The sequence below is a fragment of the Anser anser genome (genome assembly GCF_964211835.1).
Source record: "Anser anser genome assembly, chromosome: 9".
Lineage (NCBI taxonomy): Eukaryota > Metazoa > Chordata > Aves > Anseriformes > Anatidae > Anser > Anser anser.
Window position 1 is genome coordinate 1,867,295 of NC_139729.1, and position 72,089 is coordinate 1,939,383.

The following is a 72,089-nucleotide window of genomic DNA, read 5'->3' on the forward strand; positions in this document are numbered from 1 at the left end:
CCCCAGTGGTGCCAGTGCACTCTCTGGACTCACTGCACTGCATCCCCAGTGGTGCCAGGGCACTCTCTGCACTCACTGCACTGCATCCCCAGTAGTGCCAGTGCACTCTCTGGACTCACTGCACTGCAACCCCAGTGGTGCCAGTGCACTCTCTGGACTCACTGCAGTTTACCCCCACTGGTGCCAGTGCACTCTCTGGACTCACTGCACTGCATCCCCAGTGGTGCCAGTGCACTCTCTGGACTCACTGCACTTCATCCCCAGTGGTGCCAGTGCACTCTCTGGAGTCGCAGCACTGCATCAACAGTGGTGCCTCTGCACTCTCTGGAGTCACTGCACTGCATCCCCAGTGATGCCAGTGCACTCTCTGGACTCACTGCAGTGCATCCCCAGTGGTGCCAGTGCACTCTCTGGACTCACTGCAGTGCATCCCCAGTGGTGCCAGTGCACTCTCTGGAGTCACTGCAGTGTATCCCCAGTGGTGCCAGTGCACTCTCTGGACTCACTGAACTGCATCCCCAGTGGTGCCAGAGCACTCTCTGGACTCACTGCATTGCATCCCCAGTGGTGCCAGTGCACTCTCTGGACTCACTGCACTGCATCCCCAGTGGTGCCACTGCACTCTCTGGACTCACTGCACTGCATCACCGTTGGTGCCAGGGCACTCTCCGGACTCACTGCAGTGTATCCGCAGTGGTGCCAGTGCACTCTTTCGAGTCACTGCAGTGCATCCCCAGTGGTGCCAGTGCACTCTCTGCACTCACTGCACTGCATCCCCAGTGGTGCCAGTGCACTCTCTGCACTCACTGCACTGCATCCCCAGTGTTCCCAGAGCACTCTCTGGACTCACTGCAGTGCATCCCCAGTGGTGCCAGTGCACTCTCTGGACTCACTGCACTGCATCCCCAGTGGTGCCAGTGCACTCTCTGGACTCACTGCACTGCATCACCATTGGTGCCAGGGCACTCTCCGGACTCACTGCAGTGCATCCGCAGTGGTGCCAGTGCACTCTTTCGAGTCACTGCACTGCATCCCCATTAGTGCCAGTGCATTCTCTGGACTCATTGCAGTGCATCCCCAGTGGTGCCAGTGCACTCTCTGGACTCACTGCACTGCATCCCCAGTGGTGCCAGTGCACTCTCTGGACTCACTGCACTGCATCCCCAGTGGTGCCAGTGCACTCTCTGGACTCACTGCACTGCATCCCCAGTGCTGACAGTGCACTCTCTGGACTCACTGCAGTGCATCCCCAGTGGTGCCAGTGCACTCTCTGGACTCACTGCACTGCATCCCCAGTGGTGCCAGGGCACTCTCTGCACTCACTGCACTGCATCCCCAGTGGTGCCAGTGCACTCTCTGGACTCACTGCACTGCAACCCCAGTGGTGCCAGTGCACTCTCTGGACTCACTGCAGTGCACCCCCAGTGGTGCCAGTGCACTCTCTGGACTCACTGCACTGCATCCCCAGTGGTGCCAGTGCACTCTCTGGACTCACTGCACTGCATCCCCAAGGTGCCAGTGCACTCTCTGGACTCAACTGCACTGCATCCCCAGTGGTGCCAGTGCACTCTCTGGACTCACTGCAGTGCATCCCCAGTGGTGCCAGTGCACTCTCTGGACTCACTGCACTGCATCCCCAGTGGTGCCAGTGCACTCTCTGGACTCACTGCACTTCATCCCCAGTGGTGCCAGTGCACTCTCTGGACTCACTGCATTGCATCCCCAGTGGTGCCAGTGCACTCTCTGGACTCACTGCAGTGCATCCCCAGTGGTGCCAGTGCACTCTCTGGACTCACTGCACTGCATCACCATTGGTGCCAGGGCACTCTCCGGACTCACTGCAGTGCATCCGCAGTGGTGCCAGTGCACTCTTTCGAGTCACTGCAGTGCATCCCCAGTGGTGCCAGTGCACTCTCTGGACTCACTGCAGTGCATACCCAGTGGTGCCAGTGCACTCTCTGGAATCACTGCAGTGCATCCCCAGTGGTGCCAGTGCACTCTCTGGACTCACTGCACTGCATCCCCAGTGGTGCCAGTGCACTCTCTGGACTCACTGCATTGCATCCCCAGTGGTGCCAGTGCACTCTCTGGACTCACTGCACTGCATCCCCAGTGGTGCCACTGCACTCTCTGGACTCACTGCACTGCATCACCATTGGTGCCAGTGCACTCTCCGGACTCACTGCAGTGCATCCGCAGTGGTGCCAGTGCACTCTTTTGAGTCACTGCAGTGCATCCCCAGTGGTGCCAGTGCACTCTCTGGACTCACTGCAGTGCATCCCCAGTGGTGCCAGTGCACTCTCTGCACTCACTGCACTGCATCACCAGTGGTGCCAGTGCACTCTCTGGACTCACTGCACTGCATCCCCAGTGGTGCCAGTGCACTCTCTGGACTCACTGCACTGCATCCCCAGTGCTGCCAGTGCACTCTCTGGAGTCGCAGCACTGCATCAACAGTGGTGCCTCTGCACTCTCTGGAGTCACTGCACTGCATCCCCAGTGCTGCCAGTGCACTCTCTGGACTCACTGCAGTGCATCCCCAGTGGTGCCAGTGCACTCTCTGGACTCACTGCAGTGCATCCCCAGTGGTGCCAGTGCACTCTCTGGACTCACTGCACTTCATCCCCAGTGGTGCCAGTGCACTCTCTGGACTCACTGCAGTGCATCCCCAGTGGTGCCAGTGCACTCTCTGGACTCACTGCACTGCATCCCCAGTGGTGCCACTGAACTCTCTGGACTCACTGCACTGCATCACCATTGGGGCCAGGGCACTCTCCGGACTCACTGCAGTGCATCCGCAGTGGTGCCAGTGCACTCTTTTGAGTCACTGCAGTGCATCCCCAGTGGTGCCAGTGCACTCTCTGGACTCACTGCAGTGCATCCCCAGTGGTGCCAGTGCACTCTCTGCACTCACTGCACTGCATCCCCAGTGGTGCCAGTGCACTCTCTGGAATCACTGCACTGCATCCCCAGTGGTGCCAGTGCACTCTCTGGACTCACTGCACTGCATCCCCAGTGGTGCCAGTGCACTCTCTGCACTCACTGCACTGCATCCCCAGTGTTCCCAGAGCACTCTTTCGAATCACTGCAGTGCATCCCCAGTGGTGCCAGTGCACTCTCTGGACTCACTGCAGTGCATCCCCAGTGGTGCCAGTGCACTCTCTGGACTCACTGCACTGCATCCCCAGTGGTGCCACTGCACTCTCTGGACTCACTGCACTGCATCACCATTGGTGCCAGGGCACTCTCCGGACTCACTGCAGTGCATCCGCAGTGGTGCCAGTGCACTCTTTCGAGTCACTGCACTGCATCCCCATTAGTGCCAGTGCATTCTCTGGACTCATTGCAGTGCATCCCCAGTGGTGCCAGTGCACTCTCTGGACTCACTGCACTGCATCCCCAGTGGTGCCAGTGCACTCTCTGGACTCACTGCACTGCATCCCCAGTGCTGACAGTGCACTCTCTGGACTCACTGCACTGCATCCCCAGTGCTGACAGTGCACTCTCTGGACTCACTGCAGTGCATCCCCAGTGGTGCCAGTGCACTCTCTGGACTCACTGCACTGCATCCCCAGTGGTGCCAGTGCACTCTCTGGACTCACTGCACTGCATCCCCAGTGGTGCCAGTGCACTCTCTGGACTCACTGCACTGCATCCCCAGTGGTGCCAGTGCACTCTCTGGACTCACTGCATTGCATCCCCAGTGGTGCCAGTGCACTCTCTGGACTCACTGCACTGCATCCCCAGTGGTGCCAGTGCAATCTCTGGACTCACTGCACTGCATCCCCAGTGGTTCCAGTGCACTCTCTGGATCACCGCACTGCATCACCATTGGTGCCAGTGCACTCTCTGGACTCACTGCAGTGCATCCCCAGTGGTGCCAGTGCACTCCCTGCCCTCACTGCAGTGCATCCCCAGTGGTGCCAGTGCACTCTCTGGACTCACTGCAGTGCATCCCCAGTGGTGCCAGTGCACTCTCTGGACTCACTGCAGTGCATCCCAAGTGGTGCCAGTGCACTCTCTGGACTCACTGCAGTGCATCCCCAGTGGTGCCAGTGCAATCTCTGGGCTCACCGGGGTGCATCCCCAGTGGTGCCAGTGCACTCTCTGGACTCACTGCACTGCATCCCCAGTGGTGCCAGTGCACTCTCTGGACTCACTGCACTGCATCCCCAGTGGTGCCAGTGCACTCTCTGCACTCACTGCACTGCATCCCCAGTGGTGCCAGTGCACTCTCTGGACTCACTGCACTGCAACCCCAGTGGTGCCAGTGCACTCTCTGGACTCACTGCAGTGCACCACCACTGGTGCCAGTGCACTCTCTGGACTCACTGCACTGCATCCCCAGTGGTGCCAGTGCACTCTCTGGACTCACTGCACTGCATCCCCAAGGTGCCAGTGCACTCTCTGGACTCAACTGCACTGCATCCCCAGTGCTGCCAGTGCACTCTCTGGACTCACTGCAGTGCATCCCCAGTGGTGCCAGTGCACTCTCTGGACTCACTGCACTGCATCCCCAGTGGTGCCAGTGCACTCTCTGGACTCACTGCAGTGCATCCCCAGTGGTGCCCGTGCACTCTCTGGACTCACTGCAGTGCATCCCCAGTGGTGCCAGTGCACTCTCTGGACTCACTGTAGTGCATCCCCAGTGGTGCCAGTGCACTCTCTGCACTCACTGCACTGCATCCCCAGTGGTGCCAGTGCACTCTCTGGAGTCACTGCACTGCATCCCCAGTGGTGCCTGTGCAGTCTCTGGACTCACTACAGTTCATCCCCAGTGGAGCCAGTGCACTCTCTGGACTCACTGCACCGCATCCCCAGTGGTGCCAGTGCACTCTCTGGACTAACTGCACTCCATCCCCACTGGTGCCAGTCCACTCTCTGGACTCACTGCAGTGCATCCCCAGTGGTGCCAGTGGACTCTCTGCACTCATGCACTGCATACCCAGTGGTGCCAGTGCCCTCTCTGGACTCAGTGCACTGCATCCCCAGTGGTGCCAGTGCAATCTCAGGACTCACTGCAGTGCAGCTCCAGTTGGTGCCAGTGCAGCCTCTGGACTCACTGCACTGCATCCCCAGTGGTGCCAGTGCACTCTCTGGACTCACTGCAGTGCATCCCCAGTGGTGCCAGTGCACTCTCTGGAGTCACTGCAGTGTATCCCCAGTGGTGCCAGTGCACTCTCTGGACTCACTGAACTGCATCCCCAGTGGTGCCAGAGCAATCTCTGGAATCACTGCAGTGCGTCTCCAGTGCTGCCAGTGCACTCTCTGGACTCACTGCACTGCATCACCAGTGGTGCCAGTGCACTCTCTGGACTCACTGCACTGCATCACCATTGGTGCCAGGGCACTCTCCGGACTCACTGCAGTGCATCCCCAGTGGTGCCAGTGCACTCTTTCGAGTCACTGCAGTGCATCCCCAGTGGTGCCAGTGCACTCTCTGGTCTCACTGCAGTGCATCCAAAGTGGTGCCAGTGCACTCTCTGGACTCACTGCAGTGCATCCCCAGTGGTGCCAGTGCACTCTCTGGACTCACAACACTGCATCCCCAGTGGTGCCAGTGCACTCTCTGGAGTCACAGCACTGCATCAACAGTGGTGCCTCTGCACTCTCTGTAGTCACTGCACTGCATCCCCAGTGGTGCCAGTGCACTCTCTGGACTCACTGCAGTGCATCCCAGTGGTGCCAGTGCACTCTCTAGACTCACTGCAGTGCATCCCCAGTGGTGCCAGTGCACTCTCTGGACTCACTGCAGTGCATCCCCAGTGGTGCCAGTGCACTCTCTGGAGTCACTGCACTGCATCCCCAGTGGTGCCAGTGCACTCTCCAGAATCACTGCAGTGCATCCCCAGTGGTGCCAGTGCACTCTCTGGACTCACTGCACTGCATCCACAGTGGTGCCAGTGCACTCTCTGGACTCACTGCATTGCATCCCCAGTGGTGCCAGTGCACTCTCTGGACTCACTGCACTGCATCCCCAGTGGTGCCAGTGCACTCTCTGCCCTCACTGCAGTGCATCCCCAGTGGTGCCAGTGCACTCTCTGCACTCACTGCAGTGCATCCCCAGTGGTGCCAGTGCAATCTCTGGGCTCACGGGGTGCATCCCCAGTGGTGCCAGTGCACTCTCTGGACTCACTGCAGTGCATCCCCAGTGGTGCCAGTGCACTCTCTGGACTCACTGCACTGCATCCCCAGTGGTGCCAGGGCACTCTCTGCACTCACTGCACTGCATCCCCAGTGGTGCCAGTGCACTCTCTGGACTCACTGCACTGCAACCCCAGTGGTGCCAGTGCACTCTCTGGACTCACTGCAGTTTACCCCCACTGGTGCCAGTGCACTCTCTGGACTCACTGCACTGCATCCCCAGTGGTGCCAGTGCACTCTCTGGACTCACTGCACTTCATCCCCAGTGGTGCCAGTGCACTCTCTGGAGTCGCAGCACTGCATCAACAGTGGTGCCTCTGCACTCTCTGGAGTCACTGCACTGCATCCCCAGTGCTGCCAGTGCACTCTCTGGACTCACTGCAGTGCATCCCCAGTGGTGCCAGTGCACTCTCTGGACTCACTTCAGTGCATCCCCAGTGGTGCCAGTGCACTCTCTGGACTCACTGCAGTGTATCCCCAGTGGTGCCAGTGCACTCTCTGGACTCACTGAACTGCATCCCCAGTGGTGCCAGAGCACTCTCTGGACTCACTGCATTGCATCCCCAGTGGTGCCAGTGCACTCTCTGCACTCACTGCACTGCATCCCCAATGGTGCCACTGCACTCTCTGGACTCACTGCACTGCATCACCGTTGGTGCCAGGGCACTCTCCGGACTCACTGCAGTGTATCCGCAGGGGTGCCAGTGCACTCTTTCGAGTCACTGCAGTGCATCCCCAGTGGTGCCAGTGCACTCTCTGGACTCACTGCACTGCATCCCCAGTGGTGCCAGTGCACTCTCTGCACTCACTGCACTGCATCCCCAGTGTTCCCAGAGCACTCTCTGGACTCACTGCAGTGCATCCCCAGTGGTGCCAGTGCACTCTCTGGACTCACTGAAGTGCATCCCCAGTGGTGCCAGTGCACTCTCTGGACTCACTGCACTGCATCCCCAGTGGTGCCAGTGCACTCTCTGGACTCACTGCACTGCATCACCATTGGTGCCAGGGCACTCTCCGGACTCACTGCAGTGCATCCGCAGTGGTGCCAGTGCACTCTTTCGAGTCACTGCACTGCATCCCCATTAGTGCCAGTGCATTCTCTGGACTCATTGCAGTGCATCCCCAGTGGTGCCAGTGCACTCTCTGGACTCACTGCACTGCATCCCCAGTGGTGCCAGTGCACTCTCTGCACTCACTGCACTGCATCCCCAGTGGTGCCAGTGCACTCTCTGCACTCACTGCACTGCATCCCCAGTGCTGACAGTGCACTCTCTGGACTCACTGCAGTGCATCCCCAGTGGTGCCAGTGCACTCTCTGGACTCACTGCACTGCATCCCCAGTGGTGCCAGGGCACTCTCTGCACTCACTGCACTGCATCCCCAGTGGTGCCAGTGCACTCTCTGGACTCACTGCACTGCAACCCCAGTGGTGCCAGTGCACTCTCTGGACTCACTGCAGTGCACCCCCACTGGTGCCAGTGCACTCTCTGGACTCACTGAACTGCATCCCCAGTGGTGCCAGAGCACTCTCTGGACTCACTGCATTGCATCCCCAGTGGTGCCACTGCACTCTCTGGACTCACTGCACTGCATCCCCAATGGTGCCACTGCACTCTCTGGACTCACTGCACTGCATCACCGTTGGTGCCAGGGCACTTTCCGGACTCACTGCAGTGTATCCGCAGTGGTGCCAGTGCACTCTTTCGAGTCACTGCAGTGCATCCCCAGTGGTGCCAGTGCACTCTCTGGACTCACTGCACTGCATCCCCAGTGGTGCCAGTGCACTCTCTGCACTCACTGCACTGCATCCCCAGTGTTCCCAGAGCACTCTCTGGACTCACTGCAGTGCATCCCCAGTGGTGCCAGTGCACTCTCTGGACTCACTGAAGTGCATCCCCAGTGGTGCCAGTGCACTCTCTGGACTCACTGCACTGCATCCCCAGTGGTGCCAGTGCACTCTCTGGACTCACTGCACTGCATCACCATTGGTGCCAGGGCACTCTCCGGACTCACTGCAGTGCATCCGCAGTGGTGCCAGTGCACTCTTTCGAGTCACTGCACTGCATCCCCATTAGTGCCAGTGCATTCTCTGGACTCATTGCAGTGCATCCCCAGTGGTGCCAGTGCACTCTCTGGACTCACTGCACTGCATCCCCAGTGGTGCCAGTGCACTCTCTGGACTCACTGCACTGCATCCCCAGTGGTGCCAGTGCACTCTCTGGACTCACTGCACTGCATCCCCAGTGCTGACAGTGCACTCTCTGGACTCACTGCAGTGCATCCCCAGTGGTGCCAGTGCACTCTCTGGACTCACTGCACTGCATCCCCAGTGGTGCCAGTGCACTCTCTGGACTCACTGCACTGCATCCCCAGTGGTGCCAGTGCACTCTCTGGACTCACTGCACTGCAACCCCAGTGGTGCCAGTGCACTCTCTGGACTCACTGCAGTGCACCCCCACTGGTGCCAGTGCACTCTCTGGACTCACTGCACTGCATCCCCAGTGGTGCCAGTGCACTCTCTGGACTCACTGCACTGCATCCCCAAGGTGCCAGTGCACTCTCTGGACTCAACTGCACTGCATCCCCAGTGCTGCCAGTGCACTCTCTGGACTCACTGCAGTGCATCCCCAGTGGTGTCGGTGCACTCTCTGGACTCACTGCACTGCATCCCCAGTGGTGCCAGTGCACTCTCTGGACTCACTGCACTTCATCCCCAGTGGTGCCAGTGCACTCTCTGGACTCACTGCACTGCATCCCCAGTGGTGCCAGTGCACTCTCTGGAATCACTGCAGTGCATCCCCAGTGGTGCCAGTGCACTCTCTGGACTCACTGCACTGCATCCCCAGTGGTGCCAGTGCACTCTCTGGACTCACTGCATTGCATCCCCAGTGGTGCCAGTGCACTCTCTGGACTCACTGCACTGCATCCCCAGTGGTGCCACTGCACTCTCTGGACTCACTGCACTGCATCACCATTGGTGCCAGTGCACTCTCCGGACTCACTGCAGTGCATCCGCAGTGGTGCCAGTGCAATCTTTTGAGTCACTGCAGTGCATCCCCAGTGGTGCCAGTGCACTCTCTGGACTCACTGCAGTGCATCCCCAGTGGTGCCAGTGCACTCTCTGCACTCACTGCACTGCATCACCAGTGGTGCCAGTGCACTCTCTGCACTCACTGCACTGCATCCCCAGTGGTGCCAGTGCACTCTCTGGACTCACTGCACTGCATCACCATTGGTGCCAGGGCACTCTCCGGACTCACTGCAGTGCATCCGCAGTGGTGCCAGTGCACTCTTTCGAGTCACTGCAGTGCATCCCCAGTGGTGCCAGTGCACTCTCTGGACTCACTGCACTGCATCCGCAGTGGTGCCAGTGCACTCTCTGGAATCACTGCAGTGCATCCCCAGTGGTGCCAGTGCACTCTCTGGACTCACTGCACTGCATCCCCAGTGGTGCCAGTGCACTCTAAGGACTCACTGCATTGCATCCCCAGTGGTGCCAGTGCACTCTCTGGACTCACTGCACTGCATCCCCAGTGGTGCCACTGCACTCTCTGGACTCACTGCACTGCATCACCATTGGTGCCAGTGCACTCTCCGGACTCACTGCAGTGCATCCGCAGTGGTGCCAGTGCACTCTTTTGAGTCACTGCAGTGCATCCCCAGTGGTGCCAGTGCACTCTCTGGACTCACTGCAGTGCATCCCCAGTGGTGCCAGTGCACTCTCTGCACTCACTGCACTGCATCACCAGTGGTGCCAGTGACCTCTCTGGACTCACTGCACTGCATCCCCAGTGGTGCCAGTGCACTCTCTGGACTCACTGCACTGCATCCCCAGTGGTGCCAGTGCACTCTCTGCACTCACTGCACTGCATCCCCAGTGTTCCCAGAGCACTCTTTCGAATCACTGCAGTGCATCCCCAGTGGTGCCAGTGCACTCTCTGGACTCACTGCAGTGCATCCCCAGTGGTGCCAGTGCACTCTCTGGACTCACTGCACTGCATCCCCAGTGGTGCCACTGCACTCTCTGGACTCACTGCACTGCATCACCATTGGTGCCAGGGCACTCTCCGGACTCACTGCAGTGCATCCGCAGTGGTGCCAGTGCACTCTTTCGAGTCACTGCACTGCATCCCCATTAGTGCCAGTGCATTCTCTGGACTCATTGCAGTGCATCCCCAGTGGTGCCAGTGCACTCTCTGGACTCACTGCACTGCATCCCCAGTGTTGCCAGTGCACTCTCTGGACTCACTGCACTGCATCCCCAGTGCTGACAGTGCACTCTCTGGACTCACTGCACTGCATCCCCAGTGCTGACAGTGCACTCTCTGGACTCACTGCACTGCATCCCCAGTGGTGCCAGTGCACTCTCTGGACTCACTGCACTGCATCCCCAGTGGTGCCAGTGCACTCTCTGGACTCACTGCACTGTATCCCTAATGGTGCCAGTGCACTCTCTGGACTCACTGCACTGCATCCCCAGTGGTGCCAGTGCACTCTCTGCACTCACTGCACTGCATCCCCGGTGTTCCCAGAGCACTCTCTGGACTCACCGAGGTGCATCCCCAGTGGTGCCAGGGCACTCTCTGGACTCACCGCACTGCATTCCCAGTGGTGCCAGTGCACTCTCTGGACTCACTGCAGTGCAGCCCCTGAGGTGCCAGTGTACTCTCTGGACTCACTGCACTGCATCCCCAGTGGTGACAGTGCACTCTCTGGAATCACTGCAGTTCATCCCCTGTGGTGCCATTGCACTCTCTGGACTCACTGCAGTGCATCCCCAGTGGTGCCAGTGCACTCTCTGCACTTACTGCACTGCATCCCCAGTGGTGCCAGTGCACTCTCTGGACTCACTGCATTGCATCCCCAGTGGTGCCAGTGCACTCTCTGGACTCACTGCACTGCATCCCAGTGGTGCTAGTGCACTCTCTGGACTCACTGCACTGCATCCCCAGTGGTTCCAGTGCACTCTCTGGATCACCGCACTGCATCACCATTGGTGCCAGGGCACTCTCCGGACTCACTGCAGTGCATCCCCAGTGGTGCCAGTGCACTCCCTGCCCTCACTGCAGTGCATCCCCAGTGGTGTCAGTGCACTCTCTGCACTCACTGCAGTGCATCCCCAGTGGTGCCAGTGCACTCTCTGGACTCATTGCACTGCAACCCCAGTGGTGCCAGTGCACTCTCTGCACTCACTGCACTGCATCCCCAGTGGTGCCAGTGCACTCTCTGGACTCACTGCACTGCATCCCCAGTGGTGCCAGGGCACTCTCTGCACTCACTGCACTGCAACCCCAGTGGTGCCAGTGCACTCTCTGGACTCACTGCAGTGCACCCCCACTGGTGCCAGTGCACTCTCTGGACTCACTGCACTGCATCCCCAGTGGTGCCAGTGCACTCTCTGGACTCACTGCACTGCATCCCCAAGGTGCCAGTGCACTCTCTGGACTCAACTGCACTGCATCCCCAGTGCTGCCAGTGCACTCTCTGGAGTCACTGCAGTGCATCCCCTGTTGTGCCAGTGCACTCTCTGCACTCACTACACTGCATCCCCAGAAGTGCCAGTGCACTCTCTGGACTCACTGCACTGCATCCCCAGTGGTTCCATTGCACTCTCTGGACTCACTGCATTGGATCCCCAGTGGTGTCAGTGCACTCTCTGGACTCAGTGCAGTGCATCCCCAGTGGTGCCAGTGCACTCTCTGGACTCACTGCAGTGCTTCCCCAGTGGTGCCAGTGCACTCTCTGGACTCACTGCACTGCATCCCCAGTGGTGCCAGTGCACTCTCTGGACTCACTGCAGTGCATCACCAGTGGTGCCAGTGCACTCTCTGGAGTCACTGCACTGCATCCCCAGTGGTGCCAGTGCACTCTCTGGACTCACTGCACTGCATTCCCAGTGGTGCCAGTGCACTCTCTGGACTCACTGCTCTGCATCCCCAGTGGTGCCAGTGCACTCTCTGGACCCACTGCAGTGCATCCCCAGTGGTGCCAGTGCACTCTCTGGACTCAGTGCACTGCATCCCCAATGGTGCCAGTGCACTCTCTGTAGTCACTGCACTGCGTCCCCAGTGGTGCCAGTGCACTATCTGGACTCACTGCAGTGTATCCCCTGTGGTGCCAGTGCACTCTGTGGACTCACTGCACTGCATCCCAGTGGTGCCAGTGCACTCTCTGGACTCACTGCACTGCATCCCCAAGGTGCCAGTGCACTCTCTGGACTCACTGCACTGCATCCCCAGTGGTGCCAGTGCACTCTCTGGACTCACTGCACTGCATCCCCAGTGGTGCCAGTGCACTCTCTGGACTCACTGCAGTGCATCCCCAGTGGTGCCAGTGCACTCTCTGGACTCACTGCACTGCATCTCCAGTGGTGCCAGTGCACTCTCTGGACACACTGCACTTCATCCCCAGTGGTGCCAGTGCACTCTCTGGACTCACTGCATTGCATCCCCAGTGGTGCCAGTGCACTCTCTGGACTCACTGCACTGCATCCCCAGTGGTGTCACTGCACTCTCTGGACTCACTGCACTGCATCACCATTGGTGCCAGGGCACTCTCCGGACTCACTGCAGTGCATCCGCAGTGGTGCCAGTGCACTCTTTCGAGTCACTGCAGTGCATCCCCAGTGGTGCCAGTGCACTCTCTGGAATCACTGCAGTGCATCCCTAGTGGTGCCAGTGCACTCTCTGGACTCACTGCACTGCATCCCCAGTGGTGCCAGTGCACTCTCTGGACTCACTGCATTGCATCCCCAGTGGTGCCAGTGCACTCTCTGGACTCACTGCACTGCGTCCCCAGTGGTGCCACTGCACTCTCTGGACTCACTGCACTGCATCCCCAGTGGTGCCAGTGCACTCTCTGGACTCACTGCAGTGCATCCGCAGTGGTGCCAGTGCACTCTCTGGACTCACTGCAGTGCATCCCCAGTGGTGCCAGTGCACTCTCTGGACTCACTGCACTGCATCCCCAGTGGTGCCAGTGCACTCTCTGCACTCACTGCACTGCATCACCAGTGGTGCCAGTGCACTCTCTGGACTCACTGCAGTGCATCCCCAGTGGTGCCAGTGCACTCTCTGGACTCACTGCAGTGCATCCCCAGTGGTGCCAGTGCACTCTCTGGAGTCGCAGCACTGCATCAACAGTGGTGCCTCTGCACTCTCTGGAGTCACTGCACTGCATCCCCAGTGCTGCCAGTGCACTCTCTGGACTCACTGCAGTGCATCCCCAGTGGTGCCAGTGCACTCTCTGGACTCACTACAGTGCATCCCCAGTGGTGCCAGTGCACTCTTTCGAATCACTGCAGTGCATCCCCAGTGGTGCCAGTGCACTCTCTGGACTCACTGCACTGCATCCCCAGTGGTGCCAGTGCACTCTCTGCACTCACTGCACTACATCCCCAGTGTTCCCAGAGCACTCTCTGGACTCACTGCAGTGCATCCCCAGTGGTGCCAGTGCACTCTCTGGACTCACTGCAGTGCATCCCCAGTGGTGCCAGTGCACTCTCTGGACTCACTGCACTGCATCCCCAGTGGTGCCACTGCACTCTCTGGACTCACTGCACTGCATCACCATTGGTTCCAGGGCACTCTCTGGACTCACTGCAGTGCATCCGCAGTGGTGCCAGTGCACTCTTTCGAGTCACTGCACTGCATCCCCATTAGTGCCAGTGCATTCTCTGGACTCATTGCAGTGCATCCCCAGTGGTGCCAGTGCAATCTCTGGACTGACTGCACTGCATCCCCAGTGGTGCCAGTGCACTCTCTGGACTCACTGCACTGCATCCCCAGTGGTGACAGTGCACTCTCCGGACTCACTGCACTGTATCCCTAATGGTGCCAGTGCACTCTCTGGACTCACTGCAGTGCATCCCCAGTGGTGCCAGTGCACTCTCTGCACTCACTGCACTGCATCCCCAGTGGTGCCAGTGTACTCTCTGGACTCACTGCACTGCATCCCCAGTGGTGACAGTGCACTCTCTGGAATCACTGCAGTGCATCACCTGTGGTGCCATTGCACTCTCTGGACTCACTGCACTGCATCCCCAGTGGTGCCTGTGCACTCTCTTGAGTCACTGCACTGCATCCCCAGTGGAGCCAGTGCACTCTATGGACTAACTGCACTGCATCCCCAGTGGTGCCAGTGCACTCTCTGGACTCACTGCACTGCATCCCCAGTGCTAACAGTGCACTCTCTGGACTCACTGCACTGCATCCCCAGTGGTGCCAGTGTACTCTCTGGACTCAGTGCACTGCATCCCCAGTGGTGCCACTGCACTCTCTGGACTCACTGCAGTGCATCCCCAGTGGTGCCAGTGCACTCTTTGGACTCACTGCACTGCATCCCCAGTGGTGCCAGTGCACTCTCTGGACTCACTGCACTGCATCCCCAGTGGTGCCAGTGCACTCTCTGGAGTCACTGCACTGCATCCCCAGTGGTGCCAGTGCACTCTCTGGACTCACTGCAGTGCATCCCCAGTGGTGCCAGTGCACTCTCTGGACTCACTGCACTGCATCCCCAGTGGCGCCAGTGCACTCTCTGGACTCACTGCACTGCATCCCATGGGTGCTAGTGCACTCTCCGGACTCACTGCACTGCATCCCCAGTGGTGCCAGTGCACTCTCTGGACTCACTGCACTGCATCCCCAGTTGTGCCAGTGCACTCTCTGGACTCACTGCAGTGCATCCCCAGTGGTGCCAGTGCACTCTCTGGACTCACTGCAGTGCTTCCGCACTGGTGCCAGTGCACTCTCTGCACTCACTGCACTGCATCAACAGTGGTGCCTCTGCACTCTCTGGAGTCACTGCACTGCATCCCCAGTGGTGCCAGTGCACTCTCTGGACTCACTGTAGTGCATCCCCAGTGGTGCCAGTGCACTCTCTGTACTCACTGCACTGCATCCCCAGTGGTGCCAGTGCACTCTCTGGACTCACTGCAGTGCATCCCTTGTGGTGCCTTTGCACTCTCAGGACTCACTGCACTGCATCCCCAGTGATGCCAGTGCACTCTCTGGACTCAGTGCACTGCATCCCCAGTGGTGCCAGTGCACTCTCTGAACTCAGTGCACTGCATCCCCAATGGTGCCACTGCACTCTCTGGACCCACTGCAGTGCATCCCCAGTGGTGCCAGTGCACTCTCTGGACTCACTGCAGTGCATCCCCAGTGGTGCCAGTGCACTCTCTGGACTCACTGCACTGCATCCTCAGTGGTGCCAGTGCACTCTCTGAGCTCTTTGCAGTGCATCCCCAGTGGTGCCACTGCACTCTCTGGACTCACTGCACTGCATCCCCAGTGGTGCCAGTGCACTCTCTGGATTTACGGCAGTGCATCCCCAGTGGTGACAGTGCACTCTCTGGACTCACTGAACTGCATCCCCAGTGGTGCCAGTCTAGTCTCTGGACTCACAGCAGTGCATCCCCAGTGGTGCCAGTGCAACTACTGGACTCACTGCAGTGTAGCTCAGTGGTGCCAGAGCACTCTCTGGACTCACTGCACTGCATCCCCAGTGGTGCCAGTGCACTCTCTGGACTCACTGCACTGCATCCCCAGTGGTGCCAGTGCACTGTCTGAACTCACTGCAGTGTATCGCCATTGGAGCCGGTGCACTCTCTGGACTCACTAAACTGCATCATCAGTGGTGCCAGAGAACTCTCTGGTCTCACTGCAGTGCATCTCCAGCGGTGCCAGTGCACTGTCTGGACTCACTGCATCCCCAGTGGTGCCAGTGCACTCTCTGGACTCACAGCACTGCATCCCCATTGGTGCCAGTGCACTCTCTGGACTCACTGCACTAAAACCCCAGTGGTGCCAGTGCACTCTCTGGACGCACTGCAGTGCATCCCCAGTGGTGCCAGTGCACTCTCTGGACTCACTGCACTGCATCCCCTGTGGTGCCAGTACACTCTCTGGACTCACTGCAGTGCATCCCCAGTGGTGCCAGTGTACTCTCTGGACTCACTGCACTGCATCACCAGCGGTGCCAGTGCACTCTCTGGACTCACTGCACTGCATCCCCAGTGGTTCCATTGCACTCTCTGGACTCACTGCATTGGATCCCCAGTGGTGTCAGTGCACTCTCTGGACTCAGTGCAGTGCATCTCCAGTGGTGCCAGCGCACTCTCTGGACTCACTGCAGTGCTTCCCCACTGGTGCCAGTGCACTCTCTGGACTCACTGCACTGCATCCCCAGTGGTGCCAGTGCACTCTCTGGACTCACTGCACTGCATCAACAGTGGTGCCAGTGCACTCTCTGGACTCACTGCACTGCATCCCCAGTGGTGCCAGTGCACTCTCTGGACCCACTGCAGTGCATCCCCACTGGTGCCAGTGCACTCTCTGGACTCAGTGCACTGCATCCCCAATGGTGCCAGTGCACTCTCTGTAGTCACTGCACTGCGTCCCCAGTGGTGCCAGTGCACTCTCTGGACTCACTGCAGTGTATCCCAGTGGTGCCAGTGCACTCTATGGACTCACTGCACTACATCCCCAAGGTGCCAGTGCACTCTCTGGACTCACTGCACTGCATCCCAGTGGTGCCAGTGCACTCTATGGACTCACTGCACTGCATCCCCAAGGTGCCAGTGCACTCTCTGGACTCAACTGCACTGCATCCCCAGTGCTGCCAGTGCACTCTCTGGACTCACTGCAGTGCATCCCCAGTGGTGCCAGTGCACTCTCTGGACTCACTGCACTGCATCCCAGTGGTGCCAGTGCACTCTATGGACTCACTGCACTGCATCCCCAAGGTGCCAGTGCACTCTCTGGACTCAACTGCACTGCATCCCCAGTGCTGCCAGTGCACTCTCTGGACTCACTGCAGTGCATCCCCAGTGGTGCCAGTGCACTCTCTGGACTCACTGCACTGCATCCCCAGTGGTGCCAGTGCACTCTCTGGACTCACTGCACTGCATCCCCAGTGGTGCCAGTGCACTCTCTGGACTCACTGCACTTCATCCCCAGTGGTGCCAGTGCACTCTCTGGACTCACTGCATTGCATCCCCAGTGGTGCCAGTGCACTCTCTGGACTCACTGCACTGCATCACCATTGGTGCCAGGGCACTCTCTGGACTCACTGCAGTGCATCCGCAGTGGTGCCAGTGCACTCTTTCGAGTCACTGCAGTGCATCCCCAGTGGTGCCAGTGCACTCTCTGGACTCACTGCACTGAATCCCCATTGGTGCCAGTGCACTCTATGGAATAACTGCAGTGCATCCCCAGTGGTGCCAGTGCACTCTCTGGACTCACTGCACTGCATCCCCAGTGGTGCCAGTGCACTCTCTGCACTCACGGCACTGCATCCCCAGTGGTGCCAGTGCACTCTCTGGACTCACTGCAGTGTATCCCCAGTGGTGCCAGTGCACTCTCTGGACTCACTGCACTGCATCACCATTGGTGCCAGTGCACTCTCTGGACTCACTGCAGTGCATCCGCAGTGGTGCCAGTGCACTCTTTTGAGTAATTGCAGTGCATCCCCAAGGTGCCAGTGCACTCTCTGGACTCACTGCACTGCATCCCCAGTGGTGCCAGTGCACTCTCTGCACTCACTGCACTGCATCACCAGTGGTGCCTGTGCACTCTCTGGACTCACTGCAGTGCATCCCCAGTGGTGCCAGTGCACTCTCTGGACTCCCTGCACTGCATCCCCAGTGGTGCCAGTGCACTCTCTGGAGTCGCAGCACTGCATCAACAGTGGTGCCTCTGCACTCTCTGGAGTCACTGCACTGCATCCCCAGTGGTGCCAGTGCACTCTCTGGACTCACTGCAGTGCATCCCCAGTGGTGCCAGTGCACTCTCTGCACTCACTGCACTTCATCCCCAGTGGTGCCAGTGCACTCTCTGGACTCACTGCAGTGCATCCCCAGTGGTGCCAGTGCACTCTCTGGACTCACTGCACTGCATCCCCAGTGGTGCCACTGAACTCTCTGGACTCACTGCACTGCATCACCATTGGGGCCAGGGCACTCTCCGGACTCACTACACTTCATCCCCAGTGGTGCCAGTGCACTCTCTGGACTCACTGCAGTGCATCCCCAGTGGTGCCAGTGCACTCTCTGGACTCACTGCACTGCATCCCCAGTGGTGCCACTGAACTCTCTGGACTCACTGCACTGCATCACCATTGGGGCCAGGGCACTCTCCGGACTCACTGCAGTGCATCCGCAGTGGTGCCAGTGCACTCTTTCGAATCACTGCAGTGCATCCCCAGTGGTGCCAGTGCACTCTCTGGACTCACTGCACTGCATCCCCAGTGGTGCCAGTGCACTCTCTGCACTCACTGCACTGCATCCCCAGTGTTCCCAGAGCACTCTTTCGAATCACTGCAGTGCATCCCCAGTGGTGCCAGTGCACTCTCTGGACTCACTGCAGTGCATCCCCAGTGGTGCCAGTGCACTCTCTGGACTCACTGCACTGCATCCCCAGTGGTGCCACTGCACTCTCTGGACTCACTGCACTGCATCACCATTGGTGCCAGGGCACTCTCCGGACTCACTGCAGTGCATCCCCAGTGGTGCCAGTGCACTCTTTCGAGTCACTGCACTACATCCCCATTAGTGCCAGTGCATTCTCTGGACTCATTGCAGTGCATCCCCAGTGGTGCCAGTGCACTCTCTGGACTCACTGCACTGCATCCCCAGTGGTGCCAGTGCACTCTCTGGACTCACTGCACTGCATCCCCAGTGGTGACAGTGCACTCTCTGGACTCACTGCAGTGCATCCCCAGTGGTGCCAGTGCACTCTCTGGACTCACTGCACTGCATCCCCAGTGGTGCCAGTGCACTCTCCGGACTCACTGCACTGTATCCCTAATGGTGCCAGTGCACTCTCTGGACTCACTGCACTGCATCCCCAGTGGTGCCAGTGCACTCTCTGCACTCACTGCACTGCATCCCCAGTGGTGCCAGTACACTCTGTGCTCTCACTGCACTACATCCCCGGTGTTCCCAGAGCACTCTCTGGACTCACCGAGGTGCATCCCCAGTGGTGCCAGTGCACTCTCTGGACTCACCGCACTGCATCCCCAGTGGTTCCAGTGCACTCTCTGGACTCACTGCAGTGCAGCCCCTGAGGTGCCATTGTACTCTCTGGACTCACTGCACTGCATCCCCAGTGGTGACAGTGCACTCTCTGGAATCACTGCAGTTCATCCCCTGTGGTGCCAGTGCACTCTCTGGACTCACTGCACTGCATCCCCAGTGGTGCCAGTGCACTCTCTGGACTCACTGCACTGCATCCCCAGTGGTGCCAGTGCACTCTCTGGACTCACTGCATTGCACCCCCAGTGGTGTAAGTGCACTCTCTGGACTCACTGCACTGCATCCCCAGTGGTGCCAGTGCAATCTCTGGACTCACTGCACTGCATCCCCAGTGGTTCCAGTGCACTCTCTGGATCACCGCACTGCATCACCATTGGTGCCAGGGCACTCTCCGGACTCACTGCAGTGCATCCCCAGTGGTGCCAGTGCACTCCCTGCCCTCACTGCAGTGCATCCCCAGTGGTGCCAGTGCACTCTCTGGACTCACTGCAGTGCATCCCCAGTGGTGCCAGTGCAATCTCTGGGCTCACCGGGGTGCATCCCCAGTGGTGCCAGTGCACTCTCTGCACTCACTGCACTGCATCCCCAGTGGTGCCAGTGCACTCTCTGGACTCACTGCACCGCATCCCCAGTGGTGCCAGGGCACTCTCTGCACTCATTGCACTGCATCCCCAGTGGTGCCAGTGTACTCTCTGGACTCACTGCACTGCAACCCCAGTGGTGCCAGTGCACTCTCTGGACTCACTGCAGTGCACCCCCACTGGTGCCAGTGCACTCTCTGGACTCACTGCACTGCATCCCCAGTGGTGCCAGTGCACTCTCTGGACTCACTGCACTGCATCCCCAGTGCTGCCAGTGCACTCTCTGGAGTAACTGCAGTGCATCCCCTGTTGTGCCAGTGCACTCTCTGCACTCACTACACTGCATCCCCAGAAGTGCCAGTGCACTCTCTGGACTCACTGCACTGCATCCCCAGTGGTTCCATTGCACTCTCTGGACTCACTGCATTGGAACCCCAGTGGTGTCAGTGCACTCTCTGGACTCAGTGCAGTGGATCCCCAGTGGTGCCAGTGCACTCTCTGGACTCACTGCAGTGCTTCCCCAGTGGTGCCAGTGCACTCTCTGGACTCACTGCACTGCATCCCCAGTGGTGCCAGTGCACTCTCTGGACTCACTGCACTGCATCACCAGTGGTGCCAGTGCACACTCTGGAGTCACTGCACTGCATCCCCAGTGGTGCCAGTGCACTCTCTGGACTCACTGCACTGCATTCCCAGTGGTGCCAGTGCACTCTCTGGACTCACTGCACTGCATCCCCAGTGGTGCCAGTGCACTCTCTGGACCCACTGCAGTGCATCTCCACTGGTGCCAGTGCACTCTCTGGACTCAGTGCACTGCATCCCCAATGGTGCCAGTGCACTCTCTGTAGTCACTGCACTGCGTCCCCAGTGGTGCCAGTGCACTCTCTGGACTCACTGCAGTGTATCCCCTGTGGTGCCAGTGCACTCTGTTTACTCACTGCACTGCATCCCAGTGGTGCCAGTGCACTCTCTGGACTCACTGCACTGCATCCCCAAGGTGCCAGTGCACTCTCTGGACTCACTGCACTGCATCCCCAGTGGTGCCAGTGCACTCTCTGGACTCACTGCAGTGCATCCCCAGTGGTGCCAGTGCACTCTCTGGACTCACTGCACTGCATCTCCAGTGGTGCCAGTGCACTCTCTGGACACACTGCACTTCATCCCCAGTGGTGCCAGTGCACTCTCTGGACTCACTGCATTGCATCCCCAGTGGTGCCAGTGCACTCTCTGGACTCACTGCACTGCATCCCCAGTGGTGTCACTGCACTCTCTGGACTCACTGCACTGCATCACCATTGGTGCCAGGGCACTCTCCGGACTCACTGCAGTGCATCCGCAGTGGTGCCAGTGCACTCTTTCGAGTCACTGCAGTGCATCCCCAGTGGTGCCAGTGCACTCTCTGGACTCACTGCACTGCATCCCCAGTGGTGCCAGTGCACTCTCTGGACTCACTGCAGTGCATCCCCAGTGGTGCCAGTGCACTCTCTGGACTCACTGCATTGCATCCCCAGTGGTGCCAGTGCACTCTTTTGAGTCATTGCAGTGCATCCCCAAGGTGCCAGTGCACTCTCTGGACTCACTGCAGTGCATCCCCAGTGGTGCCAGTGCACTCTCTGCACTCACTGCACTGCATCACCAGTGGTGCCTGTGCACTCTCTGGACTCACTGCAGTGCATCCCCAGTGGTGCCAGTGCACTCTCTGGACTCCCTGCACTGCATCCCCAGTGGTGCCAGTGCACTCTCTGGAGTCGCAGCACTGCATCAACAGTGGTGCCTCTGCACTCTCTGGAGTCACTGCACTGCATCCCCAGTGGTGCCAGTGCACTCTCTGGACTCACTGCAGTGCATCCCCAGTGGTGCCAGTGCACTCTCTGGACTCACTGCAGTGCATCCCCAGTGGTGCCAGTGCACTCTCTGACTCACTGCACTGCATCCCCAGTGGTGCCAGTGCACTCTCTGGACTCACCGCACTTCATCCCCAGTGGTGCCAGTGCACTCTCTGGACTCACTGCAGTGCATCCCCAGTGGTGCCAGTGCACTCTCTGGACTCACTGCAGTGCATCCCCAGTGGTGCCAGTGCACTCTCTGGACTCACTGCATTGCATCCCCAGTGGTGCCAGTGCACTCTCTGGACTCACTGCACTGCATCCCCAGTGGTGCCACTGCACTCTCTGGACTCACTGCACTGCATCACCATTGGGGCCAGGGCACTCTCCGGACTCACTGCAGTGCATCCGCAGTGGTGCCAGTGCACTCTTTCGAATCACTGCAGTGCATCCCCAGTGGTGCCAGTGCACTCTCTGGACTCACTGCACTGCATCCCCAGTGGTGCCAGTGCACTCTCTGCACTCACTGCACTGCATCCCCAGTGTTCCCAGAGCACTCTCTGGACTCACTGCAGTGCATCCACAGTGGTGCCAGTGCACTCTCTGGACTCACTGCACTGCATCCCCAGTGGTGCCAGTGCACTCTCTGGACTCACTGCACTGCATCCCCAGTGGTGCCACTGCACTCTCTGGACTCACTGCACTGCATCACCATTGGTGCCAGGGCACTCTCCGGACTCACTGCAGTGCATCCGCAGTGGTGCCAGTGCACTCTTTCGAGTCACTGCACTGCATCCCCATTAGTGCCAGTGCATTCTCTGGACTCATTGCAGTGCATCCCCAGTGGTGCCAGTGCACTCTCTGGACTCACTGCACTGCATCCCCAGTGGTGCCAGTGCACTCTCTGGACTCACTGCACTGCATCCACAGTGGTGACAGTGCACTCTCTGGACTCACTGCAGTGCATCCCCAGTGGTGCCAGTGCGCTCTCTGGACTCACTGCAGTGCATCCCCAGTGGTGCCAGTGCACTCTCTGGACTCACTGCACTGCATCCCCAGTGGTGCCAGTGCACTCTCCGGACTCACTGCACTGTATCCCTAATGGTGCCAGTGCACTCTCTGGACTCACTGCAGTGCTTCCCCAGTGGTGCCAGTGCACTCTCTGCACTCACTGCACTGCATCCCCAGTGGTGCCAGTGCACTCTCTGGACTCACTGCACTGCATCCCCAGTGGTGACAGTGCACTCTCTGGAATCACTGCAGTGCATCCCCTGTGGTGCCATTGCACTCTCTGGACTCACTGCACTGCATCCCCAGTGGTGCCTGTGCACTCTCTTGAGTCACTGCACTGCATCCCCAGTGGAGCCAGTGCACTCTATGGACTAACTGCACTGCATCCCCAGTGGTGCCAGTGCACTCTCTGGACTCACTGCACTGCATCCCCAGTGGTGCCAGTGCACTCTCTGGACTCACTGCACTGCATCACCAGTGGTGCCAGTGCACTCTCTGGACTCACTGCAGTGCATCCCTAGTGGTGCCAGTGCACTCTCTGGACTCACTGCACTGCATCCCCAGTGGTGCCAGTGCACTCTTTCGAGTCACTGCACTGCATCCCCAGTGGTGCCAGTGCATTCTCTGGACTCACTGCACTGCATCCCCAGTGGTGCCAGTGCAGTCTCTGGAGTCACTGCAGTGCATCCCCAGTGGTGCCAGTGCACTCTCTGGACTCACTGCACTGCATCCCCAGTGCTAACAGTGCACTCTCTGGACTCACTGCACTGCATCACCAGTGGAGCCAGTGTACTCTCTGGACTCAGTGCACTGCATCCCCAGTGGTGCCACTGCACTCTCTGGACTCACTGCAGTGCATCCCCAGTGGTGCCAGTGCACTCTCTGGACTCACTGCACTGCATCCCCAGTGGTGCCACTGCACTCTCTGGACTCACTGCACTGCATCCCCAGTGGTGCCAGTGCACTCTCTGGAGTCACTGCACTGCATCCCCAGTGGTGCCAGTGCACTCTCTGGACTCACTGCAGTGCATCCCCAGTGGTGCCAGTGCACTCTCTGGACTCACTGCACTGCATCCCCAGTGGCGCCAGTGCACTCTCTGGACTCACTGCACTGCATCCCGTTGGTGCTAGTGCACTCTCTGGACTCACTGCAGTGCATCCCCAGTGGTGCCAGTGCACTCTCTGGACTCACTGCACTGCATCCCCAGTTGTGCCAGTGCACTCTCTGGACTCACTGCAGTGCATCCCCAGTGGTGCCAGTGCACTCTCTGGACTCACTGCAGTGCTTCCGCACTGGTGCCAGTGCACTCTCTGCACTCACTGCACTGCATCAACAGTGGTGCCGCAGCACTCTCTGGAGTCACTGCACTGCATCCCCAGTGGTGCCAGTGCACTCTCTGGACTCACTGTAGTGCATCCCCAGTGGTGCCAGTGCACTCTCTGGACTCACTGCACTGCATCCCCAGTGGTGCCAGTGCACTCTCTGGACTCACTGCAGTGCATGCCTTGTGGTGCCTTTGCACTCTCAGGACTCACTGCACTGCATCCCCAGTGGTGCCAGTGCACTCTCTGGACTCAGTGCACTGCATCCCCAGTGGTGCCAGTGCACTCTCTGAACTCAGTGCACTGCATCCCCAATGGTGCCACTGCACTCTCTGGACTCACTGCAGTGCATCCCCAATGGTGCCAGTGCACTCTCTGGAGTCACTGCACTGCATCCCCAGTGGTGCCAGTGCACTCTCTGGACTCACTGCACTGCATCCCCAGTGGTGCCAGTGCACTCTCTGAGCTCTTTGCAGTGCATCCCCAGTGGTGGCAGTGCACTCTCTGGACTCACTGCACTGCATCCCCAGTGGTGCCAGTGCACTCTCTGGACTCACGGCAGTGCATCCCCAGTGGTGCCAGTGCACTCTCTGGACTCACTGCACTGCATCCCCAGTGGTGCCAGTGTAGTCTCTGGACTCACTGCACTGCATCCCCAGTGGTGCCAGTGCAACTACTGGACTCACTGCAGTGTAGCTCAGTGGTGCCAGAGCACTCTCTGGACTCACTGCACTGCATCCCCAGTGGTGCCAGTGCACTCTCTGGACTCACTGCACTGCATCCCCAGTGGTGCCAGTGCACTGTCTGAACTCACTGCAGTGTATCGCCATTGGAGCCTGTGCACTCTCTGGACTCACTAAACTGCATCCCCAGTGGTGCCAGTGCACTCTCTGGTCTCACTGCAGTGCATCCCCAGTGGTGCCAGTGCACTGTCTGGACTCACTGCATCCCCAGTGGTGCCAGGGCACTCTCTGGACTCACAGCACTGCATCCCCAGTGGTGCCAGTGCACTCTCTGGACTCACTGCACTAAAACCCCAGTGGTGCCAGGGCAGTCTCTGGACTCACTGCAGTGCATCAACAGTGGTGCCAGTGCACTCTCTGGACTCACTGCACTGCATCCCCTGTGGTGCCAGTACACTCTCTGGACTCACTGCAGTGCATCCCCAGTGGTGCCAGTGTACTCTCTGGACTCACTGCACTGCATCACCAGCGGTGCCAGTGCACTCTCTGGACTCACTGCAGTGCATCCCCAGTGGTGCCAGTGCACTTTCTGGAGTCACTGCAGTGCATCCCCTGTTGTGCCAGTGCACTCTCTGCACTCACTGCACTGCATCCCCAGAAGTGCGAGTGCACTCTCTGGACTCACTGCACTGCATCCCCAGTGGTTCCATTGCACTCTCTGGACTCACTGCATTGGATCCCCAGTGGTGTCAGTGCACTCTCTGGACTCAGTGCAGTGCATCCCCAGTGGTGCCAGTGCACTCTCTGGACTCACTGCAGTGCTTCCCCACTGGTGCCAGTGCACTCTCTGGACTCACTGAACTGCATCCCCAGTGGTGCCACTGCACTCTCTGGACTCACTGCACTGCATCACCATTGGTGCCAGGGCACTCTCCGGACTCACTGCAGTGCATCCGCAGTGGTGCCAGTGCACTCTTTCGAGTCACTGCACTGCATCCCCATTAGTGCCAGTGCATTCTCTGGACTCATTGCAGTGCATCCCCAGTGGTGCCAGTGCACTCTCTGGACTCACTGCACTGCATCCCCAGTGGTGCCAGTGCACTCTCTGGACTCACTGCACTGCATCCCCAGTGGTGCCAGTGCACTCTCTGGACTCACTGCAGTGCATCCCCAGTGGTGCCAGTGCGCTCTCTGGACTCACTGCAGTGCATCCCCAGTGGTGCCAGTGCGCTCTCTGGACTCACTGCACTGCATCCCCAGTGGTGCCAGTGCACTCTCCGGACTCACTGCACTGTATCCCTAATGGTGCCAGTGCACTCTCTGGACTCACTGCATTGCATCCCCAGTGGTGCCAGTGCACTCTCTGCACTCACTGCACTGCATCCCCAGTGGTGCCAGTGTACTCTCTGGAATCACTGCAGTGCATCCCCTGTGGTGCCATTGCACTCTCTGGACTCACTGCACTGCATCCCCAGTGGTGCCTGTGCACTCTCTTGAGTCACTGCACTGCATCCCCAGTGGAGCCAGTGCACTCTATGGACTAACTGCACTGCATCCCCAGTGGTGCCAGTGCACTCTCTGGACTCACTGCACTGCATCCCCAGTGGTGCCAGTGCACTCTCTGAATCACTGCACTGCATCACCATTAGTGCCAGGGCACTCTCCGGACTCACTGCAGTGCATCCCCAGTGGTGCCAGTGCACTCTCTGGACTCACTGCACTGCATCCCCAGTGGTGCCAGTGCATTCTCTGGACTCACTGCAGTGCATCCCCATTGGTGCCAGTGCAGTCTCTGGAGTCACTGCAGTGCATCCCCAGTGCTGCCAGTGCACTCTCTGGACTCACTGCACTGCATCCCCAGTGCTAACAGTGCACTCTCTGGACTCACTGTACTGCATCACCAGTGGAGCCAGTGTACTCTCTGGACTCAGTGCACTGCATCCCCAGTGGTGCCACTGCACTCTCTGGACTCACTGCACTGCATCCCTAGTGGTGCCAGTGCACTCTCTGGACTCACTGCACTGCATCCCCAGTGGTGCCAGTGCACTCTCTGGACTCACTGCAGTGCATCCCCAGTGGTGCCAGTGCACTCTCTGGAGTCACTGCACTGCATCCCCAGTGGTGCCAGTGCACTCTCTGGACTCACTGCAGTGCATCCCCAGTGGTGCCAGTGCACTCTCTGGACTCACTGCACTGCATCCCCAGTGGCGCCAGTGCACTCTCTGGACTCACTGCACTGCATCCCATTGGTGCTAGTGCACTCTCTGGACTCACTGCAGTGCATCCCCCGTGGTGCCAGTGCACTCTCTGGACTCACTGCACTGCATCCCCAGTTGTGCCAGTGCACTCTCTGGACTCACTGCAGTGCATCCCCAGTGGTGCCAGTGCACTCTCTGGACTCACTGCAGTGCTTCCGCACTGGTGCCAGTGCACTCTCTGCACTCACTGCACTGCATCAACAGTGGTGCCTCTGCACTCTCTGGAGTCACTGCACTGCATCCCCAGTGGTGCCAGTGCACTCTCTGGACTCACTGTAGTGCATCCCCAGTGGTGCCAGTGCACTCTCTGGACTCACTGCACTGCATCCCCAGTGGTGCCAGTGCACTCTCTGGACTCACTGCAGTGCATCCCTTGTGGTGCCTTTGCACTCTCAGGACTCACTGCACTGCATCCCCAGTGGTGCCAGTGCACTCTCTGGACTCACTGCACTGCATCCCCAGTGGTGCCAGTGCACTCTCTGAACTCAGTGCACTGCATCCCCAATGGTGCCACTGCACTCTCTGGACTCACTGCAGTGCATCCCCAGTGGTGCCAGTGCACTCTCTGGACTCACTGCACTGCATCCCCAGTGGTGCCAGTGCACTCTCTGGACTCACTGCACTGCATCCCCAGTGGTGCCAGTGCACTCTCTGAGCTCTTTGCAGTGCATCCCCAGTGGTGCCAGTGCACTCTCTGGACTCACTGCACTGTATCCCTAATGGTGCCAGTGCACTCTCTGGACTCACTGCAGTGCATCCCCAGTGGTGCCAGTGCACTCTCTGCACTCACTGCACTGCATCCCCAGTGGTGCCAGTGTAGTCTCTGGACTCACTGCACTGCATCCCCAGTGGTGACAGTGCACTCTCTGGAATCACTGCAGTGCATCCCCTGTGGTGCCATTGCACTCTCTGGACTCACTGCACTGCATCCCCAGTGGTGCCTGTGCACTCTCTTGAGTCACTGCACTGCATCCCCAGTGGAGCCAGTGCACTCTATGGACTAACTGCACTGCATCCCCAGTGGTGCCAGTGCACTCTCTGGACTCACTGCACTGCATCCCCAGTGGTGCCAGTGCACTCTCTGGATCACTGCACTGCATCACCATTAGTGCCAGGACACTCTCCGGACTCACTGCAGTGCATCCCCAGTGGTGCCAGTGCACTCTTTCGAGTCACTGCACTGCATCCCCAGTGGTGCCAGTGCATTCTCTGGACTCACTGCACTGCATCCCCAGTGCTAACAGTGCACTCTCTGGACTCACTGCACTGCATCACCAGTGGAGCCAGTGTACTCTCTGGACTCAGTGTACTTCATCCCCAGTGGTGCCACTGCACTCTCTGGACTCACTGCAGTGCATCCCTAGTGGTGCCAGTGCACTCTCTGGACTCACTGCACTGCATCCCCAGTGGTGCCAGTGCACTCTCTGGACTCACTGCAGTGCATCTCCAGTGTTGCCAGTGCACTCTCTGGAGTCACTGCACTGCATCCCCAGTGGTGCCAGTGCACTCTCTGGACTCACTGCAGTGCATCCCCAGTGGTGCCAGTGCACTCTCTGGACTCACTGCACTGCATCCCCAGTGGAGCCAGTGCACTTTCTGGACTCACTGCACTGCATCCCATTGGTGCTAGTGCACTCTCTGGACTCACTGCAGTGCATCCCCAGTGGTGCCAGTGCACTCTCTGGACTCACTGCACTGCATCCCCAGTTGTGCCAGTGCACTCTCTGGACTCACTGCAGTGCATCCCCAGTGGTGCCAGTGCACTCTCTGGACTCACTGCAGTGCTTCCGCACTGGTGCCAGTGCACTCTCTGCACTCACTGCACTGCATCAACAGTGGTGCCAGTGTACTCTCTGGACTCACTGCACTGCATCCCCAGTGGTGACAGTGCACTCTCTGGACTCACTGTAGTGCATCCCCAGTGGTGCCATTGCACTCTCTGGACTCACTGCACTGCATCCCCAGTGGTGCCTGTGCACTCTCTTGAGTCACTGCACTGCATCCCCAGTGGAGCCAGTGCACTCTATGGACTAACTGCACTGCATCCCCAGTGGTGCCAGTGCACTCTCTGGACTCACTGCACTGCATCCCCAGTGGTGCCAGTGCACTCTCTGGACTCACTGCACTGCATCCCCAGTGGTGCCAGTGCACTCTCTGGATCACTGCACTGCATCACCATTAGTGCCAGGGCACTCTCCGGACTCACTGCAGTGCATCCCCAGTGGTGCCAGTGCACTCTTTCGAGTCACTGCACTGCATCCCCAGTGGTGCCAGTGTAGTCTCTGGACTCACTGCACTGCATCCCCAGTGGTGCCAGTGCAACTACTGGACTCACTGCAGTGTAGCTCAGTGGTGCCAGAGCACTCTCTGGACTCACTGCGCTGCATCCCCAGTGGTGCCAGTGCACTCTCTGGACTCACTGCACTGCATCCCCAGTGGTGCCAGTGCACTGTCTGAACTCACTGGAATGTATCGCCATTGGAGCCGGTGCACTCTCTGGACTCACTAAACTGCATCCCCAGTGGTGCCAGAGAACTCTCTGGTCTCACTGCAGTGCATCCCCAGTGGTGCCAGTGCACTGTCTGGACTCACTGCATCCCCAGTGGTGCCAGGGCACTCTCCGGACTCACTGCAGTGCATCCGCAGTGGTGCCAGTGCACTCTTTCGAGTCACTGCAGTGCATCCCCAGTGGTGCCAGTGCACTCTCTGGACTCACTGCACTGAATCCCCAGTGGTGCCAGTGCACTCTCTGGACTCACTGCAGTGCATCCCCAGTGGTGCCAGTGCACTCTCTGGACTCACTGCACTGCATCCCCAGTGGTGCCAGTGCACTCTCTGGACTCACTGCACTGCATCCCCAGTGGTGCCAGTGCACTCTCTGGACTCACTGCACTGCATCCCCAGTGGTGCCACTGCACTCTCTGGACTCACTGCACTGCATCACCATTGGTGCCAGTGCACTCTCCGGACTCACTGCACTGCATCCCTAGTGGTGCCAGTGCACTCTTTTGAGTCATTGCAGTGCATCCCCAAGGTGCCAGTGCATTCTCTGGACTCACTGCAGTGCATCCCCAGTGGTGCCAGTGCACTCTCTGCACTCACTGCACTGCATCACCAGTGGTGCCTGTGCACTCTCTGGACTCACTGCACTGCATCCCCAGTGGTGCCTGTGCACTCTCTGGACTCACTGCAGTGCATCCCCAGTGGTGCCAGTGCACTCTCTGGACTCACTGCAGTGCATCCCCAGTGGTGCCAGTGCACTCTCTGGACTCACTGCACTTCATCCCCAGTGGTGCCAGTGCACTCTCTGGACTCACTGCATTGCATCCCCAGTGGTGCCAGTGCACTCTCTGGACTCACTGCACTTCATCCCCAGTGGTGCCAGTGCACTCTCTGGACTCACTGCACTGCATCCCCAGTGGTGCCAGTGCACTCTCTGCACTCACTGCACTGCATCCCCAGTACTCCCAGAGCACTCTCTGGACTCACTGCAGTGCATCCCCAGTGGTGCCAGTGCACTCTCTGCACTCACTGCACTGCATCCCCAGTGGTGCCAGTGCACTCTCTGGACTCACTGCACTGCATCCCCAGTGGTGCCACTGCACTCTCTGGACTCACTGCACTGCATCACCATTGGTGCCAGGGCACTCTCTGGACTCACTGCACTGCATCCGCAGCGGTGCCAGTGCACTCTTTCGAGTCACTGCACTGCATCCCCATTAGTGCCAGTGCATTCTCTCGACTCATTGCAGTGCATCCCCAGTGGTGCCAGTGCACTCTCTGGACTCATTGCACTGCATCCCCAGTGGTGCCAGTGCACTCTCTGGACTCACTGCACTGCATCCCCAGTGGTGCCAGTGTACTCTCTGGACTCACTGCACTGCATCCCCAGTGCTGACAGTGCACTCTCTGGACTCACTGCAGTGCATCCCCAGTGGTGCCAGTGCATTCTCTCGACTCACTGCACTGCATCCACAGTGGTGCCAGTGTACTCTCTGGACTCACTGCAGTGCATCCCCTTTTGTGCCAGTGCACTCTCTGGACTCACTGCACTGCATCCCCAGTGGTGCCAGTGCACTCTCTGGACTCACTGTACTGCATCCCCAGTGGTGCCAGTGCACTCTCTGGACTCACTGCAGTGCATCCCCAGTGGTGCCAGTGCACTCTCTGGACTCACTGCAGTGCATCCCCAGTGGTGCCAGTGCACTCTCTGCACTCACTGCACTGCATCCCCAGTGGTGCCAGTGCACTCTCTGGACTCACTGCACTGCATCCCCAGTGGTGCCAGTGCACTCTCTGGACTCACTGCACTGCATCCCCAGTGGTGCCAGTGCACTCTCTGAGCTCTTTGCAGTGCATCCCCAGTGGTGCCAGTGCACTCTCTGGACTCACTGCACTGTATCCCTAATGGTGCCAGTGCACTCTCTGGACTCACTGCAGTGCATCCCCAGTGGTGCCAGTGCACTCTCTGCACTCACTGCAGTGCATCCCCAGTGGTGCCAGTGTACTCTCTGGACTCACTGCACTGCATCCCCAGTGGTGACAGTGCACTCTCTGGAATCACTGCAGTGCATCACCTGTGGTGCCATTGCACTCTCTGGACTCACTGCACTGCATCCCCAGTGGTGCCTGTGCACTCTCTTGAGTCACTGCACTGCATCCCCAGTGGAGCCAGTGCACTCTCTGGACTCACTGCACTGCATCCCCAGTGGCGCCAGTGCACTCTCTGGACTCACTGCACTGCATCCCCAGTGGTGCCAGTGCACTCTCTGGAATCACTGCACTGCATCCCCAGTGGTGCCAGCGCACTCTCTGGATCACTGCACTGCATCACCATTAGTGCCAGGGCACTCTCCGGAATCACTGCAGTGCATCCCCAGTGGTGCCAGTGCACTCTTTCGAGTCACTGCACTGCATCCCCAGTGGTGCCAGTGCATTCTCTGGACTCACTGCAGTGCATCCCCATTGGTGCCAGTGCAGTCTCTGGAGTCACTGCAGTGCATCCCCAGTGGTGCCAGTGCACTCTCTGGACTCACTGCACTGCATCCCTAGTGCTAACAGTGCACTCTCTGGACTCACTGCACTGCATCACCAGTGGAGCCAGTGTACACTCTGGACTCAGTGCACTGCATCCCCAGTGGTGCCACTGCACTCTCTGGACTCACTGCAGTGCATCCCTAGTGGTGCCAGTGCACTCTCTGGACTCACTGCACTGCATCCCCAGTGGTGCCAGTGCACTCTCTGGACTCACTGCAGTGCATCCCCAGTGTTGCCAGTGCACTCTCTGGAGTCACTGCACTGCATCCCCAGTGGTGCCAGTGCACTCTCTGGACTCACTGCAGTGCATCCCCAGTGGTGCCAGTGCACTCTCTGGACTCACTGCACTGCATCCCCAGTGGCGCCAGTGCACTCTCTGGACTCACTGCACTGCATCCCATTGGTGCTAGTGCACTCTCTGGACTCACTGCAGTGCATCCCCAGTGGTGCCAGTGCACTCTCTGGACTCACTGCACTGCATCCCCAGTTGTGCCAGTGCACTCTCTGGACTCACTGCAGTGCATCCCCAGTGGTGCCAGTGCACTCTCTGGACTCACTGCAGTGCTTCCGCACTGGTGCCAGTGCACTCTCTGCACTCACTGCACTGCATCAACAGTGGTGCCGCAGCACTCTCTGGAGTCACTGCACTGCATCCCCAGTGGAGCCAGTGCACTCTCTGGACTCACTGTAGTGCATCCCCAGTGGTGCCAGTGCACTCTCTGGACTCACTGCACTGCATCCCCAGTGGTGCCAGTGCACTCTCTGGACTCACTGCAGTGCATCCCTTGTGGTGCCTTTGCACTCTCAGGACTCACTGCACTGCATCCCCAGTGGTGCCAGTGCACTCTCTGGACTCACTGCACTGCATCCCCAGTGGTGCCAGTGCACTCTCTGAACTCAGTGCACTGCATCCCCAATGGTGCCACTGCACTCTCTGGACTCACTGCAGTGCATCCCCAGTGGTGCCAGTGCACTCTCTGGACTCACTGCACTGCATCCCCAGTGGTGCCAGTGCACTCTCTGGACTCACTGCACTGCATCCCCAGTGGTGCCAGTGCACTCTCTGAGCTCTTTGCAGTGCATCCCCAGTGGTGCCAGTGCACTCTCTGGACTCACTGCACTGCATCCCCAGTGGTGCCAGTGCACTCTCTGGACTCACGGCAGTGCATCCCCAGTGGTGCCAGTGCACTCTCTGGACTCACTGCACTGCATCCCCAGTGGTGCCAGTGTAGTCTCTGGACTCACTGCACTGCATCCCCAGTGGTGCCAGTGCAACTACTGGACTCACTGCAGTGTAGCTCAGTGGTGCCAGAGCACTCTCTGGACTCACTGCGCTGCATCCCCAGTGGTGCCAGTGCACTCTCTGGACTCACTGCACTGCATCCCCAGTGGTGCCAGTGCACTGTCTGAACTCACTGCAATGTATCGCCATTGGAGCCGGTGCACTCTCTGGACTCACTAAACTGCATCCCCAGTGGTGCCAGAGAACTCTCTGGTCTCACTGCAGTGCATCCCCAGTGGTGCCAGTGCACTGTCTGGACTCACTGCATCCCCAGTGGTGCCAGGGCACTCTCTGGACTCACAGCACTGCATCCCCATTGGTGCCAGTGCACTCTCTGGACTCACTGCACTAAAACCCCAGTGGTGCCAGTGCAGTCTCTGGACTCACTGCAGTGCATCCCCAGTGGTGCCAGTGCACTCTCTGGACTCACTGCACTGCATCCCCTGTGGTGCCAGTACACTCTCTGGACTCACTGCAGTGCATCCCCAGTGGTGCCAGTGTACTCTCTGGACTCACTGCACTGCATCACCAGCGGTGCCAGTGCACTCTCTGGACTCACTGCAGTGCATCCCCAGTGGTGCCAGTGCACTTTCTGGAGTCACTGCAGTGCATCCCCTGTTGTGCCAGTGCACTCTCTGCACTCACTGCACTGCATGCCCAGAAGTGCGAGTGCACTCTCTGGACTCACTGCACTGCATCCCCAGTGGTTCCATTGCACTCTCTGGACTCACTGCATTGGATCCCCAGTGGTGTCAGTGCACTCTCTGGACTCAGTGCAGTGCATCTCCAGTGGTGCCAGTGCACTCTCTGGACTCACTGCAGTGCTTCCCCACTGGTTCCAGTGCACTCTCTGGACTCACTGCACTGCATCACCAGTGGTGCCAGTGCACTCTCTGGACTCACTGCAGTGCATCACCAGTGGTGCCAGTGCACTCTCTGGAGTCACTGCACTGCATCCCCAGTGGTGCCAGTGCACTCTCTGGACTCACTGCACTGCATCCCCAGTGGTGCCAGTGCACTCTCTGGACCCACTGCAGTGCATTCCCACTGGTGCCAGTGCACTCTCTGGACTCAGTGCACTGCATCCCCAATGGTGCCAGTGCACTCTCTGTAGTCACTGCACTGCGTCCCCAGTGGTGCCAGTGCACTCTCTGGACTCACTGCAGTGTATCCCCAGTGGTGCCAGTGCACTCTCTGGACTCACTGCACTGCATCCCAGTGGTGCCAGTGCACTCTCTGGACTCACTGCACTGCATCCCCAAGGTGCCAGTGCACTCTCTGGACTCAACTGCACTGCATCCCCAGTGCTGCCAGTGCACTCTCTGAATCACTGCACTGCATCACCATTAGTGCCAGGGCACTCTCCGGACTCACTGCAGTGCATCCCCAGTGGTGCCAGTGCACTCTTTCGAGTCACTGCACTGCATCCCCAGTGGTGCCAGTGCATTCTCTGGACTCACTGCACTGCATCCCCAGTGGTGCCAGTGCAGTCTCTGGAGTCACTGCAGTGCATCCCCAGTGGTGCCAGTGCACTCTCTGGACTCACTGCACTGCATCCCCAGTGCTAACAGTGCACTCTCTGGACTCACTGCACTGCATCACCAGTGGAGCCAGTGTACTCTCTGGACTCAGTGCACTGCATCCCCAGTGGTGCCACTGCACTCTCTGGACTCACTGCAGTGCATCCCCAGTGGTGCCAGTGCACTCTCTGGACTCACTGCACTGCATCCCCAGTGGTGCCACTGCACTCTCTGGACTCACTGCAGTGCATCCCCAGTGTTGCCAGTGCACTCTCTGGAGTCACTGCACTGCATCCCCAGTGGTGCCAGTGCACTCTCTGGACTCACTGCAGTGCATCCCCAGTGGTGCCAGTGCACTCTCTGGACTCACTGCACTGCATCCCCAGTGGCGCCAGTGCACTCTCTGGACTCACTGCACTGCATCCCGTTGGTGCTAGTGCACTCTCTGGACTCACTGCAGTGCATCCCCAGTGGTGCCAGTGCACTCTCTGGACTCACTGCACTGCATCCCCAGTTGTGCCAGTGCACTCTCTGGACTCACTGCAGTGCATCCCCAGTGGTGCCAGTGCACTCTCTGGACTCACTGCAGTGCTTCCGCACTGGTGCCAGTGCACTCTCTGCACTCACTGCACTGCATCAACAGTGGTGCCGCAGCACTCTCTGGAGTCACTGCACTGCATCCCCAGTGGTGCCAGTGCACTCTCTGGACTCACTGTAGTGCATCCCCAGTGGTGCCAGTGCACTCTCTGGACTCACTGCACTGCATCCCCAGTGGTGCCAGTGCACTCTCTGGACTCACTGCAGTGCATGCCTTGTGGTGCCTTTGCACTCTCAGGACTCACTGCACTGCATCCCCAGTGGTGCCAGTGCACTCTCTGGACTCAGTGCACTGCATCCCCAGTGGTGCCAGTGCACTCTCTGAACTCAGTGCACTGCATCCCCAATGGTGCCACTGCACTCTCTGGACTCACTGCAGTGCATCCCCAGTGGTGCCAGTGCACTCTCTGGACTCACTGCACTGCATCCCCAGTGGTGCCAGTGCACTCTCTGGACTCACTGCACTGCATCCCCAGTGGTGCCAGTGCACTCTCTGAGCTCTTTGCAGTGCATCCCCAGTGGTGGCAGTGCACTCTCTGGACTCACTGCACTGCATCCCCAGTGGTGCCAGTGCACTCTCTGGTCTCACTGCAGTACATCCCCAGTGGTGCCAGTGCACTGTCTGGACTCACTGCATCCCCAGTGGTGCCAGGGCACTCTCTGGACTCACAGCACTGCATCCCCAGTGGTGCCAGTGCACTCTCTGGACTCACTGCACTAAAACCCCAGTGGTGCCAGTGCAGTCTCTGGACTCACTGCAGTGCATCAACAGTGGTGCCAGTGCGCTCTCTGGACTCACTGCACTGCATCCCCTGTGGTGCCAGTACACTCTCTGGACTCACTGCAGTGCATCCCCAGTGGTGCCAGTGTACTCTCTGGACTCACTGCACTGCATCACCAGCGGTGCCAGTGCACTCTCTGGACTCACTGCAGTGCATCCCCAGTGGTGCCAGTGCACTTTCTGGAGTCACTGCAGTGCATCCCCTGTTGTGCCAGTGCACTCTCTGCACTCACTGCACTGCATCCCCAGAAGTGCGAGTGCACTCTCTGGACTCACTGCACTGCATCCCCAGTGGTTCCATTGCACTCTCTGGACTCACTGCATTGGATCCCCAGTGGTGTCAGTGCACTCTCTGGACTCAGTGCAGTGCATCCCCAGTGGTGCCAGTGCACTCTCTGGACTCACTGCAGTGCTTCCCCACTGGTGCCAGTGCACTCTCTGGACTCACTGCACTGCATCCCCAGTGGTGCCACTGCACTCTCTGGACTCACTGCACTGCATCACCATTGGTGCCAGGGCACTCTCCGGACTCACTGCAGTGCATCCGCAGTGGTGCCAGTGCACTCTTTCGAGTCACTGCACTGCATCCCCATTAGTGCCAGTGCATTCTCTGGACTCATTGCAGTGCATCCCCAGTGGTGCCAGTGCACTCTCTGGACTCACTGCACTGCATCCCCAGTGGTGCCAGTGCACTCTCTGGACTCACTGCACTGCATCCCCAGTGGTGCCAGTGCACTCTCTGGACTCACTGCAGTGCATCCCCAGTGGTGCCAGTGCGCTCTCTGGACTCACTGCAGTGCATCCCCAGTGGTGCCAGTGCACTCTCTGGACTCACTGCACTGCATCCCCAGTGGTGCCAGTGCACTCTCCGGACTCACTGCACTGTATCCCTAATGGTGCCAGTGCACTCTCTGGACTCACTGCATTGCATCCCCAGTGGTGCCAGTGCACTCTCTGCACTCACTGCACTGCATCCCCAGTGGTGCCAGTGTACTCTCTGGAATCACTGCAGTGCATCCCCTGTGGTGCCATTGCACTCTCTGGACTCACTGCACTGCATCCCCAGTGGTGCCTGTGCACTCTCTTGAGTCACTGCACTGCATCCCCAGTGGAGCCAGTGCACTCTATGGACTAACTGCACTGCATCCCCAGTGGTGCCAGTGCACTCTCTGGACTCACTGCACTGCATCCCCAGTGGTGCCAGTGCACTCTCTGAATCACTGCACTGCATCACCATTAGTGCCAGGGCACTCTCCGGACTCACTGCAGTGCATCCCCAGTGGTGCCAGTGCACTCTCTGGACTCACTGCACTGCATCCCCAGTGGTGCCAGTGCATTCTCAAAACTCACTGCAGTGCATCCCCATTGGTGCCAGTGCAGTCTCTGGAGTCACTGCAGTGCATCCCCAGTGCTGCCAGTGCACTCTCTGGACTCACTGCACTGCATCCCCAGTGCTAACAGTGCACTCTCTGGACTCACTGCACTGCATCACCAGTGGAGCCAGTGTACTCTCTGGACTCAGTGCACTGCATCCCCAGTGGTGCCACTGCACTCTCTGGACTCACTGCACTGCATCCCTAGTGGTGCCAGTGCACTCTCTGGACTCACTGCACTGCATCCCCAGTGGTGCCAGTGCACTCTCTGGACTCACTGCAGTGCATCCCCAGTGTTGCCAGTGCACTCTCTGGAGTCACTGCACTGCATCCCCAGTGGTGCCAGTGCACTCTCTGGACTCACTGCAGTGCATCCCCAGTGGTGCCAGTGCACTCTCTGGACTCACTGCACTGCATCCCCAGTGGCGCCAGTGCACTCTCTGGACTCACTGCACTGCATCCCATTGGTGCTAGTGCACTCTCTGGACTCACTGCAGTGCATCCCCCGTGGTGCCAGTGCACTCTCTGGACTCACTGCACTGCATCCCCAGTTGTGCCAGTGCACTCTCTGGACTCACTGCAGTGCATCCCCAGTGGTGCCAGTGCACTCTCTGGACTCACTGCAGTGCTTCCGCACTGGTGCCAGTGCACTCTCTGCACTCACTGCACTGCATCAACAGTGGTGCCTCTGCACTCTCTGGAGTCACTGCACTGCATCCCCAGTGGTGCCAGTGCACTCTCTGGACTCACTGTAGTGCATCCCCAGTGGTGCCAGTGCACTCTCTGGACTCACTGCACTGCATCCCCAGTGGTGCCAGTGCACTCTCTGGACTCACTGCACTGCATCCCCAGTGGTGCCAGTGCACTCTCTGAACTCAGTGCACTGCATCCCCAATGGTGCCACTGCACTCTCTGGACTCACTGCAGTGCATCCCCAGTGGTGCCAGTGCACTCTCTGGACTCACTGCAGTGCATCCCCAGTGGTGCCAGTGCACTCTCTGGACTCACTGCACTGCATCCCCAGTGGTGCCAGTGCACTCTCTGGACTCACTGCACTGCATCCCCAGTGGTGCCAGTGCACTCTCTGAGCTCTTTGCAGTGCATCCCCAGTGGTGCCAGTGCACTCTCTGGACTCACTGCACTGTATCCCTAATGGTGCCAGTGCACTCTCTGGAATCACTGCAGTGCATCCCCTGTGGTGCCATTGCACTCTCTGGACTCACTGCACTGCATCCCCAGTGGTGCCTGTGCACTCTCTTGAGTCACTGCACTGCATCCCCAGTGGAGCCAGTGCACTCTATGGACTAACTGCACTGCATCCCCAGTGGTGCCAGTGCACTCTCTGGACTCACTGCACTGCATCCCCAGTGGTGCCAGTGCACTCTCTGGACTCACTGCACTGCATCCCCAGTGGTGCCAGTGCACTCTCTGGATCACTGCACTGCATCACCATTAGTGCCAGGACACTCTCCGGACTCACTGCAGTGCATCCCCAGTGGTGCCAGTGCACTCTTTCGAGTCACTGCACTGCATCCCCAGTGGTGCCAGTGCATTCTCTGGACTCACTGCACTGCATCCCCAGTGCTAACAGTGCACTCTCTGGACTCACTGCACTGCATCACCAGTGGAGCCAGTGTACTCTCTGGACTCAGTGCACTTCATCCCCAGTGGTGCCACTGCACTCTCTGGACTCACTGCAGTGCATCCCTAGTGGTGCCAGTGCACTCTCTGGACTCACTGCACTGCATCCCCAGTGGTGCCAGTGCACTCTCTGGACTCACTGCAGTGCATCCCCAGTGTTGCCAGTGCACTCTCTGGAGTCACTGCACTGCATCCCCAGTGGTGCCAGTGCACTCTCTGGACTCACTGCAGTGCATCCCCAGTGGTGCCAGTGCACTCTCTGGACTCACTGCACTGCATCAACAGTGGTGCCAGTGCACTCTCTGGACTCACTGCACTGCATCCCCAGTTGTGCCAGTGCACTCTCTGGACTCACTGCAGTGCATCCCCAGTGGTGCCAGTGCACTCTCTGGACTCACTGCAGTGCTTCCGCACTGGTGCCAGTGCACTCTCTGCACTCACTGCACTGCATCAACAGTGGTGCCAGTGTACTCTCTGGACTCACTGCACTGCATCCCCAGTGGTGACAGTGCACTCTCTGGAATCACTGCAGTGCATCCCCTGTGGTGCCATTGCACTCTCTGGACTCACTGCACTGCATCCCCAGTGGTGCCTGTGCACTCTCTTGAGTCACTGCACTGCATCCCCAGTGGAGCCAGTGCACTCTATGGACTAACTGCACTGCATCCCCAGTGGTGCCAGTGCACTCTCTGGACTCACTGCACTGCATCCCCAGTGGTGCCAGTGCACTCTCTGGACTCACTGCACTGCATCCCCAGTGGTGCCAGTGCACTCTCTGGATCACTGCACTGCATCACCATTAGTGCCAGGGCACTCTCCGGACTCACTGCAGTGCATCCCCAGTGGTGCCAGTGCACTCTTTCGAGTCACTGCACTGCATCCCCAGTGGTGCCAGTGCATTCTCTGGACTCACTGCAGTGCATCCCCATTGGTGCCAGTGCACTCTCTGGACTCACTGCACTGCATCCCCAGTGGTGCCAGTGCACTCTCTGGACTCACGGCAGTGCATCCCCAGTGGTGCCAGTGCACTCTCTGGACTCACTGCACTGCATCCCCAGTGGTGCCAGTGTAGTCTCTGGACTCACTGCACTGCATCCCCAGTGGTGCCAGTGCAACTACTGGACTCACTGCAGTGTAGCTCAGTGGTGCCAGAGCACTCTCTGGACTCACTGCGCTGCATCCCCAGTGGTGCCAGTGCACTCTCTGGACTCACTGCACTGCATCCCCAGTGGTGCCAGTGCACTGTCTGAACTCACTGCAATGTATCGCCATTGGAGCCGGTGCACTCTCTGGACTCACTAAACTGCATCCCCAGTGGTGCCAGAGAACTCTCTGGTCTCACTGCAGTGCATCCCCAGTGGTGCCAGTGCACTGTCTGGACTCACTGCATCCCCAGTGGTGCCAGGGCACTCTCTGGACTCACAGCACTGCATCCCCATTGGTGCCAGTGCACTCTCTGGACTCACTGCACTAAAACCCCAGTGGTGCCAGTGCAGTCTCTGGACTCACTGCAGTGCATCCCCAGTGGTGCCAGTGCACTCTCTGGACTCACTGCACTGCATCCCCTGTGGTGCCAGTACACTCTCTGGAGTCACTGCACTGCATCCCCAGTGGTGCCAGTGTACTCTCTGGACTCACTGCACTGCATCACCAGCGGTGCCAGTGCACTCTCTGGACTCACTGCAGTGCATCCCCAGTGGTGCCAGTGCACTTTCTGGAGTCACTGCAGTGCATCCCCTGTTGTGCCAGTGCACTCTCTGCACTCACTGCACTGCATCCCCAGAAGTGCGAGTGCACTCTCTGGACTCACTGCACTGCATCCCCAGTGGTTCCATTGCACTCTCTGGACTCACTGCATTGGATCCCCAGTGGTGTCAGTGCACTCTCTGGACTCAGTGCACTGCATCTCCAGTGGTGCCAGTGCACTCTCTGGACTCACTGCAGTGCTTCCCCACTGGTGCCAGTGCACTCTCTGGACTCACTGCACTGCATCCCCAGTGGTGCCAGTGCACTCTCTGCACTCACTGCAGTGCATCACCAGTGGTGCCAGTGCACTCTCTGGAGTCACTGCACTGCATCCCCAGTGGTACCAGTGCACTCTCTGGACTCACTGCACTGCATCCCCAGTGGTGCCAGTGCACTCTCTGGACCCACTGCAGTGCATCCCCACTGGTGCCAGTGCACTCTCTGCACTCAGTGCACTGCATCCCCAATGGTGCCAGTGCACTCTCTGTAGTCACTGCACTGCGTCCCCAGTGGTGCCAGTGCACTCTCTGGACTCACTGCAGTGTATCCCCAGTGGTGCCAGTGCACTCTCTGGACTCACTGCACTGCATCCCAGTGGTGCCAGTGCACTCTCTGGACTCACTGCACTGCATCCCCAAGGTGCCAGTGCACTCTCTGGACTCAACTGCACTGCATCCCCAGTGCTGCCAGTGCACTCTCTGGACTCACTGCAGTGCATCCCCAGTGGTGCCAGTGCACTCTCTGGACTCACTGCACTGCATCCCCACTGGTGCCAGTGCACTCTCTGGACACACTGCACAGCATCCCCAGTGGTGCCAGTGCACTCTCTGGACTCACTGCACTTCATCCCCAGTGGTGCCAGTGCACTCTCTGGACTCACTGCATTGCATCCCCAGTGATGCCAGTGCACTCTCTGGACTCACTGCACTGCATCCCCAGTGGTGCCAGAGCACTCTCAGGACTCACTGCACTGCATCACCATTGGTGCCAGGGCACTCTCCGGACTCACTGCAGTGCATCCGCAGTGGTGCCAGTGCACTCTTTCGAGTCACTGCAGTGCATCCCCAGTGGTGCCAGTGCACTCTCTGGACTCACTGCACTGAATCCCCAGTGGTGCCAGTGCACTCTCTGGAATAACTGCAGTGCATCCCCAGTGGTGCCAGTGCACTCTCTGGACTCACTGCACTGCATCCCCAGTGGTGCCAGTGCACTCTCTGGACTCAGTGCAGTGCATCTCCAGTGGTGCCAGTGCACTCTCTGGACTCACTGCAGTGCTTCCCCACTGGTGCCAGTGCACTCTCTGGACTCACTGCACTGCATCCCCAGTGGTGCCAGTGCACTCTCTGGACTCACTGCAGTGCATCACCAGTGGTGCCAGTGCACTCTCTGGAGTCACTGCACTGCATCCCCAGTGGTGCCAGTGCACTCTCTGGACTCACTGCACTGCATCCCCAGTGGTGCCAGTGCACTCTCTGGACCCACTGCAGTGCATCCCCACTGGTGCCAGTGCACTCTCTGGACTCAGTGCACTGCATCCCCAATGGTGCCAGTGCACTCTCTGTAGTCACTGCACTGCGTCCCCAGTGGTGCCAGTGCACTCTCTGGACTCACTGCAGTGTATCCCCAGTGGTGCCAGTGCACTCTCTGGACTCACTGCACTGCATCCCAGTGGTGCCAGTGCACTCTCTGGACTCACTGCACTGCATCCCCAAGGTGCCAGTGCACTCTCTGGACTCAACTGCACTGCATCCCCAGTGCTGCCAGTGCACTCTCTGGACTCACTGCAGTGCATCCCCAGTGGTGCCAGTGCACTCTCTGCACTCACTGCACTGCATCCCCACTGGTGCCAGTGCACTCTCTGGACACACTGCACTGCATCCCCAGTGGTGCCAGTGCACTCTCTGGACTCACTGCACTTCATCCCCAGTGGTGCCAGTGCACTCTCTGGACTCACTGCATTGCATCCCCAGTGATGCCAGTGCACTCTCTGGACTCACTGCACTGCATCCCCAGTGGTGCCAGAGCACTCTCAGGACTCACTGCACTGCATCACCATTGGTGCCAGGGCACTCTCCGGACTCACTGCAGTGCATCCGCAGTGGTGCCAGTGCACTCTTTCGAGTCACTGCAGTGCATCCCCAGTGGTGCCAGTGCACTCTCTGGACTCACTGCACTGCATCCCCAGTGGTGCCAGTGCACTCTCTGGACTCACTGCACTGCATCCCCAGTGGTGCCAGTGCACTCTCTGGACTCACTGCACTGCATCCCCAGTGGTGCCACTGCACTCTCTGGACTCACTGCACTGCATCACCATTGGTGCCAGTGCACTCTCCGGACTCACTGCACTGCATCCCTAGTGGTGCCAGTGCACTCTTTTGAGTCATTGCAGTGCATCCCCAAGGTGCCAGTGCATTCTCTGGACTCACTGCACTGCATCCCCAGTGGTGCCAGTGCACTCTCTGCACTCACTGCACTGCATCACCAGTGGTGCCTGTGCACTCTCTGGACTCACTGCACTGCATCCCCAGTGGTGCCTGTGCACTCTCTGGACTCACTGCAGTGCATCCCCAGTGGTGCCAGTGCACTCTCTGGACTCACTGCAGTGCATCCCCAGTGGTGCCAGTGCACTCTCTGGACTCACTGCACTTCATCCCCAGTGGTGCCAGTGCACTCTCTGGACTCACTGCATTGCATCCCCAGTGGTGCCAGTGCACTCTCTGGACTCACTGCACTTCATACCCAGTGGTGCCAGTGCACTCTCTGGACTCACTGCACTGCATCCCCAGTGGTGCCAGTGCACTCTCTGCACTCACTGCACTGCATCCCCAGTACTCCCAGAGCACTCTCTGGACTCACTGCAGTGCATCCCCAGTGGTGCCAGTGCACTCTCTGCACTCACTGCACTGCATCCCCAGTGGTGCCAGTGCACTCTCTGGACTCACTGCACTGCATCCCCAGTGGTGCCACTGCACTCTCTGGACTCACTGCACTGCATCACCATTGGTGCCAGGGCACTCTCTGGACTCACTGCACTGCATCCGCAGCGGTGCCAGTGCACTCTTTCGAGTCACTGCACTGCATCCCCATTAGTGCCAGTGCATTCTCTCGACTCATTGCAGTGCATCCCCAGTGGTGCCAGTGCACTCTCTGGACTCATTGCACTGCATCCCCAGTGGTGCCAGTGCACTCTCTGGACTCACTGCACTGCATCCCCAGTGGTGCCAGTGTACTCTCTGGACTCACTGCACTGCATCCCCAGTGCTGACAGTGCACTCTCTGGACTCACTGCAGTGCATCCCCAGTGGTGCCAGTGCATTCTCTGGACTCACTGCACTGCATCCCCAGTGGTGCCAGTGTACTCTCTGGACTCACTGCAGTGCATCCCCTTTTGTGCCAGTGCACTCTCTGGACTCACTGCACTGCATCCCCAGTGGTGCCAGTGCACTCTCTGGACTCACTGTACTGCATCCCCAGTGGTGCCAGTGCACTCTCTGGACTCACTGCAGTGCATCCCCAGTGGTGCCAGTGCACTCTCTGGACTCACTGCAGTGCATCCCCAGTGGTGCCAGTGCACTCTCTGCACTCACTGCACTGCATCCCCAGTGGTGCCAGTGCACTCTCTGGACTCACAGCACTGCATCCCCAGTGGTGCCAGTGCACTCTCTGGACTCACTGCACTGCATCCCCAGTGGTGCCAGTGCACTCTCTGAGCTCTTTGCAGTGCATCCCCAGTGGTGCCAGTGCACTCTCTGGACTCACTGCACTGTATCCCTAATGGTGCCAGTGCACTCTCTGGACTCACTGCAGTGCATCCCCAGTGGTGCCAGTGCACTCTCTGCACTCACTGCAGTGCATCCCCAGTGGTGCCAGTGTACTCTCTGGACTCACTGCACTGCATCCCCAGTGGTGACAGTGCACTCTCTGGAATCACTGCAGTGCATCCCCTGTGGTGCCATTGCACTCTCTGGACTCACTGCACTGCATCCCCAGTGGTGCCAGTGTACTCTCTGGACTCACTGCACTGCATCCCCAGTGGTGACAGTGCACTCTCTGGACTCACTGCAGTGCATCCCCAGTGGTGCCAGTGCACTCTCTGCACTCACTGCAGTGCATCCCCAGTGGTGCCAGTGTACTCTCTGGACTCACTGCACTGCATCCCCAGTGGTGACAGTGCACTCTCTGGACTCACTGCAGTGCATCCCCAGTGGTGCCAGTGCACTCTCTGGACTCACTGCACTGCATCCCCAGTTGTGCCAGTGCACTCTCTGGACTCACTGCAGTGCATCCCCAGTGGTGCCAGTGCACTCTCTGGACTCACTGCAGTGCTTCCGCACTGGTGCCAGTGCACTCTCTGCACTCACTGCACTGCATCAACAGTGGTGCCGCAGCACTCTCTGGAGTCACTGCACTGCATCCCCAGTGGTGCCAGTGCACTCTCTGGACTCACTGTAGTGCATCCCCAGTGGTGCCAGTGCACTCTCTGGACTCACTGCACTGCATCCCCAGTGGTGCCAGTGCACTCTCTGGACTCACTGCAGTGCATCCCTTGTGGTGCCTTTGCACTCTCAGGACTCACTGCACTGCATCCCCAGTGGTGCCAGTGCACTCTCTGGACTCACTGCACTGCATCCCCAGTGGTGCCAGTGCACTCTCTGAACTCAGTGCACTGCATCCCCAATGGTGCCACTGCACTCTCTGGACTCACTGCAGTGCATCCCCAGTGGTGCCAGTGCACTCTCTGGACTCACTGCACTGCATCCCCAGTGGTGCCAGTGCACTCTCTGGACTCACTGCACTGCATCCCCAGTGGTGCCAGTGCACTCTCTGAGCTCTTTGCAGTGCATCCCCAGTGGTGCCAGTGCACTCTCTGGACTCACTGCACTGCATCCCCAGTGGTGCCAGTGCACTCTCTGGACTCACGGCAGTGCATCCCCAGTGGTGCCAGTGCACTCTCTGGACTCACTGCACTGCATCCCCAGTGGTGCCAGTGTAGTCTCTGGACTCACTGCACTGCATCCCCAGTGGTGCCAGTGCAACTACTGGACTCACTGCAGTGTAGCTCAGTGGTGCCAGAGCACTCTCTGGACTCACTGCGCTGCATCCCCAGTGGTGCCAGTGCACTCTCTGGACTCACTGCACTGCATCCCCAGTGGTGCCAGTGCACTGTCTGAACTCACTGCAATGTATCGCCATTGGAGCCGGTGCACTCTCTGGACTCACTAAACTGCATCCCCAGTGGTGCCAGAGAACTCTCTGGTCTCACTGCAGTGCATCCCCAGTGGTGCCAGTGCACTGTCTGGACTCACTGCATCCCCAGTGGTGCCAGGGCACTCTCTGGACTCACAGCACTGCATCCCCATTGGTGCCAGTGCACTCTCTGGACTCACTGCACTAAAACCCCAGTGGTGCCAGTGCAGTCTCTGGACTCACTGCAGTGCATCCCCAGTGGTGCCAGTGCACTCTCTGGACTCACTGCGCTGCATCCCCTGTGGTGCCAGTACACTCTCTGGACTCACTGCAGTGCATCCCCAGTGGTGCCAGTGTACTCTCTGGACTCACTGCACTGCATCACCAGCGGTGCCAGTGCACTCTCTGGACTCACTGCAGTGCATCCCCAGTGGTGCCAGTGCACTTTCTGGAGTCACTGCAGTGCATCCCCTGTTGTGCCAGTGCACTCTCTGCACTCACTGCACTGCATCCCCAGAAGTGCGAGTGCACTCTCTGGACTCACTGCACTGCATCCCCAGTGGTTCCATTGCACTCTCTGGACTCACTGCATTGGATCCCCAGTGGTGTCAGTGCACTCTCTGGACTCAGTGCAGTGCATCTCCAGTGGTGCCAGTGCACTCTCTGGACTCACTGCAGTGCTTCCCCACTGGTTCCAGTGCACTCTCTGGACTCACTGCACTGCATCCCCAGTGGTGCCAGTGCACTCTCTGGACTCACTGCAGTGCATCACCAGTGGTGCCAGTGCACTCTCTGGAGTCACTGCACTGCATCCCCAGTGGTGCCAGTGCACTCTCTGGACTCACTGCACTGCATCCCCAGTGGTGCCAGTGCACTCTCTGGACCCACTGCAGTGCATTCCCACTGGTGCCAGTGCACTCTCTGGACTCAGTGCACTGCATCCCCAATGGTGCCAGTGCACTCTCTGTAGTCACTGCACTGCGTCCCCAGTGGTGCCAGTGCACTCTCTGGACTCACTGCAGTGTATCCCCAGTGGTGCCAGTGCACTCTCTGGACTCACTGCAGTGCATCCCCAGTGGTGCCAGTGCACTCTCTGGACTCACTGCAGTGCATCCTCAGTGGTGCCAGTGCACTCTCTGGACTCACTGCACTGCATCCCCAGTGGTGCCACTGCACTCTCTGGACTCACTGCAGTGCATCCCCAGTGGTGCCAGTGCACTCTCTGGGCTCACTGCAATGCATCCGCAGTGGTGCCAGTGCACTCTTTCGAGTCACTGCACTGCATCCCCATTAGTGCCAGTGTACTCTCCGGACTCACTGCACTGTATCCCTAATGGTGCCAGTGCACTCTCTGGACTCACTGCAGTGCATCCCCAGTGGTGCCAGTGCACTCTCTGCACTCACTGCACTGCATCCCCAGTGGTGCCAGTGCACTCTCTGCACTCACTGCACTGCATCCCCTGTGTTCCCAGAGCACTCTCTGGACTCACCGAGGTGCATCCCCAGTGGTGCCAGTGCACTCTCTGGACTCACCGCACTGCATCCCCAGTGGTGCCAGGGCACTCTCTGGACTCACTGCAGTGCATCCCCTCTGGTGCCATTGCACTCTCTGGACTCACTGCACTGCATCCCCAGTGGTGCCTGTGCACTCTCTTGAGTCACTGCACTGCATCCCCGGTGGAGCCAGTGCACTCTATGGACTAACTGCACTGCATCCCCAGTGGTGCCAGTGCACTCTCTGGTCTCACTGCACTGCATTCCCATTGGTGCCAGTGCACTCTCTGGACTCACTGCACTGCATCCCCAGTGGTTCCAGTGCACTCTCTGGATCACTGCACTGCATCACCATTGGTGCCAGGGCACTCTCCGGACTCACTGCAGTGCATCCCCAGTGGTGCCAGTGCACTCTTTCGAGTCACTGCACTGCATCCCCAGTGGTGCCAGTGCATTCTCTGGACTCACGGCAGTGCATCCCCAATGGTGCCAGTGCACTCTCTGTAGTCACTGCACTGCATCCCCATTGCTGACAGTGCACTCTCTGGACTCACAACACTGCATCTCCAGTGGTGCCATTGCACTCTCTGGACTCACTGCTGTGCATCCCCTTTTGTGCCAGTGCACTCTCTGGACTCACTGCAGTGCATCCCCAGTGGTGCCAGTGCACTCTCTGGACTCACTGCACTGCATCCCCAGTGGTGCCACTGCACTCTCTGGACTCACTGCACTGCATCACCATTGGGGCCAGGGCACTCTCCGGACTCGCTGCAGTGCATCCGCAGTGGTGCCAGTGCACTCTTTCGAATCACTGCAGTGCATCCCCAGTGGTGCCAGTGCACTCTCTGGACTCACTGCACTGCATCCCCAGTGGTGCCAGTGCACTCTCTGCACTCACTGCACTGCATCCCCAGTGTTCCCAGAGCACTCTCTGGACTCACTGCAGTGCATCCACAGTGGTGCCAGGGCACTCTCCGGACTCACTGCACTGCATCCCCAGTGGAGACTGTGCACTCTCTGTAGTCACTGCGCTGCATCCCCAGTGGTGCCAGTGCACTCTCTGGACTCACTGCACTGCATCCCCAGTGGTGGCAGTGCACTCTCTGGACTCACTGCACTGCATCCCCAGTGGTGCCAGTGCACTCTCTGGACTCACTGCACTGCATCCCCAGTGGTGCCAGTGCACTCTCTGGACTCACTGCACTGCATCCCCAGTGGTGCCAGTGCACTCTCTGGACTCACTGCAGTGCTTCCGCACTGGAGCCAGTGCACTCTCTGCACTCACTGCAGTGCTTCCGCACTGGTGCCAGTGCACTCTCTGGAGTCACTGCACTGCATCTCCAGTGGTGCCAGTGCACTCTCTGGACTCACTTTAGTGCATCCCCAGTGGTGCCAGTGCACTCTCTGGACTCACTGCACTGCATCCCCAGTGGTGCCACTGCACTCTCTGGACTCACTGCAGTGCATCCGTTGTGGTGCCTTATCACTCTCAGGACTCACTGCACTGCATCCCCAGTGGTGCCAGTGCACTCTCTGGAGTCACAGCACTGCATCAACATTGGTGCCTCTGCACTCTCTGGAGTCACTGCACTGCATCCCCAGTGGTGCCAGTGCACTCTCTGGACTCACAGCAGTGCATCCCCAGTGGTGCCAGTGCAACTACTGGACTCACTGCAGTGTAGCTCAGTGGTGCCAGGGCACTCTCTGGACTCACTGCACTGCATCACCAGTGGTGCCAGTGCACTGTCTGGACTCACTGCAGTGTATCGCTATTGGAGCCGGTGCACTCTCTGGACTCACTAAACTGCATCCCCAGTGGTGCCAGAGAACTCTCTGGACTCACTGCATCCCCAGTGGTGCCAGGGCACTCTCTGGACTCACAGCACTGCGTTCCCAGTGGTGCCAGTGCACTCTCTGGACTCACTGCACTAAAACCCCAGTGGTGCCAGTGCAGTCTCTGGACTCACTGCACTGCATCCCCAGTGCTGCCAGTGCACTCTCTGGACTCACCGGGGTGCATCCCCAGTGGTGCCATTGCACTCTATGGACTCACTGCACTGCATCCCCTGTGGTGCCAGTACACTCTCTGGACTCACTGCAGTGCATCCCCAGTGGTGCCAGTGTACTCTCTGGAGTCACTGCACTTCATCACCAGCGGTGCCAGTGCACTCTTTGGTCTCACTGCAGTGCATCCCCAGTGGTGCCAGTGCACTCTCTGGACTCACTGCAGTGCATCCCCAGTGGTGCCAGGGCACTCTCTGGACTCACTGCACTGCATCCCCAGTTGTTCCATTGCACTCTCTGGACTCACTGCAGTGCATCCCCAGTGGTGCCAGGGCATTCTCTGCAGACAATGCAGTGCATCCCCAAAGGTGACAGTGCACTCTCTGGACTCACTGTACTGCTCGAGCCGTGGCAGCCGCTCCAGCCGCGTTAGCCCCTCCAGCCTCGGCAGCCGCTCCAGCCGCTCCAACCGCGGCAGCCGCGGCAGCCGGTCCAGCCGAGCAGGCTCTCCATCCGCGGCATACGCGGCAGACGCTCCAGCCGCTCCAGCCGCGGCAGCCGCTCCAACCGCGGCAGGCGCTCCAGCCGCGGCATCCGCGGCAGCCGCTCCAGCCGCGGCAGCCGCTCCAGCCGCGGCAGCCGCTCCAGCCGTGGCTGCCGCTCCACTCGGTAGCGGCTTTCGCGGCTGCCGCGGCTGGAGCGGCTGCCGCGGCTGCCGCGGCTGGAGCGGCTGCCGCGGCTGGAGCGGCTGCGGCGGCTGGAGCGTCTAGAGCGTCTGCCGCGGCTGGAGGAGCTACCGCGGCTGGTGCGGCTGAGGCGGCTGGAGCGGATGCCGCGGCTGGAGCAGTGCAGTGAGTCCAGAGAGTCAACTGGCACCACTGAGGATGCAGTACAGTGAGTCCAGAGAGTGCACTGGCACCACAGGGGATGCACTGCAGTTACTCCAGAGAGTGCACTGGAACCACTGGGGATGCACTGCTGTGAGTCCAGAGAGTGCACTGGCACCACCGGGGATTCAGATACATTCTCACTTCAGTGAGATCCCCAGTAGTGCCAGTGCACTCTCTGGACTCACTGCACTGCATCCCCATTGCTGACATTGCCCTCTCTGGACTCATTGCACTGCATAACCTGTGGTGCCAGTGCACTCTGGACTCACTGCACTGCATCCCCAGTGGTGCCAGTGCACTCTCTGGACTCACTGCACTGCATCCCCAGTGGTGCCAGCGCACTCTCTGGACTCACTGCACTGCATCCCCAGTGGTGCCAGTGCACTCTCTGTACTCACTGCACTGCATCCCCAGTGGTGCCAGTGCACTCTCTGGAGTCACTGAAGTGCATCCCCAGTGGAGCCAGTGATCTCTGTGGACTCACTGCACTGCATCCCCAGTGGTGCCAGTGCACTCTCTGGACTCAATGCACTGCATCCCCAGTGGTGACAGTGCACTCCCTGGACTCACTGCAGTGCATCCCCAGTGGTGACAGTGCACTCTCTGGACTCACTGCACTGCATCCCCAGTGGAGCCACTGCACTCTCTGGACTCACTGCACTGCATCCCCAGTGGTGCCAGTGCAATCTCTGGACTCACTGCAGTGTATCCCCTGTGGGGCCAGTGCACTCTGTGGACTCAGTGCACTGCATCCCCAGTGTTGCCAGTCCACTCTCTGGACTCACTGCACTGCATCCCACTGGTGCCAGTGCACTCTCTGGACTCACTGCAGTGCATCCCCATTGGCGCCAGTGCACTCTCTGGACTCACTGCACTGCATCCCCAAGGTGCCAGTGCACTCTCTGTACTCACTGCAGTCCATCCCCAGTGGTGCCAGTGCACTCTCTGGACTCACTGCAGTGCGTCCCCAGTGGTGGCAGGGCACTCTCTGCAGACAATGCAGTGCATCCCCAAAGGTGACAGTGCACTCTCTGGACTCACTGTACTGCTCGAGCCGCGGCAACTGCTCCAGCCGCGGTAGCCACTCCAGCCTCGGCAGCCGCTCCTGCCGCTCCAGCCGCGGCAGCCGCGGCAGCTGGTCCAGCCGCTGCAGCCGCTCCATCCGCGGCATACGCGGCAGCCGCTCCAGCCGCTCCAGCCGCGGCAGCCGCTCCAACCGCGGCAGGCGCTCCAGCCGCGGCAGCCGCTCCAGCCGCGGCAGCCGCTCCAGCCGCGGCAGACGCGGCAGCCGCTCCAGCCGTGGCAGCCGCTCCACTCGGTAGCGGCTTTAGCGGCTGCCGCGGCTGGAGCGCCTGTCGCGGCTGCCGAGGCTGGTGCGGCTGCCGCGGCTGGAGCGGCTGCGGCGGCTGGAGCGTCTAGAGCGTCTGCCGCGGCTGGAGGGGCTACCGCGGCTGGAGCGGCTGAGGCGGCTGGAGCGGATGCCGCGGCTGGAGCAGTGCAGTGAGTCCAGAGAGTCAACTGGCACCACTGGGGATGCAGTACAGTGAGTCCAGAGAGTGCACTGGCACCACAGGGGATGCACTGCAGTTACTCCAGAGAGTGCACTGGAACCACTGGGGATGCAATTCAGTGAGTCCAGAGAGTGCACTGGCACTACCGGGGATTCAGATACATTCTCACGGCAGTGAGATCCCCAGTAGTGCCAGTGCACTCTCTGGACTCACAGCAGTGCATCCCCAGTGGTGCCAGTGCACTCTCTGTAGTCACTGTGCTACATCCCCAGTGGTGACAGTGCACACTCTGGACTCACTGCAGTGTATCCCCTGTGGTGCCAGTGCACTCTCTGTAGTCACTGTGCTGCATCCCCAGTGGTGACAGTGCACACTCTGGACTCACTGCGGTGTATCCCCTGTGGTGCCAGTGCACTCTGTGGACTCACTGCACTGCATCCCAGTGTGCCAGTGCACTCTGTGGACTCACTGCAGTGCATCCCCAGTGGTGCCAGTGCACTCTCTGGACTCACTGTACTGCATCCCCAGTGGTGCCAGTTGACTCTCTGGACTCACTGCACTGCTCCAGCCGAGGCATCCGCTCCAGCCGCGGCAGCCGCTAAAGCCGCTACCGAGTGGAGCGGCTGCCACGGCTGGAGCGGCGGCCGCGGTTGGAGCGGCTGGAGCGGCTTCCGCGGCTAAAGCGGCTGCCGCGGCTGGAGCGCCTGCAGCGGATGGAGCGGCTGCCGCGGCTGGACCGGCTGCCGCGGCTGCCGCGGCTGAAGCGGCTGCCGAGGCTGGAGGGGCTACCGCGGCTGGAGCGGCTGCCGCGGCTCGAGCAGTACAGTGAGTCCAGAGAGTGCACTGTCTCCTTTGGGGATGCACTGCATTGTCTGCAGAGAGTGCCCTGGCACCACTGGGGATGCACTGCAGTGAGTCCAGAGAGTGCACTGGCACCACTGGTGATGCAGTGCAGTGAGTCCAGAGAGTGCACTGGCACCACTTGGGATGCACTGCGGTGAGTAAAGAGAATGCACTGGCACCATTGGGGGTTGCACTGCAGTGAGTCCAGAGAGTGCACTGGCACCACTGGGGATGCAGTGCAGTGAGTCCAGAGAGTGCACTGGCACCACTGGGGATGCACTGCAGTGAGTCCAGAGAGTGCCCTGGCTCCACTGGGATGCAGTGCACTGAGTCCACAGAGTGCACTGGCACCACAGGGGATACACTGCAGTGAGTCCATAGAGTGCACTGGCACCACTGGGGATGCACTGCAGTGAGTGCAGAGAGTGCACTGGCACCGCTGCGTTTGCACCCCGGTGTTTTCAGAGAGTGCAGTGGCACCACTGGGTATGCAGTGCAGTGAGTCCAGAGAGTGCACTGGCACCACTGGGGATGCAGTGCAGTGAGTCCAGAGAGTGCACTGGCACCTTGGGGATGCAGTGCAGTGAGTGCACTGGCACCACTGGGGATGCAGTTCAGTGAGTCCACAGAGTGCACTGGCACCACTGGGGATGCACTGCAGTGAGTCCAGAGAGTGCAGTGGCACCACTGGGGATGCAGTGCAGTGAGTCCAGAGAGTGCACTGGCACCACTGGGGATGCACTGCAGTGAGTCCAGAGAGTGCACTGGCACCACTGGGGATGCACTGCAGTGAGTCCACTGGCACCACTGGGGATGCAGTGCAGTGAGTCCACAGAGTGCACTGGCACCACTGGGGATGCAGTGCAGTGAGTCCACAGAGTGCACTGGCACCACTGGGGATACACTGCAGTGAGTCCAGAGAGTGCACTGGCACCACTGGGGTTGCAGTGCAGTGAGTCCAGAGAGTGCACTGGCACCACTGGGGATGCACTGCAGTGAGTCCAGAGAGTGCACTGGCACCACTGGGGATGCAGTGCAATGAGACCAGAGAGCCACTGGCACCACTGGGGATGCACTCCAGTGAGACCAGAGAGTGCACTGGCACCACTGGGGATGCAGTGCAGTGAGTGCAGAGAGTGCACTGGCACCACTGGGGATGCACTGTACTGAGTCCAGGGAGCGCACTGGCACCACTGGGGATGCACTGCAGTGAGTCCAGAGAGTGCATTGGCACCACTGGGGATGCAGTACAGTGAGTCCAGAGAGTGCACTGGCACCACTGGGGATGCACTGCAGTGAGTCCAGATGTTAGCCTAGCAACCACATAATCACCAAGTGATTATATGAAGGTGCTTTATTCAGCGCTGGAAGCCGGGGCAGGTGCCCAAATCTGGCTTCAAGTCCCGTTACTTCCCAGCCGTTATTTATACATACAATATTGCGTCAGGTATACATATTCTTACAGGTTGCAACAGCAGCCTCGCTTTTCATTCTAATTAGCTCCCCTCCCCTTTGCACATGCGTGGCGCACTCTGGTGGTCGTCCAGGTGGTCGTCCAGATGAAGTAAGGAGTCTTCCTCTCCGCTAAACTTTTCACCTTTCTTACTCGACGCATGCTCCCTCCGCTTCTTGGTTCTGCTTCAACTCATTTCATTATTTCCAAGCCCTTATCTAAGGTCAGGTTGTACCTGTTCCCTCCCAAGGTTCCCCTTCAATGACTCTTTTGATTGTTCAATGTACTCCCTAAGTATCCAGTATACATAGATTAATTGATAATGTAAGTACATTTGGCAATGCTTAATTATACTGTAGGTCCCATTACCTAAGAGACATAAGTAAAACATCCATTCGATTCTCCCCAACACTAACACAGAGACTGCACTGGCACCACTGGGGATGCAGTGCAGTGAGTCCAGAGAGTGCACTGGCACCACCTGGGATGCAGTGCAGTGAGTCCAGAGAATGCACTGGCACCACTGGAAATGCAGTGCAGTGAGTCCAGAGAGTCCACTGGCACCACTGGAGTTGAAGTGCAGTGAGTCAAGAGACTGCACTGGAACCACTGGGGATGCAGCGCAGTGACTCCTGAGAGTGCACTGGCACCACAGGGGATGCAGTGCAGTGAGTCCAGAGAGTGCACTGGCACCACTGGGGATGCAGTGCCGTGAGTCCAGAGAGTGCATTGGCACCACTGGGGATGCACTGCAATGAGTCCAGAGAGTGCACTGGCACCAATAGGATGCAGTGCAGTGAGTCCAGAGAGTACAGTGGCACCACTGGGGATGCAGTGCAGTGAGTCCAAAGAGTGCACTGGCAGCATTGGGGATGCACTGCAGTGAGTCCAGAGACTTCACAGGCACCACTGGGGATGCACTGCAGTGAGTCCAGAGAGTGCACTGGCACCACTGGGAATGCAGTGAGTCCAGACAGTGCACTGGAACCACTGGGGATGCAGTGCAGTGAGTCCAGAGAGTGCACTGGCACCACTGGGGATGCAGTGCAGTGAGTCCAGAGAGTGCACTGGCACCACTGGGGATGCAGTGCAGTGAGTCCAGAGAGTGCACTGGCACCACTGGGATGCTGTGCAGTGAGTCCAGAGAGTGCACTGGCACCACTGGGATGCAGTGCAATGAGTCCACAGAGTGCACTGGCACCACAGGGGATACACTGCAGTGAGTCCAGAGAGTGCACTGGCACCACTGGGGATGCACTGCCGTGAGCGCAGAAAGTGCACTGGCACCGCTGCGGTTGCACCCCGGTGTTTTCAGAGAGTGCAGTGGCACCACTGGGGATGCAGTGCACTGAGTCCAGAGAGGGCACTGTCAGCAAGGGGGATGCAGTGCAGTGAGTCCAGAGAGTGCACTGGCACCACTGGGGATGCAGTGCTGTGAGTCCAGAGAGTGCACTGGCACCGCTGCGGTTGCACCCCGGTGTTTTCAGAAGGTGCAGTGGCACCACTGGGGATGCAGTGCAGTGAGTCCAGAGAGTGCACAGGCACCACGGAGGATGCAGTGCAGTGAGTCCAGAGAGTGCACTGTCACCACTGGGGATGCAGTGCATTTAGTCCAGAGAGTGCACTGGCACCACTGGGGATGCAGTGCAGTGAGTCCAGAGAGTGCACTGGCACCTTGGGGATGCAGTTCAGTGAGTACAGAGAGTGCACTGGCACCACTGGGGATGCAGTGCAGTGAGTCCAGAGACTACACTGGCACCACTGGAAATGCACTGCAGTGAGTCCAGAGAGTGCACTGGCACCACTGGGGATGCAGTGCATTGAGTCCAGAGAGTGCACTGGCACCATTGGGGATGCAGGGCAGTGAGTCCAGAGAATGCACTGGCACCACTGGGGATGCAGTGCAGTGAGTTAAGAGAGTACACTGGCGCCACTGTGGATGCACTGCAGTGAGTCCAGAGAGTGCACTGGCACCACTGGGGATGCAGTGCAATGAGTCCAGAGAGCCACTGGCACCACTGGGGATGCAGTGCACTGAGTCCAGAGAGTGCACTGGCACCACTGGGGATGCAGTGCAGTGAGACCAGAGACTTCACAGGCACCACTAGGGATGCAGTGCAATGAGTCCAGAGAGTGCAGTGGCACCATTCGGGATGCACTGCAGTGAGTCCAGAGAGTGCACTGGCACCACTGGGGATGCAGTGCAGTGAGTCCAGAGAGTGCACTGGCACCACTGGGGATGCACTGAAGTGAGTCCAGAAAGTGCACTGGCACCACTGGGGATGTAGTGCAGTGAGTCCACAGAGGGCACTGGCACCACTGGGGATGCAGTGTAGTGAGTCCAGAGAGTACAGTGGCACCACTGGGGATGCAGTGCAATGAGACCAAAGAGTGCACTGGCACCATTGGGGATGCACTGCAGTGAGTCCAGAGACTTCACAGGCACCACTGGGGATGCAGTGCAGTGAGTGCAGAGAGTGCCCTGGCACCACTGGGAATGCAGTGAGTCCAGAGAGTGCACTGGCACCACTGGGTATGAAGTGCAGTGAGTCCAGAGAGTGCACTGGCACCACTGGGGATGCACCCCGGCAAGTCCAGAGAGTGCACTGGCACCACTGGGGATGCAGTGCAGTGAGTCCAGAGAGTGCACTGGCACCACTGGGGATGCACTGCAGTGAGTGCAGAGAGTGCACTGGCACCACTGGGGATGCACTGCAGTGAGTCCAGAGAGTGCACTGGCACCACTGGGGATGCAGTGCAGTGAGTCCAGAGAGTGCACTGGCACCACTGGGGATGCAGTGCAGTGAGTCCAGAGAGTGCACTGGCACCACTGGGGATGCAGTGACGTGAGTAAAGAGAGTGCACTGGCACCACTGTGGATGCAGTGCAGTGAGTCCAGAGAGTGCACTGGCACCACTGGGGATGGACTGCAGTGAGTCCAGAGAGTGCACAGGCACCACTGGGGATGCAGTGCAGTGAGTCCAGAGAGTGCACTGGCACCACTGGGGATGCACTGCAGTGAGTCCAGAGAGTGCACTGGCACCACTGGGGATGCAGTGCAGTGAGTCCAGAGAGTGCACTGGCACCTTGGGGATGCAGTTCAGTGAGTCCAGAGACTACACTGGCACCACTGGGGATGCACTGCAGTGAGTCCAGAGAGTGCACTGGCACCACTGGGGATGCAGTGCAGTGAGTCCAGAGAGTGCACTGGCACCTTGGGGATGCAGTTCAGTGAGTCCAGAGAGTGCACTGGCACCACTGGTGATGCAGTGCAGTGAGTCCAGAGAGTGCACTGGCACCACTGGGGACGCAGTGCAGTGAGTCCAGAGAGTGCAGTGGCACCATTGGGGATGCAGTGCAGTGAGTCCAGAGAGTGCACTGGCACCACTGGTGATGCAGTGCAGTGAGTTAAGAGAGTACACTGGCGCCACTCTGGATGCACTGCAGTGAGTCCAGAGAGTGCACTGGCACCACTGGTGATGCAGTGCAATGAGTCCAGAGAGCCACTGGCACCACTGGGGATGCAGTGCATTTAGTCCAGAGAGTGAACTGGCATCACTGGCGATGCAGTGCACTGAGTCCAGAGAGGGCACTGTCAGTAATGGGGATGCAGTGCAGTGAGTCCAAAGAGTGCACTGGCACCACTGGGGATGCAGTGCAGTGAGACCAGAGACTTCACAGGCACCACTGGGGATGCAGTGCAGTGAGTCCAGAGAGTGCACTGGCACCACTGGGGATGCAGTGCAGTGAGTGCAGAGAGTGCACTGGCACAAAAGGGAATGCACTGCAGTGAGTCCAGAGAGTGCACTGGCACCACTGGGAATGCAGTGCAGTGAGTCCAGAGAGTTCACTGGCACCTCTGGGGATGCACTGCAGTGACTCAAAAGAGTGCACTGGCACCACTGGGGATGCAGTGCACTGAGCCCAGAGAGTACACTGGCACCACTGGGGATGCAGTGTAGTGAGTCCAGAGAGTGCACTGTCAGCACTGGGGATGCAGTGCAGTGAGTCCAGAGAGTGCACTGGCACCAACTGGAGCTGCACTGCTGTGAGTCCTGAGATTGCACTGGCACCACTGGGGATGCACTGCAGTGAGTCCAGAGACTTCACAGGCACCACTGGGGATGCAGTACAGTGAGTCCAGAGAGTGCACTGGCACCACTGGGTATTCAGTTCAGTGAGTCCAGAGAGTGAACTGGCACCTCTGGGGATGTAGTGCAGTGAGTCATGAGAGTGCACTGGCACCTCTGGGGATGCACCCCGGTGACTCCAGAGAGTGCACTGGCACCACTGGAGATGCACCCCGGAAAGTCCAGAGAGTGCACTGTCACCACTGGGGATGCAGTGCAGTGAGTCCAGAGAATGCACTGGCACCACTGGGGATGCAGTGCAGTGAGTCCAGAGAGTGCACTGGCACCACTGGGGATGCAGTGCAGTGAGTCCAGAGAGTGCACTGGCACCACTGGGGATGCACACCGGTGAGTCCAGAGAGTGCACTGGCACCACTGGGGATGCAGTGCAGTGAGTCCAGAGAGTGCACTGGCACCAGTGGGGATGCACTGCAGTGAGTAAAGAGAATGCACTGGCACCTTTGGGTTTGCACTGCAGTGAGTCCAGAGAGTGCACTGGCACCGCTGGGGATGGAGTGCAGTGAGTCCAGAGAGTGCACTGGCACCACTGGGGATGCAGTGCAGTGAGTCCAGAGAGTGCACTGGCACCACTGGGTGTGCAGTGCAGTGAGTCCAGAGAGTGCACTGGCACCACTGGGGATGCAGTGCAGTGAGTCCAGAGAGTGCACTGGCACCACTGGGGATGCAGTGCAGTGAGTCCAGAGAGTGCACTGGCACCACTGGGGATGCAGTGCAGTTAGTCCAGAGAGTGCACTGGCACCTTGGGGATGCAGTTCAGTGAGTACAGAGAGTGCACTGGCACCACTGGGGATGCAGTGCAGTGAGTCCAGAGACTACACTGGCACCACTGGAAATGCAGTGCAGTGAGTCCAGAGAGTGCACTGGCACCACTGCGGATGCAGTGCATTGAGTCCAGAGAGTGCACTGGCACCATTGGGGATGCAGGGCAGTGAGTCCAGAGAGTGCACTGGCACCACTGGTGATGAAGTGCAGTGAGTTAAGAGAGTACATTGGCGCCACTGTGGATGCACTGCAGTGAGTCCAGAGAGTGCACTGGCACCACTGGGGATGCAGTGCAATGAGTCCAGAGAGCCACTGGCACCACTGGGGATGCAGTGCATTTAGTCCAGAGAGTGAACTGGCACCACTGGGGATGCAGTGCACTGAGTCCAGAGAGGGCACTGTCAGCAATGGGGATGCAGTGCAGTGAGTCCAGAGAGTGCACTGGCACCACTGGGGATGCAGTGCAGTGAGACCAGAGACTTCACAGGCACCACTAGGGATGCAGTGCAATGAGTCCAGAGAGTGCAGTGGCACCATTCGGGATGCACTGCAGTGAGTCCAGAGAGTGCACTGGCACCACTGGGGATGCAGTGCAGTGAGTCCAGAGAGTGCACTGGCACCACTGGGGATGCACTGCAGTGAGTCCAGAGAGTGCACTGGCACCACTGGGGATGTAGTGCAGTGAGTCCACAGAGGGCACTGGCACCACTGGGGATGCAGTGTAGTGAGTCCAGAGAGTACAGTGGCACCACTGGGGATGCAGTGCAGTGAGTCCAAAGAGTGCACTGGCACCATTGGGCATGCACTGCAGTGAGTCCAGAGACTTAACAGGCACCACTGGGGATGCAGTGCAGTGAGTCCAGAGAGTGCCCTGGCACCACTGGGAATGCAGTGAGTCCAGACAGTGCACTGGCACCACTGGGTATGAAGTGCAGAAGTCCAGAGAGTGCACTGGCACCACTGGGGATGCACCCCGGCAAGTCCAGAGAGTGCACTGGCACCACTGGGGATGCAGTGCAGTGAGTCCAGAGAGTGCACTGGCACCATTGGGGATGCACTGCAGTGAGTGCAGAGAGTGCACTGGCACCACTGGGGATGCACTGCAGTGAGTCCAGAGAGTGCACTGGCACCACTGGTTATGCAGTGCAGTGAGTCCAGAGAGTGCACTGGCACCACTGGGGATGCAGTGCAGTGAGTCCAGAGAGTGCACTGGCACCACGGGGGATGCAGTACAGTGAGTCCAGAGAGTGCACTGGCACCACTGGGGATGCAGTGCAGTGAGTAAAGAGGGTGCACTGGCACCACTGTGGATGCAGTGCAGTGAGTCCAGAGAGTGCCCTGGCACCACTGGGTATGGACTGCAGTGAGTCCAGAGAGTGCACTGGCTCCACTGGGGATGCAGTGCAGTGAGTCCAGAGAGTGCACTGGCACCACTGGGGATGCACTGCAGTGAGTCCAGAGAGTGCACTGGCACCACAGGGATGCAGTGCACTGAGTCCACAGAGTGCGCTGGCACCACAGGGGATACACTGCAGTGAGTCCAGAGAGTGCACTGGCACCACTGGGGATGCAGTGCCGTGAGTCCAGAGAGTGCACTGGCACCGCTGCGGTTGCACCCCGGTGTTTTCAGAGAGTGCACTGGCACCACTGGGGATGCAGTGCAGTGAGTCCAGAGAGTGCACTGTCACCACTGGGGATGCAGTGCAGTGAGTCCAGAGAGTGCACTGGCACCACTGGGGATGCAGTGCAGTGAGTCCAGAGAGTGCACTGGCACCTTGGGGATGCAGTTCAGTGAGTCCAGAGAGTGCACTGGCACCACTGGTGATGCAGTGCAGTGAGTCCAGAGAGTGCACTGGCACCACTGGGGACGCAGTGCAGTGAGTCCAGAGAGTGAAGTGGCACCATTGGGGATGCAGTGCAGTGAGTCCAGAGTGTGCACTGGCACCACTGGTGATGCAGTGCAGTGAGTTAAGAGAGTACACTGGCGCCACTGTGGATGCACTGCAGTGAGTCCAGAGAGTGCACTGGCACCACTGGTGATGCAGTGCAATGAGTCCAGAGAGCCACTGGCACCACTGGGGATGCAGTGCATTTAGTCCAGAGAGTGAACTGGCACCACTGGCGATGCAGTGCACTGAGTCCAGAGAGGGCACTGTCAGTAATGGGGATGCAGTGCAGTGAGTCCAGAGAGTGCACTGGCACCTCTGGGGATGCAGTGCAGTGAGACCAGAGACTTCACAGGCACCACTGGGGGTGCAGTGCAGTGAGTCCAGAGAGTGCACTGGCACCACTGGGGATGCAGTGCAGTGAGTCCAGAGAGTGCACTGGCACAAAAGGGAATGCACTGCAGTGAGTCCAGAGAGTGCACTGGCACCACTGGGGATGCAGTGCAGTGAGTCCAGAGAGTGCACTGGCACCTCTGGGGATGCACTGCAGTGACTCAAAAGAGTGCACTGGCACCACTGGGGATGCAGTGCACTGAGCCCAGAGAGTAAACTGGCACCACTGGGGATGCAGTGTAGTGAGTCCAGAGAGTGCACTGTCAGCACTGGGGATGCAGTGCAGTGAGTCCAGAGAGTGCACTGGCACCAACTGAAGCTGCACTGCTGTGAGTCCTGAGATTGCACTGGCACCACTGGGGATGCACTGCAGTGAGTCCAGAGACTTCACAGGCACCACTGGGGATGCAGTACAGTGAGTCCAGAGAGTGCACTGGCACCACTGGGTATTCAGTTCAGTGAGTCCAGAGAGTGAACTGGCACCACTGGGGATGTAGTGCAGTGAGTCATGAGAGTGCACTGGCACCTCTGGGGATGCACCCCGGTGACTCCAGAGAGTGCACTGGCACCACTGGAGATGCACCCCGGCAAGTCCAGAGAGTGCACTGTCACCACTGGGGATGCAGTGCAGTGAGTCCAGAGAGTGCACTGGCACCACTGGGGATGCAGTGCAGTGAGTCCAGAGAGTGCACTGGCACCACTGGGGATGCAGTGCATTGAGTCCAGAGAGTGCACTGGTACCACTGGGGATGCAGTGCAGTGAGTCCAGAGAGTGCACTGGTACGATTGGGGATGCAGTGCAGTGAGTCCAGAGAGTGCACTGGCACCACTGGGGATGCAGTACAGTGAGTCCAGAGAGTGCACTGGCACCACTGGGGATGCAGTGCAGTGAGTAAAGAGAGTGCACTGGCACCACTGTGGATGCAGTGCAGTGAGTCCAGAGAGTGCACTGGCACCACTGGGGATGGACTGCAGTGAGTCCAGAGAGTGCACAGGCACCACTGGGGATGCACTGCAGTGAGTCCAGAGAGTGCACTGGCACCACTGGGGATGCACTGCAGTGAGTCCAGAGAGTGCACTGGCACCACAGGGATGCAGTGCACTGAGTCCACAGAGTGCGCTGGCACCACAGGGGATACACTGCAGTGAGTCCAGAGAGTGCACTGGCACCACTGGGGATGCAGTGCAGTGAGTCCAGAGAGTGCACTGGCACCGCTGCGGTTGCACCCCGGTGTTTTCAGAGAGTGCACTGGCACCACTGGGGATGCAGTGCAGTGAGTCCAGAGAGTGCACTGGCACCACTGGGGATGCACTGCAGTGAGTCCAGAGAGTGCACTGTCACCACTGGGGATGCAGTGCAGTGAGTCCAGAGAGTGCACTGGCACCACTGGGGATGCAGTGCAGTGAGTCCAGAGAGTGCACTGGCACCTTGGGGATGCAGTTCAGTGAGTCCAGAGAGTGCACTGGCACCACTGGGGATGCAGTGCAGTGAGACCAGAGACTTCACAGGCACCACTAGGGATGCAGTGCAATGAGTCCAGAGAGTGCAGTGGCACCATTCGGGATGCACTGCAGTGAGTCCAGAGAGTGCACTGGCACCACTGGGGATGCAGTGCAGTGAGTCCAGAGAGTGCACTGGCACCACTGGGGATGCACTGCAGTGAGTCCAGAGAGTGCACTGGCACCACTGGGGATGCAGTGTAGTGAGTCCAGAGAGTACAGTGGCACCACTGGGGATGCAGTGCAGTGAGTCCAAAGAGTGCACTGGCACCATTGGGCATGCACTGCAGTGAGTCCAGAGACTTCACAGGCACCACTGGGGATGCAGTGCAGTGAGTCCAGAGAGTGCCCTGGCACCACTGGGAATGCAGTGAGTCCAGACAGTGCACTGGCACCACTGGGTATGAAGTGCAGAAGTCCAGAGAGTGCACTGGCACCACTGGGGATGCACCCCGGCAAGTCCAGAGAGTGCACTGGCACCACTGGGGATGCAGTGCAGTGAGTCCAGAGAGTGCACTGGCACCACTGGGGATGCACTGCAGTGAGTGCAGAGAGTGCACTGGCACCACTGGGGATGCACTGCAGTGAGTCCAGAGAGTGCACTGGCACCACTGGGTATGCAGTGCAGTGAGTCCAGAGAGTGCACTGGCACCACTGGGGATGCAGTGCAGTGAGTCCAGAGAGTGCACTGGCACCACTGGGGATGCAGTACAGTGAGTCCAGAGAGTGCACTGGCACCACTGGGGATGCAGTGCAGTGAGTAAAGAGAGTGCACTGTCACCACTGTGGATGCAGTGCAGTGAGTCCAGAGAGTGCACTGGCACCACTGGGGATGGACTGCAGTGAGTCCAGAGAGTGCACTGGCTCCACTGGGGATGCAGTGCAGTGAGTCCAGAGAGTGCACTGGCACCACTGGGGATGCACTGCAGTGAGTCCAGAGAGTGCACTGGCACCACAGGGATGCAGTGCACTGAGTCCACAGAGTGCGCTGGCACCACAGGGGATACACTGCAGTGAGTCCAGAGAGTGCACTGGCACCACTGGGGATGCAGTGCCGTGAGTCCAGAGAGTGCACTGGCACCGCTGCGGTTGCACCCCGGTGTTTTCAGAGAGTGCACTGGCACCACTGGGGATGCAGTGCAGTGAGTCCAGAGAGTGCACTGTCACCACTGGGGATGCAGTGCAGTGAGTCCAGAGAGTGCACTGGCACCACTGGGGATGCAGTGCAGTGAGTCCAGAGAGTGCACTGGCACCTTGGGGATGCAGTTCAGTGAGTCCAGAGAGTGCACTGGCACCACTGGTGATGCAGTGCAGTGAGTCCAGAGAGTGCACTGGCACCACTCGGGACGCAGTGCAGTGAGTCCAGAGAGTGCAGTGGCACCATTGGGGATGCAGTGCAGTGAGTCCAGAGTGTGCACTGGCACCACTGGTGATGCAGTGCAGTGAGTTAAGAGAGTACACTGGCGCCACTGTGGATGCACTGCAGTGAGTCCAGAGAGTGCACTGGCACCACTGGTGATGCAGTGCAATGAGTCCAGAGAGCCACTGGCCCCACTGGGGATGCAGTGCATTTAGTCCAGAGAGTGAACTGGCACCACTGGGGATGCAGTGCACTGAGTCCAGAGAGGGCACTGTCAGTAATGGGGATGCAGTGCAGTGAGTCCAGAGAGTGCACTGGCACCACTGGGCATGCAGTGCAGTGAGACCAGAGAATTCACAAGCACCACTGGGGATGCAGTGCAGTGACAAGAGAGTGCACTGGCACAACTGGGGATGCAGTTCAGTGAGTGCAGAGAGTGCACTGGCACAAAAGGGAATGCACTGCAGTGAGTCCAGAGAGTGCACTGGCACCACTGGGGATGCAGTGCAGTGAGTCCAGAGAGTGCACTGGCACCTCTGGGGATGCACTGCAGTGACTCAAAAGAGTGCACTGGCACCACTGGGGATGCAGTGCACTGAGCCCAGAGAGTACATTGGCACCACTGGGGATGCAGTGTAGTGAGTCCAGAGAGTGCACTGTCAGCACTGGGGATGCAGTGCAGTGAGTCCAGAGAGTGCACTGGCACCAACAGGAGCTGCACTGCTGTGAGTCCTGAGATTGCACTGGCACCACTGGGGATGCACTGCAGTGAGTCCAGAGACTTCACAGGCACCACTGGGGATGCAGTACAGTGAGTCCAGAGAGTGCACTGGCACCACTGGGTATTCAGTTCAGTGAGTCCAGAGAGTGAACTGGCACCACTGGGGATGTAGTGCAGTGAGTCATGAGAGTGCACTGGCACCTCTGGGGATGCACCCCGGTGACTCCAGAGAGTGCACTGGCACCACTGGAGATGCACCCCGGCAAGTCCAGAGAGTGCACTGTCACCACTGGGGATGCAGTGCAGTGAGTCCAGAGAGTGCACTGGCACCACTGGGGATGCAGTGCAGTGAGTCCAGAGAGTGCACTGGCACCACTGGGGATGCAGTGCCGTGAGTCCAGAGAGTGCACTGGCACCGCTGCGGTTGCACCCCGGTGTTTTCAGAGAGTGCACTGGCACCACTGGGGATGCAGTGCAGTGAGTCCAGAGAGTGCACTGGCACCACTGGGGATGCAGTGCAGTGAGTCCAGAGAGTGCACTGTCACCACTGGGGATGCAGTGCAGTGAGTCCAGAGAGTGCACTGGCACCACTGGGGATGCAGTGCAGTGAGTCCAGAGAGTGCACTGGCACCTTGGGGATGCAGTTCAGTGAGTCCAGAGAGTGCACTGGCACCACTGGTGATGCAGTGCAGTGAGTCCAGAGAGTGCACTGGCACCACTGGGGACGCAGTGCAGTGAGTCCAGAGAGTGCAGTGGCACCATTGGGGATGCAGTGCAGTGAGTCCAGAGTGTGCACTGGCACCACTGGTGATGCAGTGCAGTGAGTTAAGAGAGTACACTGGCGCCACTGTGGATGCACTGCAGTGAGTCCAGAGAGTGCACTGGCACCACTGGTGATGCAGTGCAATGAGTCCAGAGAGCCACTGGCACCACTGGGGATGCAGTGCATTTAGTCCAGAGAGTGAACTGGCACCACTGGCGATGCAGTGCACTGAGTCCAGAGAGGGCACTGTCAGTAATGGGGATGCAGTGCAGTGAGTCCAGAGAGTGCACTGGCACCACTGGGGATGCAGTGCAGTGAGACCAAAGACTTCACAGGCACCACTGGGGGTGCAGTGCAGTGAGTCCAGAGAGTGCACTGGCACCACTGGGGATGCAGTGCAGTGAGTCCAGAGAGTGCACTGGCACAAAAGGGAATGCACTGCAGTGAGTCCAGAGAGTGCACTGGCACCACTGGGGATGCAGTGCAGTGAGTCCAGAGAGTGCACTGGCACCTCTGGGGATGCACTGCAGTGACTCAAAAGAGTGCACTGGCACCACTGGGGATGCAGTGCACTGAGCCCAGAGAGTAAACTGGCACCACTGGGGATGCAGTGTAGTGAGTCCAGAGAGTGCACTGTCAGCACTGGGGATGCAGTGCAGTGAGTCCAGAGAGTGCACTGGCACCAACTGGAGCTGCACTGCTGTGAGTCCTGAGATTGCACTGGCACCACTGGGGATGCACTGCAGTGAGTCCAGAGACTTCACAGGCACCACTGGGGATGCAGTACAGTGAGTCCAGAGAGTGCACTGGCACCACTGGGTATTCAGTTCAGTGAGTCCAGAGAGTGAACTGGCACCACTGGGGATGTAGTGCAATGAGTCATGAGAGTGCACTGGCACCTCTGGGGATGCACCCCGGTGACTCCAGAGAGTGCACTGGCACCACTGGAGATGCACCCCGGCAAGTCCAGAGAGTGCACTGGCACCACTGGGGATGCAGTGCAGTGAGTCCAGAGAGTGCACTGGCACCACTGGGGATGCAGTGCAGTGAGTCCAGAGAGTGCACTGGCACCACTGGGGATGCAGTGCAGTGAGTCCAGAGAGTGCACTGGTACCACTGGGGATGCAGTGCAGTGAGTCCAGAGAGTGCACTGGTACGATTGGGGATGCAGTGCAGTGAGTCCAGAGAGTGCACTGGCACCACTGGGTATGCACTGCAGTGAGTCCAGAGAGTGCACTGGCACCACTGGGGATGCAATGCAGTGAGTCCAGAGAGTGCACTGGCACCACTGGGGATGCACCCCGGCAAGTCCAGAGAGTGCACTGGCACCACTTGGGATGCAGCGCACTGAGTCCAGAGAGTGCACTGGCACCACTGGTGATGCAGTGCAGTGAGTCCAGAGAGTGCACTGGCACCACAGGGGATGCACCCCGGTGAGTCCAGAGAGTGCACTGGCACCACTGGGGATGCAGTGCAGTGAGTCCAGAGAGTGCACTGGCACCAGTGGGGATGCACTGCAGTGAGTAAAGAGAATGCACTGGCACCTTTGGGTTTGCACTGCAGTGAGTCCAGAGAGTGCACTGGCACCGCTGGGGATGGAGTGCAGTGAGTCCAGAGAGTGCACTGGCACCACTGGGGATGCAGTGCAGTGAGTCCAGAGAGTGCACTGGCACCACTGGGTGTGCAGTGCAGTGAGTCCAGAGAGTGCACTGGCACCACTGGGGATGCAGTGCAGTGAGTCCAGAGATTGCACTGGCACCACTGGGGATGCAGTGCAGTGAGTTCAGAGAGTGCACTGGCACCACTGGGGATGCAGTGCAGTGAGTCCAGAGAGTGCACTGGCACCTTGGGGATGCAGTTCAGTGAGTACAGAGAGTGCACTGGCACCACTGGGGATGCAGTGCAGTGAGTCCAGAGACTACACTGGCACCACTGGAAATGCACTGCAATGAGTCCAGAGAGTGCACTGGCACCACTGGGGATGCAGTGCATTGAGTCCAGAGAGTGCACTGGCACCATTGGGGATGCAGGGCAGTGAGTCCAGAGAGTGCACTGGCACCACTGGTGATGCAGTGCAGTGAGTTAAGAGAGTACACTGGCGCCACTGTGGATGCACTGCAGTGAGTCCAGAGAGTGCACTGGCACCACTGGGGATGCAGTGCAATGAGTCCAGAGAGCCACTGGCACCACTGGGGATGCAGTGCATTTAGTCCAGAGAGTGAACTGGCACCACTGGGGATGCAGTGCACTGAGTCCAGAGAGGGCACTGTCAGCAATGGGGATGCAGTGCAGTGAGTCCAGAGAGTGCACTGGCACCACTGGGGATGCAGTGCAGTGAGACCAGAGACTTCACAGGCACCACTAGGGATGCAGTGCAATGAGTCCAGAGAGTGCAGTGGCACCATTCGGGATGCACTGCAGTGAGTCCAGAGAGTGCACTGGCCCCACTGGGGATGCAGTGCAGTGAGTCCAGAGAGTGCAATGGCACCACTGGGGATGCACTGCAGTGAGTCCAGAGAGTGCACTGGCACCACTGGGGATGTAGTGCAGTGAGTCCACAGAGGGCACTGGCACCACTGGGGATGCAGTGTAGTGAGTCCAGAGAGTACAGTGGCACCACTGGGGATGCAGTGCAGTGAGTCCAAAGAGTGCACTGGCACCATTGGGGATGCACTGCAGTGAGTCCAGAGACTTCACAGGCACCACTGGGGATGCAGTGCAGTGAGTCCAGAGAGTGCCCTGGCACCACTGGGAATGCAGTGAGTCCAGACAGTGCACTGGCACCACTGGGTATGAAGTGCAGTGAGTCCAGAGAGTGCACTGGCACCACTGGGGATGCACCCCGGCAAGTCCAGAGAGTGCACTGGCACCACTGGGGATGCAGTGCAGTGAGTCCAGAGAGTGCACTGGCACCTTGGGGATGCAGTGCAGTGAGTCCAGAGAGTGCACTGGTACCACTGGGGATGCACCCCGGTGAGTCCAGAGAGTGCACTGGCACCACTGGAGATGCACTGCAGTGAGTCCAGAGAGTGCACTGGCACCACTGGGGATGCAGTGCAATGAGTCCAGAGAGTGCACTGGCACCACTGGGGATGCAGTGCAGTGAGTCCAAAGAGTGCACTGGCACCATTGGGCATGCACTGCAGTGAGTCCAGAGACTTCACAGGCACCACTGGGGATGCAGTGCAGTGAGTCCAGAGAGTGCCCTGGCACCACTGGGAATGCAGTGAGTCCAGACAGTGCACTGGCACCACTGGGTATGAAGTGCAGAAGTCCAGAGAGTGCACTGGCACCACTGGGGATGCACCCCGGCAAGTCCAGAGAGTGCACTGGCACCACTGGGGATGCAGTGCAGTGAGTCCAGAGAGTGCACTGGCACCACTGGGGATGCACTGCAGTGAGTGCAGAGAGTGCACTGGCACCACTGGGGATGCACTGCAGTGAGTCCAGAGAGTGCACTGGCACCACTGGGTATGCAGTGCAGTGAGTCCAGAGAGTGCACTGGCACCACTGGGGATGCAGTGCAGTGAGTCCAGAGAGTGCACTGGCACCACTGGGGATGCAGTACAGTGAGTCCAGAGAGTGCACTGGCACCACTGGGGATGCAGTGCAGTGAGTAAAGAGAGTGCACTGTCACCACTGTGGATGCAGTGCAGTGAGTCCAGAGAGTGCACTGGCACCACTGGGGATGGACTGCAGTGAGTCCAGAGAGTGCACTGGCTCCACTGGGGATGCAGTGCAGTGAGTCCAGAGAGTGCACTGGCACCACTGGGGATGCACTGCAGTGAGTCCAGAGAGTGCACTGGCACCACAGGGATGCAGTGCACTGAGTCCACAGAGTGCGCTGGCACCACAGGGGATACACTGCAGTGAGTCCAGAGAGTGCACTGGCACCACTGGGGATGCAGTGCCGTGAGTCCAGAGAGTGCACTGGCACCGCTGCGGTTGCACCCCGGTGTTTTCAGAGAGTGCACTGGCACCACTGGGGATGCAGTGCAGTGAGTCCAGAGAGTGCACTGTCACCACTGGGGATGCAGTGCAGTGAGTCCAGAGAGTGCACTGGCACCACTGGGGATGCAGTGCAGTGAGTCCAGAGAGTGCACTGGCACCTTGGGGATGCAGTTCAGTGAGTCCAGAGAGTGCACTGGCACCACTGGTGATGCAGTGCAGTGAGTCCAGAGAGTGCACTGGCACCACTCGGGACGCAGTGCAGTGAGTCCAGAGAGTGCAGTGGCACCATTGGGGATGCAGTGCAGTGAGTCCAGAGTGTGCACTGGCACCACTGGTGATGCAGTGCAGTGAGTTAAGAGAGTACACTGGCGCCACTGTGGATGCACTGCAGTGAGTCCAGAGAGTGCACTGGCACCACTGGTGATGCAGTGCAATGAGTCCAGAGAGCCACTGGCACCACTGGGGATGCAGTGCATTTAGTCCAGAGAGTGAACTGGCACCACTGGGGATGCAGTGCACTGAGTCCAGAGAGGGCACTGTCAGTAATGGGGATGCAGTGCAGTGAGTCCAGAGAGTGCACTGGCACCACTGGGCATGCAGTGCAGTGAGACCAGAGAATTCACAAGCACCACTGGGGATGCAGTGCAGTGACAAGAGAGTGCACTGGCACAACTGGGGATGCAGTTCAGTGAGTGCAGAGAGTGCACTGGCACAAAAGGGAATGCACTGCAGTGAGTCCAGAGAGTGCACTGGCACCACTGGGGATGCAGTGCAGTGAGTCCAGAGAGTGCACTGGCACCTCTGGGGATGCACTGCAGTGACTCAAAAGAGTGCACTGGCACCACTGGGGATGCAGTGCACTGAGCCCAGAGAGTACATTGGCACCACTGGGGATGCAGTGTAGTGAGTCCAGAGAGTGCACTGTCAGCACTGGGGATGCAGTGCAGTGAGTCCAGAGAGTGCACTGGCACCAACAGGAGCTGCACTGCTGTGAGTCCTGAGATTGCACTGGCACCACTGGGGATGCACTGCAGTGAGTCCAGAGACTTCACAGGCACCACTGGGGATGCAGTACAGTGAGTCCAGAGAGTGCACTGGCACCACTGGGTATTCAGTTCAGTGAGTCCAGAGAGTGAACTGGCACCACTGGGGATGTAGTGCAGTGAGTCATGAGAGTGCACTGGCACCTCTGGGGATGCACCCCGGTGACTCCAGAGAGTGCACTGGCACCACTGGAGATGCACCCCGGCAAGTCCAGAGAGTGCACTGTCACCACTGGGGATGCAGTGCAGTGAGTCCAGAGAGTGCACTGGCACCACTGGGGATGCAGTGCAGTGAGTCCAGAGAGTGCACTGGCACCACTGGGGATGCAGTGCCGTGAGTCCAGAGAGTGCACTGGCACCGCTGCGGTTGCACCCCGGTGTTTTCAGAGAGTGCACTGGCACCACTGGGGATGCAGTGCAGTGAGTCCAGAGAGTGCACTGGCACCACTGGGGATGCAGTGCAGTGAGTCCAGAGAGTGCACTGTCACCACTGGGGATGCAGTGCAGTGAGTCCAGAGAGTGCACTGGCACCACTGGGGATGCAGTGCAGTGAGTCCAGAGAGTGCACTGGCACCTTGGGGATGCAGTTCAGTGAGTCCAGAGAGTGCACTGGCACCACTGGTGATGCAGTGCAGTGAGTCCAGAGAGTGCACTGGCACCACTGGGGACGCAGTGCAGTGAGTCCAGAGAGTGCAGTGGCACCATTGGGGATGCAGTGCAGTGAGTCCAGAGTGTGCACTGGCACCACTGGTGATGCAGTGCAGTGAGTTAAGAGAGTACACTGGCGCCACTGTGGATGCACTGCAGTGAGTCCAGAGAGTGCACTGGCACCACTGGGGATGCAGTGCAGTGAGTCCAGAGAGTACACTGGCACCACTGGGGATGCACTCGGGTGAGTCCAGAGAGTGCACTGGTACCACTGGGGATGCAGTGCAGTGAGTCCAGAGAGTGCACTGGCACCACTGGGGATGCAGTGCAGTGAGTCCAGAGAGCGCACTGGCACCACTGGGGATGCACCCCGGCAAGTCCAGAGAGTGCACTCTCTGGACTCACTGACGTGCATCCCCAGTGCACTGGCACCACTGGGGATGCACCCCGGCAAGTCCAGAGAGTGCACTCTCTGGACTCACTGACGTGCATCCCCAGTGCACTGGCACCACTGGGGTTGCACCCCGGCAAGTCCAGAGAGTGCACTCTCTGGACTCACTGACGTGCATCCCCAGTGGTGCCTTTGCACTCTCTGAACTCACTGCACTGCATCCCCAGTGGTGCCAGTGCACTCACTGGACTCACTGCAGTGCATCCCCAGTGGTGCCAGTGCACTCACTGGACTCACTGTAC